This window comes from Marmota flaviventris, chromosome 12 (genome assembly GCF_047511675.1).
Source record: "Marmota flaviventris isolate mMarFla1 chromosome 12, mMarFla1.hap1, whole genome shotgun sequence".
In the NCBI taxonomy this organism is placed as follows: domain Eukaryota; kingdom Metazoa; phylum Chordata; class Mammalia; order Rodentia; family Sciuridae; genus Marmota; species Marmota flaviventris.
In genome coordinates, this window is record NC_092509.1 from 86,061,210 (window position 1) to 86,133,298 (window position 72,089).

Sequence of the window (72,089 nt, forward strand, 5' to 3'; positions counted from 1 at the left end):
TGCTCTGCCACTGACATATCTAGCCCTTTTCATTTTTATTTATTTTTTTAACATAGGGTCTCACTAAGTTGTACAGGCTGGCGTTGAACTTAAAATTCTCCTGCTTCAGCCTCCCAAGAACTGGGTCTACAAGCATATAGCACTGTACCTAGCAAGGTAAAATTAATTTTATTAACATTTTATTTAAAAGAATATATCTAAAATATTTTCATTTTGACATGTAATCAATATTAAACCATTAATTGTATCTTTTAGATACTTTTTTCATTCAAAGTTCCTAAAAGTTAATGTGTATTTTACACTTGTTAGGTAGGTTATCCAGCCATGAGAAGGTGGGTAGGGGAAGGACAGTGAAGGGTGATAACATGAGGAAATGAGATAAATGCATCAAAGAGAACCAATAGATTAGAGGACTGCAGATAACAGAAAACTCTATCAAAGCAGGTGAGCATCTGTAGAATGGGAATTGGAATGTCCAACCCTCCCAAGGTCCAGATAATTATAACACCTTAAGGTAACGTTTACTTGAAATCACTGGGAATGTTATCAAAGCAGACAGGATTCAAGAAAATGGAGCATGATAAGTCAGAACTGCCCCAGCCAGTTAATTATAATCTCTTAATGGAACTACTAGTTCCTGACTAAATCAACATTATCTCTTGGGACCAGATTGCCACAACCTTCCCTTGTCACCAAAACTTTGCCAACCACCCATCCAATCCATGTGACAAGGACATCATGACTTTCACAAAGAAAGTTTGAGGGGTATGAGAAATTGAGGCAAGAACAAAAGGACTCAAAACCTCAAAAACCCCCAACTCTGTCAGGGCCACATTGATCTCTCTAAGGTCAGTTTGTCCTGAACATTTGTATTCCTAGTCGTTCTAATAAAGATACCACTATGTGCCTGAAATTGTTCCTACAAGATTGCAGGTACTACTGGCTAAAAAGATTCCCATGATCACTCTGACTCCATGGGTCTTCTCTACATCACTTGGAGCATATCTCAATTTGTTCTAACCCCATATCAATAACCACATATGGCTAGTGGTCATCATATCGGACAGTACACATCTAGAGTATGAAAATGAAGCACTTTTAGTCAATTTTAAAGATGACCACTGTTCTAGAAATAATGACATGATGCTGAAATTCTTAAGCATTACCTGCATAAGGTAAATATATAGTAGACAGATGATCAGATTTTCATTATGAATAGATCACTGGCTATGCCAGGGATAGAAAGAACTAAACAGATTTCAGAGATATATAGGTGGTCAAATTGAGCTATGATGGATTAAATATGGGTGCTTAACACAAATGAACATCCCATAATTTTCTGAACTATTTAATAAGAACAATAGATTACAGTTATGATAAGAGGATGACTATAGGCTCAATTCAGACAATGAATATGGATTACATTTCAAATATTTAAAAGTAGGGATAAAATTAGTGACTAGCTCTACCAGTTCAAGTTTAAAGAACACTAGACTACAGATACAATTTCATGTCATTTCCCAGTGACTGAGGAAGACAGAGGCATTCATAAAATAGCCCATGGAAAAATGTGTAGAGTAAGAAATGAAGAAAGTTGGCTCTAAAAAGATTATAAGTGCCTTGTATTCTTTTCTTAGTCTTCAACTTTTTAATTGGAAGCATTCTCTAGAATTAGCATTCTCATTAAATCTTAGGATGGAAGCACGGAATGCCAATGTGGAGGAAGAAATGAAAGACTAGAAAGCCATTCTGTTTGCTTAAGGGGGAAATACTGAACACTTAGCATATGCCTGCATCCATCCTCCACTTCTTTTAACAGTAATTGCTTGCAACTAGTCTCAAAGTATTCTCAAACAAATACAGAATAAATCTCTTAGCTAAGTGCCTTCTGCATGCCAAGGTTAGGAAGAATACCAAACAGGATTAAAAATAATGGGATTAAGAAGAAAAACCATAGTTTTTCATGAGAAATAAACAATAAATTAAAATATTACTAGCACTAAAGTGTGAAAGAGGGTTTTTTAGATTTTTTTAAGCAAAGCAGGTGAGGAAAAATTCAGGCTGTTTAATTTCTATAATTTTCTCAATTGTGAATAATTTATTCTTTTAAAATTATACTAACTAAAATTATACTAATTATACATAACTTCATTATGTTCCATATACTTGCAGAAATAGAGAGAAAATAATAGGGACAGGACTTAATGTCCCGAATCCAATACTGCCTTTCCTATCCTGTAAGATTCCATCTTCCCATAGGATACTTTGAGGAAATATCAGCCATGAGGATATTTGTGCCAAACTCAATTTTGACATCTTATCCAAACACCACTGCAGACCCTTTTCTCTAGCCATGGTACTTATTTTCTATTATCAGTTACATATGCTTCAGATAAAAGATGCTCAACCCAAACCAGCTTATCAATAAGGAATATATATATATATTATTTCACATATTTGAAAGATCCAAGAGCAGGATTGATTTCACACAAAGACTCATCAGAGACCAAAAAATGTTATCAGAATATTTGAGTCTCATTATTATGGAAATCCTCTTTTCAGGTCTATTTTCTCTAATCAGGTAAGAGACTGTAGCCAAGAATTCCCAGTTCAGCCTTATTTACACAGGAAGGAACTAAGTCTTTTCTAAGACACTACCAAAGAAACTACTCCTCAGTATGAAGGACCACTGGCATTCTGAAATTTACATAGGAACTGTTAAGATCCTTTTAATATCATTCTCCAACTCATAAAATCTCTTTTCCACAAACTTATCAATGCTCTCAGTAGGATGCATAAGATGATATCACTTTGTAACCTGTTCTGTAGATATATTAGAGTACCTTCATAAATGTGGTATCCAGTAGAGAAATTAACATTCTGTTGCTATGTAATTCTAGCACCATTATATATATGTATGTATGTGTGTGACATATATACATATGTGTGTGTGTATGTGGTCAAAATTTAATCACACTATTGCTCAGATTAGCAAAGAAAATGCAGTATGTACATTTTCATATAACTGATATGATTGGTTGTGATCTGATCATCTTTTCCCCACAATTTTCTTTCCATCAAAGAAATTTAAACTTGTCAAAATCACCACAGGATGTTCACACTTAAATATTGTATGTTAGGGGTCAATATATTCAGATGTAATTATTTCTCAGTGCTATGTTAAGTAGTTTGATCTTTTTGAGTCTTCTTTTTGTAAATATCAAGTTTTCTGATGTGTTTCTCTTTCTCTATTGCCTTCTCAGACATGGTATATCTGAAAGTACGGGGGAAGAGCCACTCATATGACCTCCAGTGGTAGGAAAGAGTGAGTCTTGACTTAAGTTCTTGAGTGTCTTCTGAAATGTCCAGACTGCTGTTTAATTGGTTGTTTCTGTCCAGTCCCATAAATAGTGACAGTAAATGTATTGTGATCCTACTAGATATCCTTTAAGATGTGAGTTACCACCACTCCAATAGAATCCTTAATGTCTGGCATTTGTCTTTAGTCACAAGCAGGCAAGGCAGCCTCTTTGTCCCGACTCCAGCACCTCTGTAGCTGCTCAGTGGTACTTGGGGGAAATTCTGCACCTCCTATCTGACATATGCAGCTGATAAGGCAGCAAAATGATGGCAGCCTCATTTACCCAAATCCAATGCTTTATTACCAAACTCCAGTTGACAGGGTCACATGTGTATCTCCTTCCTAGTGTGTTATATGGAGAGAAATCATAGTCACAATTTTTTCCGTATTTATTCTCAAACTAATTAACATACCATCTCCCATGCCTCATCCAAAAAATTTTGACTTGAAGATGTGTTATGTACCTTTCTTTGTCTGCATCTGACTTCCTTTCACCATTGCCCTTTCACCCCTTGTCTGAATCCACCCGGTTGGAATGCAGTGAGCCATTCATATATTGCTTCTCTTGACCAAGGAATTCTGTCCAATAGCCTTGTCCTTTTTCCTAGGTCGTATTCAACCTTAAAGGTGTTAGGGCCAAATTTTTGATGCTGAAAAAAAAATTATGATCACCCTGTGGAACCATTTTCTTAATATAATCAAAAGAGGAGGAAATTTCTTCTTTCCTTCCTCAAGCATGGATTTTAAGATCATTTTCAAAAAAAATGACTATCAAAACCCCTTTGTCCTTCAGGTTAACAATAATTATTATGTGTATGTCACATGCATATGTTTTTTTTTAATTTGATACTATTTATCTCCTATAGAATTACTAGTTTAAGAAACTTGCCCAAATTCACCTCAGCTGACATAAAGTTGAAATTCTGAAATTCAATTCAAAACTGTTAATCTCGAAGCTGACCCTCTATGCCACTTGAAAATGCAATTTTGTCCAAAGAAAATGCACGATTTATCTACTGACTTTGCTTCCCAATACCTTTTGAAAGAATAATTTGAAGACATCCTAGCTAGCAATGATTTGGCTCGATGTACAGGAAAAAAAAAAATTGGTTTTGTTGCATCTTTTGCAGTCTTATGCCAACCCCAGTGTGTCTATGTCTCTGAAATGGTCCATATGATTTACAGAACCAAGTAAAATAATGACTGGACCCACATAACTAGATAAAGTGTTCCTCCAATTGTGTGTAGAATTCTTCTCAGGCTACCCCACATTTAGAGCTTTGTTCTCTGAAAGCCAGTGTTTTTCAAAGTACTGTAATTCTTGATCAACTTCCATGATTTTTGCCATAACCTGATTTACTTTTATTATTAGCATTTAATTAATATTTTATATTTGAAAAAACTTTGGGTTTTCAAATGCTTTCTTTCTTTACTTTTTCTTTTTGTGGTGCTAAGGATCAAACCCAGGACCTCACACATGCCAAGCATGCACTATACCACTGAGCTAGCTACATTGCCAATTCATTAAATTTATTTTTAAGACAAACTGAATATCATTACTATAAAAAATATAGAATTTATAATACATTGAAAATATACTAATATTATTATGTTTCAAAATTTAAAAAATAAAATTCAAGCAATAAACAATTTCTTAAAAATAATAAGTCTTTCAATAACAGGAATGGAACTAATTATAATCAGAAATGAATTAAAATTTGTTTGGATATTCTAGTTTTGTTAAAGATATGAAGATAGTTGCATATTACTGAGTTTTTAAATTTTTAAAATTTTTATACAAACCAGAAGTCAAACTTAGAAAAATTACTGGATTTCAGCTAAATCTAATCTTCTCACAGTCTTTATTTTTGTACTCCTATTGCCCCCACCAGCCAAAGTCTTTACAACCCTGCATCAGAGCCTGCTGGGTGTCTGTGTCCATGGCTGAAGTGGGGCTTTCTGCTTTCCTAATGAATATGTCTCTCACTGGCCAGGCCACACAAACACACCACAGGATGCCACCTGAGCAGGTGCTCTACATGGCTTCCTAACTGCACTCCATTACTAGATGTGTGGTATGGTGAAGTTCAGAGGAGAGATCAACAAGAAACACAGCCCAAGGTCTGGGCTGGCATATTGAAATTAAAGACTACCACTACTGTATGTGCTTAGGAGATGGGATTTGGAGATTAATGCAGTGTCTGGGTCTTGGGGTCATGTCTACCACTTGGCTGTCATCGGTGCAGGGCACTGAAAGGTGACTTGGAGTAACAATTGGGCATCTGATGCAGCCAAACATATTCATTTGGAAGAAAACCTACTTCCTTGTCTCTTTTTTCCAAGGTCCAGCCCTGTAATTCCTGTATTAGGACAAAATCATGAATCAGAAGTCCTTTGCCATACATAAAAGCTCTATGGAAGACAAAGCCCAGAAGCATTGGACTTCCTCAATCTTCTGCTCATTGTTTCCTGCCTTGACTTCATAGTAGAGATGAGAGTATGTGTTGGGGAAGAGAATTAACTGCAGTGTGCCTCTTCAACATCCCCTTTTCCACAGAATATAGTAGATGGGGTTTCAGAAATGATAGAAGGATGAAACTGACCTCAACTTTTGTGGCAAAGGGAGTAGTAAGCCAGTGCATTTCCTTCTGTTTAGCTCCTACACAAAGAGAAAACAAGTTGCCTAACATGTCTAAAACCTAGAGCCACAGTCTTTGATGATGGCTCTCTAATTCTAATGTCCATAAATACATCCTTTTCTCCACTAAATTAATGATATCCTCCTAATATAACATGGTAGCAACCACTACTCATTCTGAAAGGTGGTAACTCCCCATTCCAAATTATCCTGTACATACTATGATTTTTCTGTGAATTCTCAATCACTTATGAATGATTCTCCATTAATGATCCTTTTGTAGATTAATCTCAGAAACACTCTCATAATATCATTTTCAAAAGCACTAAGGCATGTAGCTTTTAAGATAAAATATTTGTCCTCCTACACAAAATTATTTTACCTACTAGTAGTGCTATGCATATACCAACTAAAGCTCACTGACAAAGGCTGTATACTTATGGACAATTAGTGTTTTGCTTTTGGAGATACGTATATTTGTACATATGTATGTATATGAGATAAAGACAGGTATGTTAGCATAGTTGTATGTTTGTATAACTTAATTGTTTCCACCTGAATCAGAAATAATATCTGAACTCTACCTCATAGTCATGGATCATAGGTGTTAAAGGCAACCAGGTCTAGCATATAAAGAACACTCTGAAATGTTCTTTAGATCAGAGTACTACAGCTTAATATAGATGGTCCAGTATTTCATATACAACTTCCTCTTCTCTTCTCTTCCCAATCATCCACTTCCCACCTGACTACAGAATAATATAAACAGCCATTCTGTCCTTGGAATACATAATGCCAGTTGCTCGAGAGGAGAAATAAAAAAAAAATAATATTAGCACAAGGCCAAATGCTGAGGCAGGATTTTGTTCCTGGATCAAGTAGAGTGAAAATCTGAAGAGTATTGAGCCTAATCCAGAACATGCCAGTCCTCTACTGATGTCTATGTCAATAAAGCCAGACCCAACAAGTGCATTATAGTGCAAGAGACCAACACAGATCAAGGTAAGAAAAGCTGAAATGGGTGAAGAATGGTACATGACAGGAAAGCATGACTACTCAAAGCCCAGGTGATGACCCATACTTTCCAACCATAAAGGGCAGAGGAGGTCTTAGAAGAGCAAAAAGATAAACAAGTTATTGAAAAGATATGAGGTTTTTCATACAAGATCTGATAAATTCATCTGTGAGGTTACAATTCTACATGGCTGCTTGACTATTATCTTTTTGTTTTCAAAGACAAGTTATGATCCGTGTTCTCTTCTAGGTCAAATGTGTCATGTTTAATTAAACTTTATTCCTTGTATTGAAGCTGATATATTCTATCTGGTCATTGCATCTTCGTAAGAAAAGGAACAAATCTCTGGGGACTGCAGTCAGTGCACTTGAGGTAAATTCTGGTATGAAGGTGATAATTTAGAAGAGAAATCCTCAGAAGCATTAGAAATTGCCAGAGATCTTAATGACTGAATTCTTAGAAGTCAGAGAAACTAAAGATTGTGCATCACAAAAAAAGAATAGCAAGTGAAGTGTTGATGAATTTTTAAATAAACTTGTGATTTACTATTTAGAATGCATTTATTTCTACTAGAATTCAGTGAGAAATTAACCTAATATATCATTTTAATGAATTTATGACTATAATTGTATATACATGTGCTGTTTACTAACTATAAATTTAATATATATGATGCAATATAAATGTAATATGGAAATTCAATTTCCACTGTAAGTTTATTTGGTTACTGCAATAACTACTAAATTCTTAGGATATCAATGGAACAGTTTTACCTTTTCGGTTTTAGAGTTTAAGTGAGTAATAAGTGAACTGTGAATACACTTTTTTATAAAATTTTGATTTAGCATTTAAAATGCTAAATTTAGGTAAAAGAACAGAGGTTCAGCTAATACAGGACTTGTTTTCTCTCGAGATTTGTCCATAACTATCTTTACCAGAAGATTTTCACAACAACATAATCTGCCCAGATAAGGGCTCTTCCACCATCAACAGGACTTTGTGCCATGAGGCCACAAAAAATGTCTAGTCCAAGAATGTAAGACCAAAGCAACTTGGCAAATGAATTTCAAAAGATGGCAGGAGAATCTTAAAGTGAGATAGGACACTAATCTGAGTAGAAGTAGAATATATGAAATGGTTCATCATTAGCATGCTCTGGGAAGAAGAACCCATTTCCATGAAATTAGATAAGAAAAAAGAAAACTTAAGTTTTAACAAATTTGGTAATGTCATGTGTAGATAGGCTGAGAATATAGAATTCTCAGAGCTCAGATGTCAAAAGTGCTGACACCATTCCCTAGCACTTTTCTATGGCTTCAGCTGAGGCTCTTGAGAAAGACAGAAAGCACCATAGAAGTCCTGAGTGCTTTTCTCCCTCTATGATGCACACATGTGCACGTTTCTCTCTCTCTCTCTCTCTCTCTCTCTCTCTCACACACACACACACACACACACACACACACACACACACACTCCAACATTTCATGTATACTTATTGCATCCAAAGCAAAAGCCACAAGCTGCTAAGGAGAGGGAGGAAAGTCAATGTACTAAAGTACCAAGAATAATCTGTTGCTCCTTGTGAAGGAATAGAACCCAAAGTCCTCTGGTGCTGGGGCAAGGAAGTGAAGTGAGGCAAAGACCACAGCTTCTGGGAAACAGTAAAAATAAAAGTCATCTACCTCACACAGAGAGAAAATAACTACAAAACAAAAAAAAAATCTAATCAGAAGGACCTTTCCAAGAACATAAGTAACATTTATAATCCATTTTCATAATAGAATACCATCAACCTGCTTCACAGGGTCAAAAATATATCAACAGATGTTTTTATCAAAAAAGATATGTGAATGGCATGAGCACATGAAAAGGTACTCATCATTATTTTTTTTACTGCAATGAGATCACTACACACCTACTAGAATGATTTTTTTAATTATCACAATAGAAGACACGTATATGAATAACTCAAAAGTTCATTCATTATTGGTAGGAGGTTAAAATGACCCAGACATTTTGAAACGTTTGGTAGTTTCTTACAAACACAAGCATATATACCCACACCACAGAATGTAAATTCCATCCCTACATATTTATCTAAGAAAAATAAAATCTTGTGTCTACTAAGAAAAACATACATGGCAATATTTACAGCAAATTTATTTATAATTTCCCCAAAGTGTAAATAGTCCTTGTCTCCATTAACTGATCAATGGATGACTGGATCGTGATGTGTATAAATGAAATTGAATGCTTATTCATCAATTAAAATGAAAAAAATTACTGCTGTATTCAAACATGGATAAATCTCACAGAGTAATATATTAAATGGGAAAAACTAGACACAAGTACAACTTTGTGTCTATAATTCTATTTATAAGATTATGAAAAAGGCCAAACTATGGAGACACAAACCAGATCAGTAGCAGCTGACAATAGGGAATAGTTTCACTGTTCAATGGCCCAAGGGAATTATGCTGACTGATCATGCTTCCTCCCACAAAATGGAACAAAACAAGGGGAAAACAGTAGTTATTTCACTGCAATCTTAGATGCAGTGTTCAAGTGTAGAAAAACTGCTGGAAAAACTTGCCTCCTATGCAGATTTTGAGCCCAGTTTAGGAAGCTACCAGGTTATTTCAATGTTCTATTGTCCCAGAGATAGAGCTCAGTGTATACTGTGCTCTCCCCACTAAGACTCTTGCTGCATGGAGCTATCTTGAGACTCCATCCAGGGTCCTATGATTAGCAAGGCAGCTGTCCTGAGCAACTCCACCAACCCAGCCCTGAGAATCAGCACTTAGGCAGCCCACCTGAGCAGCTTGACTTGCAAAGACCTCTAGAATATCGGTGGCCCTGTTCACCATCCCTAAGTCCTTGGTTACAGTAAAGATGCGCCACCAATGACCCCTCTTTGGCTCTAGAATGTAGCCAGGAAGCCATCACTGAGTGATTTTGTCCACAAAGACCAAGGGAAGCAGCTACTTGGGACTATACACCCACCCTCAGCCTTGGAAAGCAGCTGGGCAAATCTCCTTGAGCAGGGTGATAATAGAGACATTAAAAAGTCACCTGCGCAAGTCTTCAGACTCTGACAAGTGCCCTATCTGAAAAGTACCCTATCTCAGCCCAGTGATGTAGTTTGGCCCCTCTGAAGCTCTCAGCCATTAGCATGCACCTCAGCCTACTACCGGACACGCTGTACCATATCCTCCTGGGCCCACTAGGGTGACTCTGCCCACAAACATTCTGGGAATCTAATGGGTACTGCATATCCATATCCAGGAACACTGTACTCAGAGCTGCCAGCAAACCCATTCTGCCTAAAGGAGATGCAACCCATTGGCAGTGTATCCTCACAGCACCTGTAGTTTAGGACACTGAGACATCCGCAGAAACTGCTTACATTGATTACAAATGAAAAAACCTACACAGATACTACACCAAAGTACCCACCTGGAGTCAAAGCTAACCCAGCAAATGTAAGCACTGCCTGAGGACACATCACCAACACAAAGTCCTTTACAATGAAAAGAGCCCTATAAAACTGGCAGAGGCACCTGACCCAATGGGTACGCAAATACCAATGTAAGGGCACAAGAAGCATGAAAAGGCAAGGTATCATGAGGCCTCCGAAAGAATACAAAAACACTCTAGCAGCAGAACCCAAAGAAAATGAAAATGATGAGTTTCCTGACAAAGAATTCAAAAGAACGAGTTTAAAGAAATTTAATGAGATACCAGAGAATACAGACAGACAATTTGGAAGACAATTCGTGACATGAATGAGAAATTCAGCAAAGACAAAGATCATAAAAAGAACCAATTAGAAATCTTGGCACTGAGTAACTCAATAAATAAAATACAAAATATAGTTGAAAGACTGAACAGCAGCAATGATCAAGCAGAAAAAAAAATTCTGAGCTTAAGATAGGTTTTCTGAAATAAGCCAGTCATATTTTAAAAATAAATAAAAAAAAAACATAGAAAGCCTTCAAGACATCGTACTCTATTAACCGAGCATACATTCACATTATTGGTATATCAGAGGAGAAGTAAAAAAGGAAGAGAAAAATTCATTTAATGAAATAATTGTTAAAAGCCTTGCAAATCTTGAGACATATAACCAGGTCCAGGAAACTCAAAGGACCCCTAATACATTTGACCAAAGAAGATCCTCTATGAGGTATATCACAGTTATACTACAGAAAGTAAATGAGAAATCTAAAAATAAGAGAAAAGCATCAAGTCATTGATAAGGGACTTCCCATTAGAGCAGCATAAACAGAATTGTTAGAAGAAACTTTATGGACCAAAAGGGAAGGGTATAATACAAAGTCCTGAAAGAAAGAAAAAAAAAGTGCTGACCCAAGAATACTATACCTGGAAAAATTATTCTTCAAAAGCAAAGAAGAAAAAAGACTTTCCAAGACAAGCAAAAATTGAGGAAATTCATCACCATTGGACCAGCCTTACAAGAAATGCTAATGGGAGTCCTACACTAGAAACACCAGAATAATAACAGCCATTGTGAAAAACAAGTGATAGTACAAAACCCAACAGCAGAACAGAAATGCAAGAGATAAAGAGAAGAAAATTAAACTCTAAAATACCACCAAACCACAAATACAGGACAGAAAGAAAAAACTAAAAGACAAAACAGCCATAAAAATTATCAGAATGACAGGAGTATATCTTTGCTTATCAATAAAAACCTGGAATGTAAAAATATTAAATTCCCCAATTAAAAGATACAAATTGATTAAATGGATAAAAATCTAGACCCAATGATATAGTGCCTACAAGAAACTCACCTCCTGTTAAAGACACACACAGACTGAAGGTGAAGAAATGGAAAAAGATATGGCACATGAAAGAAAACCAGAAACATGCAGAGGAAGATAATATAAAAATAAAGTTAAAAACTGTAAAAAGAGAGAAAGAAGGTTGCTGTGTAATAATGAGGGAATGATTTCAACAACTGAAAAAATTATTATAGATACACACGCATCCAACACTGGAAGACCCTGTTATATGAAGCAAACATTATTAGATCTAAAAGCAGGAATAAACAATGGTACAACAGTTTTAACAGACATCCTTGTATCAATAATAGTTTATCAATGGACAGATCATCCAGACACAAATTGATAATGCAACATTGGTCTTTATATTATAAACCAAAATGGAAACTTTTAGAACTGATAAATTCAGGATACAAATCAGTAGATTTTTTTACACACCATTACAGATAATTAACACACAATTACAGAACATTTCATTCAACAGCTACAGAATACACATTTTTCTCATCAGCCCCTGGAGCTTTCTCCAGGATAGAGCCTATGTTAGGCCACAAAACAAATCTCAACAATTTTTAATTGAAATTTCAACATATATTTATCTGACTACTATAGAAAAAAACAGAGATCAATAGCAAGGTGAATTTTAGAAACTATCCATTTACATGGATGTCAAACTACAGTCTCATGAATCACCAATGGATCAACAGAAAAACCAAAAAGCACATAAAAATTAGCAATAAGTGTCTGAATTTAAAAAAATACACACAGATTTCAAGTGAAACTCCAATGATATAACTCAAGGAATTGAAAAATCAAAAACAAAGTAAACTCAGACTTGGTGGAAGGAAAGAGATAAAAATCAAAACAAAAATAAACCAAATAGAGACTAGAAAGTACTAAAGATCAATGAAATTAACACCTTATCCTTTAAGAAGATAAATAACTGAAAATCTTTAGACTCAGCAAAAAAACAAAAAGACCCCAAAAAATAAAATCATAGATGAAAAAGGTGATACTACAACTAGTGCCACAAAAATAAAATGATCTTTAGGGCCAATTATAAAAATCTATACTTTTTTTCTAGGAAAACATAGAAGAAAGGACACATAAAATCTACCAAACTTTAACCATGAGGACACAGAAAACCTGACAAGACCAACACTAAGTGAAGATATTGAATCAATAATAAAACGTCTCTCAAAGAAAAGCCCAGGTCTGGGTTACTTTACAGCTGAATTTTAAACTTTTAAAAAAGAACTAATGTCAAGTCTAAAGTACTTAAAGGGAGAGAATGCTTTCAGACTCATTTTACTAGCCAGTATTATTCTGAAACCAAAACCAGACAGACAAGAACATAATAAAAAAAGAAAACAACACACTAATATCCCTGATGAATATAGAAGGAAAATTTCTCAATAAACATAACAGCAAATTGAATCCAAAACTACATAAAGAGATTATATAAAGTGAACACGTGGGGTTTATGCCAGGGATGCATAATGATTTATTTCAAATTGGTAAGTGTAATATATCACATCAACAGAATAAAGAATAAAATCCATATGATCATCTCAAAAGACAGGAGAAAAAGCTTTTAAACCTTCAAACATCCTTTCATATCAAACCTCAAAAGCTTAGATACTGAAGGAATGTTCCTCAACACAGTTAGAACTATATGAGATAAACCCACAGCATCTATACTGTATGGGGGGAAGCTGAAATCATTTCCTTTAAGATCAGGAACAAAACATGAACATTCACTTGTGCCATTCTATTCAGTGTTATTAGAAAGCTTAGTTAGAGAAATAAGACAAGAGAAAGATATGAAGGACATTAAAAAGGAAAGCAGAAAGTCACATTATCCATGTCTGCAGATGATACGATTTTATATAAAGAAAAACCTCAAGAATCCACACTCTAAAAGGAAACTTTTAGAACTGATAAATTCAGGATACAAATCAGTAGATTTTTTACACTGCAACAAAATTGCTGAGAAGCAAGACAAGAAAACAATTCCATCCACAATAAAAACATGTAATAGTTAAGCAAAACAATAAAAACATAGTTGAAATAAAAATAATTTAAGGAAGTAAATGATCTCTATGTTGAAAATTACACAACACTAAAGAAAGAAACTGAAGGACACACACACACACACACACACACACACACACACACAAATGGAAAGACATACCACATCCATAGAATGGAGAATTATATTGTTAAACTGTTCCTATAACTCAAAGTGATTTCCAGATTCAATGCAATACCTATTAAAGTATAAATGGGCATTCTTTTTAAAAGTAGAAAAAAAAGAGAACTCCTAAAATTTAGGAGAACTCCTTAAATTTACCCTGAATATCCAAAGCAATCCTGACAAAAAGTGAAGTTGGAGGCACTGTAATACCCAACTAGAAAATATATTACAAGGGATATGTTCTTTTGTTATTCGGTTGAGTTTCTTATTTATTTGGGGTATTAATCCTTTTTAGATGAATAGTTTGCACATAGTCTCTTCCATTCTTTACTCTGTTGATTGTTTCTTTGTTGAACAGAGCTTTGTATTTTGATATAATGTCATTTGTCATTTTTTTCTTTTGTTGCCTGTACTTCTGAGGTCATATCCAAAAACTCTTTGCCCAGACTAATCTCCTGAACCATTTCCCCCATGTTTTCCCCCTAGTAGTTTCATAGTTTCAGGTCTTAAATTTCTGTCTTTAATCCATTTTGAGTTGATTTTTGTACATGATGAGAGGTAAGGGTATAGTTTTTCTTTTCTTCTGCGCATGGATATCCAATTTTCCCGCATCAAAGAAGAGACTTTGCTTTCTCCAATATGTTCTTTCTACCCTTGTAGAAAATCGATTAGATTGATGGACAAATGGATAAAGAAAATAAATATGTGGTTTTATTTCTGAGTTTTCTGTTCTGTTTCATTGGTCCATGGGTCTGTTGTTACGCCAGTAAAATGTGTGTGTGTGTGTTTGTTTGATCCCTTTGTAGTATAAGTGAATGACCTGAACAGACGTTTCTCAAAAACAGATAGCTGGCAGGGTAGTACACATCTCTAATCCCAGCTACTTTGGAGGTTGAGAAGAGGGATTGTGATTTTGAGGCCAGCCTGTGTAAAAGGTGATTTACAGAGACTCTGCTTCAAAATAAAATACAGAAGGACTGGGTAGCTTGTTAGTAGAGCACTTACCTACCATAAGGGGGACCTGGTTTCAATCCCTTGTACTAGGGGGTGAGGGGATACAAATGGCCATCAAATTTATGAAAATTTGTTCAACATCAATAATCACCAGGGACATGTAAGTCAAAACCACAGTGAGATATCATCTCACCCCAGTTAAAAAGACTATTATCAAAAAGATAAAAACAAATGCTGGCAAGGATGTAGTGAAAACCTTTCATACAGTGAGAATGTAAATCAGTATAGTCATTACAGAAAACAGTATGTAATTTCCTTAGATAAATAAAATACCACAACTGGGTATATAACCAAAAGAATTTTAAAAAGAATTCAGAGACACCTGCATTCCCATGTTTATTGTAGTACTAGTCACAATAGCTAAGATACAGAATCAAGTTAAATGTTCATTAATGGATAAATGTGTAAAGAAAATATGGTATGTCAACATAGTGAAATATCATTCAGCTATAAAAAAAATGAAATTCTATCATTTACAACAACATGGATGAAACTTAAGGACATTATGTTAAGTGAAATAAGTCATGTGCAGAAACACAAACATCCTGTATTCTCTCTTATATATGAAAGCTAAAAGGTTGATATTAGAATGAAAAAATTAAGGAAGGGTGTGAGGAACAGATGGATAGAGAAAAGATGGACAATGGGCACAGGAGTGTAATTGAACGGGAGGAATAACTTCTAATGTTCTATAGCACAGTATCATAACCAAGGCTGACAACAACTAATGGAGTATTTCAAAATAACAGGCAGAAAAGATTATAAAAGTTCCCAACACAGAGAAATTATGTATATCTCAAGGGGCAGATATACCAATTAGCCATATTGATGTCACACTGAATCTGAATCCCATCAATATGTAAAATTGCTATAAGTCAATTAAAAATATATTTGAAGATATAATAGACCTATATACCTCAAATGGATGAGTGCTGTTGTACAAAAATTTTATCTCAAAAATTATTACATCAAAGAAGATCATTCATGATTTAATAATTGCCAAGTTTCATGGCAATTGGTCAGATGTGATTAAGTAGTTAATGTTTTATTAAAAACAAATTATATGCCAATATCACCTTTACTATATATAGTATACCCTGTAACTACTCTCCCAGCAACATGTACTTTCTTAATAAGTAGATACTTATGTATATATTGTTTAAAATATACAAAGGAACTTTTCGGAGTGTGTGAGACATTTTAGAATTTGACTTTGGTAGTTAAAATTCTACACACATTTGCCAGAACTCAATGAACTATACAGTTTAAAAGGATTAAAATCATATGTAAATTATGCATCAACAAAACTGAAATTTACAATACAATGAATTATATAAGACTATAGAAGAAAAAAGTCTTTCAGACATCAGGAATAGGACAGACATCCAACAGTTTGAGAATATGGCATATTATGATTCACTTAATACAATGAGGCTGGAAAATGGAGTATAAAGTTAGCAATGGTGAGAGAAAACTTCACAATGAGAACAGAAGATGAAAAATGAAAGGCTTCATACATAACACTAAAGAAGTTGGACTTTTATTTATGGCAATGGAATTATAAGCAAAGAAGAAATATGAACTCATCTAAAATGTAGATCAGTTATTCAGACTGAAGCCTGGAGAATAGATTTGGAAAATCAGTACTGGAGTCAGGAGGATTAGTGTCAAAGTGTTTGACTCCATTTTTAAAGTCTGACTGCTGACAACATTCAAGTTCCTCCTGTAATCTTCCAAGTGCCCTCACAACAAGACAAGCTAATATGAAAGCACAAGAAGTTCAGACCACATAAGCAAGCCAAGACTCCTTTTGTTTTTTTGTACCAGGAATTGAACTCCAGGGCATTTAACCACTGAGCAACATCCCCAGCCCTAGTTTGTATTTTATTTAGAGACAGGGTCTCACTGAGTTGCCTAGCACCTAGCTTTTGCTGAGGCTGGCTTTTGAACTTGTGATTCTCCTGCCTCTGCCTCCTGAGCCGCTGAGATTACAGGCCTGTGCCACCGTGCCTGGCTCCCAAAGCTTTCCTCTCACACTTTACATGTCAACTTTACCACCTTCCAAACAATCCCCTCACATCTTCTATTTCTTCTTTATCTTTAGCTTCCATTGTTTCCTCTGTGCTGCTTATCATAATTTTTAATTGCTTTATTTAAGCATCTTACATTCAAAAACTGTCTAGATTTGTTAGTGTTATAGTCCCAGTGTGGACACAATGTCTACCCTAACTTGTAGGATTTTTGTAAATATTTTGATTAGATTAATATTAAGATTTGATATGGTTCCTAGCTTAATATGACCAATTAAGTCAGCAGTTCTTAAATCTGATTTTTACAAACATAAAAATGATATTAATTTCTTTTAGTGTAAGGTCCTTTTGATGCTCAAAAGGGTTTATGAGTCATAGTTATATAGAGAAAAACCATCAATATAATTATCTTTTCATAATGATTCGTGGTGTTACTGTATTCATATGAGTCTCTTAAATGAATCAATGTCAAAACTCTTTAAATTTCAAGTCCAAATCCTTGGGCTGTAACTCTCAGTCAAGGGCTATATATAAACTTCTTTAAATCATCCACTTGCAACATTCTGAGACAAAACTGACATGGAAAGAATAATTCACACTTCTAACCTAGCAACATGATGAATCTGCTTTACTAAAAGCAATCAGTTTTGCCATAAAAGGGTCATTTTTTGGGTACCTTTACTTCTTCATGTCAATAGATCATCGTCTAATATTTCAAAAATGTTACTTTTCAAATAACAAAAGTGCACTAATTATTTTCCAATGCCTTCTAACATTTTCTGCTCATTTTTCTCCAGACACAAATCAAATTAGTACATATTCCTGAGAGGTCTAAAGTAAGAAACTTTATTAAATATTTTCAAACCTCTTTCTGAGTTAGAAGAATAGTAAGCCAAGTAAATTTCAAGAGACATTAAAAATAGTCCTAGCAAAAGTTTTGAAAAAAGGAGATGACATAGTCATCTTTAAATATATATGTTTTTACTACATGCTAATAATACTTGCAAAATTTGTAAAATAAGGATATTTGGTATCATTACTTATGTGAACTACTCACTATATTCTTGAGTGTACTTAGTTCTTAGTAATTGTACCTTAAACATATTATTCTATTTTAAGAAAAACTGGTGGAATATAACTTTATAATTATATGTAATCACACTTATATATTTACAATATATATATAATTATTTCAAAGAAATAGAAATGTAGCATTATTACTGTATTCCAAATAAGTTTGTATTTTCATTTGTCACCTAACAGGAAAGAACATGTTAAAAAAGTGACTAAAAAATAAGTTATATATTTTAGTGGCTAATGAGAGGTAAAAGTTCTAGATAACACCAGGTCTTTATTGTATTTAAGGATATTTGGCCTCTCTGAAGGCTCACAGTATCTGTCTGTTCACCAAACCATGAGTTTAATTGGGTTGTTTAAGTTTCTATGAATCAGTGTGTATGCTCAAGAGATACAGGATACCTGTCTATTCAACTACTCATGCTTTTCTCCACATTCTATCTTTATTTGTCTTAACTGAGAATTCATCTTACATGATAAACTGAAAGGTTTTAATGAACACTAATCTTTGAACATATGTTCCCTACACTCAAAAATATCTTAGAGAAATGACTTTAGATCCCCCTAAAATGATAGGAAAGTTAGAAGTTAAGGAAGCCAAAAGTAATATAGTTAAAGGTTAGAAAGGATTTAGGAGTTTTTGAAAGAAAAATATAGGCAGATAGTGATGTATTATTTATTTAACTAGCATTTGTCTTCAACAAATATAATTGGGTCTAGGCATCCTTGTGGATTTACACTGAATTCATTAAAAGTTAGCATAAACTCAGAAGCCAAGGCTGTAACTCACATTCTTTTAGAATGTATCAATGAGTCAGAAGTTTTAAAACAAAAAAATTCCTCAAGGAATCAAAAGTTCTTAGCTATATTGATTATTATTTCCCTTTTCACTGTCCTTTTAAAATTTAAAAGGATATACAAGTATTATAGAGACACAGGGATTAAATAAAACACTGACTGCTTATTCAGAAAGTGTTCTTTCTATTGCTGCATTTTATTTTCATCTTAATTCTATTATTGTATGCTTTTGCAACCCCCATAATAGTTAATAAAATTTTAATATATAATTTATGTAAAGTGTTCATTTATTTACACACTTCTTTTTTCTTTCCTTTTTGTTTTGCAGTTATCATGATTTCATTAACTTATTTAGCCCTAAATATTGCTTGAAATAGATGTGTCTTGGGGATGTCCTCATTTTTCCATAGGGAACACACAGGCAATTTCCACCTTCTGCACAGCCCTAGACAGACTTGTGAATTCTTTGTCCCTTACAATGTTTCTTTTTCATTGTTCTCTTCCTCAGCCTCAAAGTGCTTCCCACTGATCCAGCTACTAACATCCACTTTCATCTCCACATCAGTGGCTGTCTCTATCACATGATTTTCTCCAAAGTATCCAATACATTTATTCAATACAGAGTAGCCAATACATTAATAAAAGCATAGCTTAAAATGCCTAATAGAGAAAATGTTACTTTTTACCAATGATACATACATAGTAAGAAGGAATGTGGGTTTTAGCCAAGGAAACTAAATGTACATTTAAATATTATTTTTTAAAAAATCAGTCAGGCAAGAAACAATGGATGTGATTTAGGTATGTAATGTGATGAGAGGGAAATAGGTGACCATGGAAGTTCAGCATTTATGATGATCTTGAAAACATTATCAGCCTTCTGCCTGCAGTTCATCTTCCTAGGAGATAAACACCCCTTTCCATTTCAATTTTTTTTCCTGCATAACCAATAGTGTAAACAATGACTCACATTACCATCTCTGTACCCATATACTAGTCATGTGTTGAGCCAGTTAACATTGTTGGGTTTCTTTTTTTGTTGTTTGTTGCTGAAGAAGTAATACATTCAAGGACATTATATTTCAGTAATACAGAGTGATAAATATTTTTCTCCAATAAAATGGACAATACAATTGCAGCAACATCTTTGAAATGCCTCTCACATTAATTATGCAGCTTTAATATCTGTACTATAGCCCTTACATTCTTTAACAGTGAGACAAAATAACAGTTCAAAAAGATATTGCAATATAACACCAAAGTTCTGAGATATCGAACTGATAGCTCAATCTAATATGAATTCATATACATACACCATGCCTCCTGTATCACCTACGTAATATATTACCAGGTGCAAACATAATTTGGTGATCCATTAAATTTCAATATGTCATGGATTAATCTCACACATAACAACAAAGTTAATGTGTGTAGATTCTTTTCAAAAATTTTTAATATGATGCCACTTCAGAGTGACTGAATTAAGGTACTTTTTAAATAAATGGTATATTTTTCCATATTGTTTCCCAGAAGTAGTTTATTTCAAAATACTTTATAGCCAAGTGAAATATTATGCATTCTCTTGGATGTAATTAATTACTTTCTGGGTGGTATTAGCTCTTTGAAAACTATGTGTTATCATTTGTGAAATTACCATCTCAATGCATCATTCACATCTTAGTGACAAGAGAATATTAATGTAGTCCTGAATGTCCCTTACAGAGCTGGGAAACCAATTATTCAGAAACATGAGCTAGAAATTTAAACAGGACTTCAGCATCACTAAATGTACTTTTTATGGGTGTGGGGAACATTCATTTAATAACATTCAGATTAAAAATACAAGTTTCAATATAAACTCCTGAGAAATAAATAGTATGGTATGGTTTTCAAGTATTACCTCAACTTGTGATGTATGAATACATATAAATAAGACCACTAAGTATTATAGAATCTGCCATCTACCTATATATTCAGTTTTCTATATTTTAATTCGTAAAAAATATTCATAAGTTACAGAAATATTTTACAAACTTATAAAACTTACAATTTAGGAAAAACTGTTGCCAAATTACCATGGTATACCAAAATGCAAAGGTAAGCACAGAATTCTATTAGCACACTCATATTATCATGATTTAGTAGCAACAATGAATGCAAATCTTTTTAATGGAGGTTTTCTGTCACATTCTCTCTCTTAAAGACACTATTAGTGAGAAGTGAATTCAGTTCTTTTTTGAGACTATCTGAACAAACAAAATTTAAAAACCACTTTTATGCTATAAAATAAGACTGTCTAAATGAAAATAATTAGATAATATATTTTTTAATTTTTAGGGAATATAATCTTAAGAAGTGAGCATTTTATGAGCATTTTACTAGATGTTTCTAAACTGAAAACTAAATAGGTTTTGTAATGTCAAGTTTTAACAAAGCCTACTCATATTAGAGATAATGATTTGACATATATCTAGTTAATAATTTAATCAATTTATAGAAGCTACCTGTAATCAAGCTTAAAACACCCAGACATTATTTTGGACCCTGAAGTAAAAGTAGGAACAAAAGTAGATTCCAATGTCACATGACTTTCCACAGACTTAAGGCCAACAGTAGCCAGAGTAAACATGCAGAGAATAATCTTTATATAGAACATGAATTAAGAATCAGACACCCATATCTTGTCCTGATTTCCTCTTATGAGCATGGTACTCAGAGACAATAACTACTATAATTACCAAATGAAATAACATGAAGTCATTTAAGAAATGTTAGAAATGTTGCAGAATATTAGGCATTACTAGTTATCTTCTGTCAAAAAATGTTGAATGAACACTAAAATAACTGCATTTATGCACTGTAGAAATAAAACCTGTTTGACATAGAATTTATGCAAAAATATATCATACTCATTCAGATGCATATCTATCAACTTCCACAACTTCCAACTCAGAGTAAAGTAATTCATAGTTTAGGATGACCTAGAAATTTGCTGTAATCACATTATTGCATTCTCTCAGATTGATTAGTCTTCGTATTTGCAAACAACAGAACCAATCTAGCTAATTGAGCAGATAAGAGTCTATGAAAATGTATCAAATAGCTTACAGAATCTCTATGAGGGCCAGAGACTTGTAAACTTACAGCCAGAAAGGCCAGATTCATGTCTAACCACAATGAAGGCCTGCTCTATAAAACACTACTGCCAGTCCAGGACCAGTAGCATTTTCTTTTTTGTACTGGAAATTGAATCAAGGGCACTTAACCACTGAACCACATCTGCAGCCCTTTTGTATGTTTTTTTTTTTTTTTATTTAGAGACAGGGTCTTGCTAAATAGCTTAGGGCCTTGTTAAGTTTCTGAGGCTGGCTTTGAACTTGAGATCCTCCTGCCTCAGGCTTCCAAGCCACTAGGATTACAGGCATGCATCACTGCATCCCACCAGGACCAACAGGCTTAAGGAATCAGTAACATAAATTCTTTGAGCCTGTCTCAAGAAAATGTGATGCTATGTACATCATGTTCCCAGAAGATTTCCCCTTGTATGTCTCAATTACATTTGCTTATTACCCCCTCATTGTGTAATAAGACAATTTACAATGTGTTGTATGTTCAGTCTACATTGAAGTACAGACTCATTCTTTTGGCATTCATTTACGTCCTACTATATGCCACATATACTGCTAGGCACTAATGAAAACGCTTGAAAGGCATAAAATGTTTGCACTTAATTACCTTGTAGCATAATGAGAGGATTTACATGACATCTAAAGATTGAAGGAAAATTTCATATATGGGGAAAGCATAACAGAAAATATTGGCATAACATATTATATACATATGTATACATACATATGTGCATGTATGTACATATGTCCACGACACTTCTTAGTATCTTATTTACAATTATTGAATATATTTTTAAAACACAGGCAGGCATACTTTAAATATTAATTGTAATCTATTTTAATCACAGACATCTTATATTTATGTGCCATATGGTAGACAGTAAATATATTTTAAGAGATTGAATTGGAAATTCCATTATCAAGGTATTTAACATTTCATGCTGTATTATGGAGCTTTTTAAAAACACAATTTTTTAAATGTACAGATCACCAGCATTTTTCCAACATGCTTATTTTTTAAGATTGAAAGTTATGATACGGAGTGGGAGATAGTTAAAGCCAATCCCCAATGAGCAAATGGAGTAACAAGAGAATAGCCTACCAACTATTCTACAAATTAGAGCACAACACATAATATCTTTCTATGTGGAGAGAATTTGCTGACATAAAGAAACTCCAGTTTTGCAAAGATACTAAAGGGTTCCCATATAAGGTTGTCAATATAATATCAGCAAGCTATCAAATATAGGGCATTTGTAATTAATGGAATGTCCTGATTAAAAGCTGAAGTAATTGAAGGAAGATGGTGAAGAGAAGGAACAGAAACAGCTTTCTCAATTCCAAAGTCGTGAGAAATGGATTTTTAGTTACCTCTATTCCTTCTGCTCTCCATCCAGGTATATTTTAATGGATTCTCCTTTAAACAGAAAAGTCTCCCAAGATATCAACATGTAGCAAGTTGAATAAAACTATCCCTTCCAGTTTATTCTTTGCTCCAATACCTAGTACACTTATATAAAATAATTTTGCTTCTCCCAGAAAAATCTGATATTCAATGATTTATAAAGTAAAATTTCAGATTTTTTAAGTAAACCGTTTTCTCATGTATTTTCCCTGACATCTAAGTCTGGAGTTTCAGCTTTTCCTGATAAATACAGAATTACAGATTTATTTAAAATTTTCTTTAACATTAATTATTCTCCATATTAGCAAAACTATCCCTGTTCTTTATAGAATTGAGTACATATGTAGCTCTTTACATGCCAGTTAATCACAGTGTATTTTCAGAAACCATGAGTGATCTTCATTGCTCAAATGATCCTCAATGACTCAAAAAGCACAATGAAAATATATTTCTCCATTTGTTAGAATAATTCCAGAGCCAGGTGTTGTGGAACACACCTTAATGTCAGTCACTTGGGAGGCTGACACAGGACTTACAAGTTCAAGTCTAGCCTTAGCAGCTTAGCGAGGCCTTCAGCAGTTTAGTAAGACTCTGTCTCAAAAATTTAAAAAAAAAATTAAAAATCCTAGGGATGTTGTTCAGTGGTTAATCCCCCCTGGGTTTAATCTCTAGTACCAAAAACAAAAGAAAAAAAATCAGAAACTGAAGATCAAAGATGACCCATCAATTAGGAAGATGCATTCCTACACAAATACATTAAGTACAAATTTAGTATCTATTCACACAAATACAGTAAGTATAAATGTAGTAACTATTTAGATCTATTCATTTATGGTTCTTATACAAATAGCACAATTCCTACATGGCTCTTGCATAAATAACACAAAACTGCTATTTAAATTTAAAACTGTAATATAAATGTCTTATTGCATGTCAGAAAATATTCAATCACATATTCAAGTTATAATCTTTGTGTGAAATTACTAAAGTTCAGATATGTAGGATTAATAAATCCAATTTTATAAAATTAAAACAGAAATCCAAGTTTTATTAAGAAATTTGAGAAGACTGATTTTTACTTGTTTTCCACATCATTCAATTTCTTGAATATTCAAAATTGCCTTGATCATTACTTTTTTGACTTATTTTCTCCACATTGCCTATCACTCATGACAATTTTTCCTTTACAAAGATAAAGAGGTAGAATGGTGGCCAAATAACATAGTGTGACATTAGAAACACTGACACCCAGAATTTAAAAGATGGGCCTGAGCTTACCTTCTCCAAAAATAAATTCTGTTTTTGTGCAATATTTTGAAATTGCATAAGAAGTGTGTGTGTGTGTGTGTGTGTGTGTGTGTGTGTGTCTGTCTGTCTGTCTGTCTGTCTCTAAATTCTCTTTTTTGGGTGCAACGCTTTGAAATTGCATAAGAAATGTGTGTGTGTGTGTGGGGGGGTGCTGGGGAATGAACCCAGAGCCTTGTGCATTCGAAGCAAACACTCTACCAACTGAGCTATAACCCCAACCCCAGAAATACATTTTTAATTCAAGGAAGCCAATATTAACTTGACATCATCTAAAAGGCCTCACCATTCTACATTCACTTAATTTACAATACAGGTACTATTTTATTGATATAAATAAAAAATATATAATTTGTTCTAACTGCAAATTAAAAAAGAATTAACCAAATTGCTATTTTTAAAATATGAGTGACTTGGTTTTAAATGAATCAAGTTAAGGTTCTAGAGAGCAACTGTCATTAAGAAAGAGAACAAAAGTAGGAAGACAGAGACACTGTGGCAGATTCTTATTTTACTCTTACATTTACTCTTGAATCCAATTCCAGCACAACATAATGAGTTCACCTGTTTCCAACTCCACACTCTACTTTAGCAAAGAGTTATTTAACACATGGTATTATTTGACCATAAGGTTATTGAAAGAACTGGAAAACCAATCTCTAGCCAAATCCCTTTGGCTGGTTTCAACTTAGTTCAAAATGTGAATGAAGTTCTCTTTTGTCCCCATATCTTCTCACCCTAAATACAAACATGACTGATGGCATATAAAAATAGGCATTTGAGACTTATTGATATAAAGCCATTTTTCAAGTAGAAGATAAAGGAATGGCCCACAAGGTAGAGAATACAAGAAATTTACCAGCAAACTTAAAAGAAAAATTTCTTTATAACCATTGATTATGCATGTATTTAATGGCAATAGTATGTGCTAAGCAATAGGAAAACAAAAACCAAAAGCACAGCCCATGATCTCAAGACAGTCAGATAATTCAGTAATTACATTCAAGTGTAACTGATGCCATAAAAGGTTGCAAAAGCAGTCTACCAAATGCCAGAAAAAGACTTCCTTACTGCTATGAATGCCCTTGCTTGCATATTCCTTGCCTGTTTCGGAGTTGAATTACCAGAACAGGCTATCACTCATAAAGGTAAACTTGTCATTTCCATGGTAATTATTTCCTACTAGTCACAGTGTCTCACCTAGCCTTCTCTCCTGCTTTGATCCATATGGATCTAATTATATAATTCCATGTCAAGATCTGTCTGCTCAACAAGTCTGTTTTCAGCACCTTGGAAAATAGTAGCAACCAGACCATGAACTTAAGAAGGCAGCTAAGAGAAAAAGGTCTATGTGGGGCAGGTTCAGAACAGTTGGGTGTTCCCAGAAACCAATATCAATTGTGTAGACAGCAGAAAAGGATCCAATATCCTAAAAAGTGTACTGTCAGGAGCAAATACCTAAAAGAAGGGGAAAAATTGTCAAGATATAACTTATGTTTACTTAGCCATTTTTCCCAATGCATTCTATTAGTTTTCTCAATAATATGTTAATGTTTATAAAATGCAAGACTACCTATACTAAACATTCAATTATCTGCAGTGTGTTTGAGAGGCAAGGAACTTTGTAATGATCACTTGATACTAGAATATCATACTAAAAATTATAATAAATTTGAACTATATAATCTGAGATGATAGTATATTGTCACATAATTGTCTTTATGGAACCAGTCAGTAGTTCATCATCTCCAAAGATCACAAGGAGTGGAGGAAAGAGCAAATGTGTGGATACAGCCCTTAAAAGGGACTGGAAATTGGACCCAAACAATCTGGGAGGGCTGGAGCGCAAAGCCTTTCAAGTCTAAGAGTTCTGGAGGTATGCAAAATCAAGGAGGGTATTTTATTTTTGCTCCAAAATAATCTGAGATTTGATTTCTACGTACACATTACATACCACCTCACAAAGAGGGTTGGGATAAGAGCAAGATCATGAAGCACTTAACAAAGTGATTTGAATAAAGATGTGAGCACTTTTTTAAAAGTTGCACTCATTAATTAACATATAATTTTATTTTCTTCACTGTACCCTTTTTCCTTTGCCCCATCTTCTAGTGAAAAGAAATTCAAAGGAAATAGCCCTCCGGAAATGAGTAACAGCCCAGAATTTTAATTTTTATTAAAAGTGATTTTCTGGCCTTAATTAGAAATACTTACTTTTCTCTCATTATTCTTTCTGTTAAGACACAACTAAAATTTTGAGTTTAGGATACTTGTAAGATAATATATGGAAAATACTTGTAAGGATATGTTTACTACTTCAAATTTAATTTTAGCTTCTATGGTAATGTCAGTGATTAGCTAGGTGAAGTGCTATTAAGTGTAGCAAGCTTGTTACAAATACTTCCCAAAGGATAGAAGCAGAAATACTAAAATGAATTATTCAAGCTGAGAATTACAAAGGAGAGGCTGAGAGTCTCTCCTCACTAAGCATTAGCAGGTAAAGTCATATTCACCTCAGTTCGTCCAATAAATAAATAAATAAATAAATGGACCTTGGTACTGGTTTCAGACTTATTCTGAATGTTAAACTAATAATTTTTTCAAGAACTAATTTGACATAAAAGCACCTTCAACTTCTTTGTAGGAAGTGAACTCAAAGTTCAAGAAATAAAATCATTTAGAGAATATTTTGGACCAGGATAAACGATGAAGACCAGAATCCTCTGACAGAAAGAAGTACCAATTTCAATTTGCAGAAAAGCTGCTCAGCTGTGAAATGTGTCTTTCCCCCAGAAGCCTCTGTTTCCCTGGCACAGAGCTCACTCAGTATCATATACCCTGGCTTACCTCAAGTAAAACAATAAAATGTGTGCATGTTCCCTACTTGAAAATTATCCAGCCATGACTACATTAATTGCAAAGCCTCAGTGACTTTATTTTCACTTTGAATATTTTCTTAAATTATCAGCTCAGGTATTTTCATTTGGCAGTTTTTTATTCGTCATATACTTAGCCATAAATCTCTGAAATGCTACTTTCAGAGAGAAAATGGCATGAATATTTCACATATTTACTCAGCAGTCAGTTGACAGGCCTGGTAATTTCATCAGTATTTACAGTATATTCTTCTGCAAGAGACAAAATAAATTTGTTTTCCCCATTCAGTATAATTTAGTTTTATAAGAATGCAGTCTTATGAAATATCACAGAACAGTTTATGGCAGAAAGTACAAAGGAAAGTAAACCATTCCTCACTCGAGTGTATTAACTCTCAGGTAACAAAGCAAAGCACACATCAGAGCTTATAATAAAGGAGAGGGTGAATAAGGAAAATAGTCAAAACATTGTCCCAAACTGTTGGTGAATATGAGAATAACAATCAACCTATTATAATTTTCTATTATATGATAAAAATATGATGTAGGAAAATGAAAATAGTCCTACAAATCAGAAAGCCTAGGTTCAGATAATAGGTCCAGCATTTGCTACAGGGCCTTGGGGAAAAGTTACATGCCTTCAGTGGGATTCAGTTCCACTGTTTGTAAAATATTAAAGTATCAATGTTTTAAAAATATGTTTGATGCTTTAAATATACTATAAACTTATGGAGCACCACAGTTCAACACACAGTAGGCTCTCAAAAAAATGTATACATATAAAAATTTACTTCTATTCTGACTGTAGTACCCTTTTTCCCTTCCATTAAAGTGAACCATTTCTATTCCAGGGCCTAGAAGGAAACAACTATGAAAGAGACCCTACCTACCTTATGTGTCATCTCTAACAATCTTTTTCCTAAGATTTCTTTAGGGAAAAATAGTCACTCATGTCTGTCAAATAGACTAGATCTTAAAAGTATATCATTAGTGATTTACATATACACTTTTATAAACCTTGACAGTTGTTCAGATTTACAGGATGTCATTTAGGAGTAGAAGTATAAATCATCATCTTACAAAAATAATAGTTAAATATTTTTAAGGTTGCCTCCTTTCAATGGATAATAAATAGTCAAGTTATTGAACCACATTAAATATTATATCTGAGGAAGAAGATGAGGAGATGGGGAAATGATTAATACAAATCAAGAATCACTGACATAATTATCTGAGGAAATCATATGCAGGATGAGAACAATTAATAAAAAGCACATGATTAATAGTTATTTCTAATTATTGCAAGTATCCTGATATCATAGGAAAGGCACTGGATTAGAGCTAGATTCATTTGAATTCAATATCTTCTATCTGCACATAACTTGTTCAATTCTATCAATATTTTTCAACTTAAATTTTGTTATATAAAAAATATAAATAATCATCCAGTCTGCATATTTCAGTTATATAATTTGAAATAAGTGTAAATATAAAGTATATGAAAATGATTTATAAATAGTAAGTAGTATGTAATTGTAAGCAATTATATTATTAGTGCTAGTGATGTTAAACATCTCACCCAAGGAAAGATAGAAAAGGATTCCTGTCATTTATATGAGTGTACTACTACCACAAATGGATATGCCATTATCAGGGAAGAAAAATGGACACATTCTGAAAGATCTTTCCTCCAACACTACTATGTACAAATCTCTTAATTCCATTTTCTCATTTGTAATTTAGGGGTCATAGTCATTATTTAATAAGGTTGTAGACTGTAATTGAAATAGCACACTTTAATAGCAGATTTCAAAGCACGTAAAGCATTCTTTCAAAGCTCCCATTTTATGTTCACTTCTAAAGCCAGTTCCAACATCAAGCAAAGTGATGAAGGACTTGCCTTCAGTGACCCAAATCTCTCTCCACTCCAGGTGAACAACCTATTGTGTCCCTCCTAGATCTTGACCCTTTGATAATCACTCTGCCTCCCTGCATTCAAGAGTCTCTTTAGTTATCACTCAACATTTATGGAACACTATTATGAGCCAAGCACAAAATGACTAAAATAGCTCCTGCCCTTGACACTCTCCCAATAAAAGCAGAGAGGTACCTAAGTGCTATAAGCAGAGGAGAGTCCGGGCAAAACTAGCAGATGTCAAGGGAATGACACTAGTGTGTGACACCACTTATACACACGGAGCCTTTACTTATCAATTTCTCCGGTGTCCCTTCTTAACAACCAAGTAACTCTCATGGCTATTTCTTTATACTTTTGATGAGTTTTAGGTATTTGGTCATATCTAATCACAGGAATTTATATTCCTAGTATTGGAAAAATTAGGTCAGACCCCACTAAGAATAGCATGCCTAAATTTAAAATCACATTTAAATGTTGGATAGTGAAGTTCAATGTAGTTCCTCTACTTGGACATCAGAAATAGGATGAACAGAAAAAGAAAAGGAGCATTAACCTTGATGATATGCTTTAGGGACATATTTTGGTCATTTAAATTTTCTAATAGTGCCATTAACTTGTGGAAATTAGCTCATTTCATTAATTTTATGTTGATGAGACACAAGTAAGAAAAATCTGGGTGCAGAATATCCTTTTTTTTTTTTGAAAAGTCATTGTCAATACTTCAATAGCTGAATCCTTCATTGAACTTTGTGTTTAACTACCAAATTTTAGAAAATTTTAAGAAAAGTGAGAGAAACATGGAAGACATTTGAGTGTGAATTTACCAAGGACTTCCTACACTGGAAATGCTGCACATTAATGGACAAAATGTGAGGAATTAGGGGTAGATCTCAAGTGACAGAATGATTTAAGAGAATACTAAGCTGCTCTAAAGCTTCATAAACTGAATAATGGCACAACATAGGAGCTGCAAATTTCAAGGGAGCTAATCTAGGGTCATGTAAAGAAAAATCTAGCATAAAAGACACCAAGAACAATTTCTCGTCTTTGATTAAAAAAAAGATTACCATAGAATTCTAATTCTGGTAGAGATATATTACAGGAGCATTAAGATGATTTCTTTGTATCAGTACATATTAGATTTTGATTTAGTTGATATGAAAAAAATAAGTCCCTCCCAAATACTGGTAAATATGGAAGGAAGCCTATTAAAGCCTATTAAGTGCAATGTATAATAATGCAGACTTTAAAAAAATAAATATACATATATAGTTCATATATTTACATATGTATACTGACAGCAAGAGCCACATATATAAACCTGTGTAGCTTGGCATATGTACAAATGCAAAAACTTAAAACAGGACTCATTATCATATACTATTGGTTTCAGAATATCTTAAATCCAATGGAATTTAAAGAATGTATTTCTCAGATTCTTTCACTTCATTTGTTAATTTCCTTCTCAATTTCATTAATGTATTTTTGTCTGATATAAATACATATTCTCTTATTTCACATTCTTTCTATTCTTACTATTTTTCCAAGAAAAATCATAATTATTTAAATTATTGTTCGGCGATCATTAAGCATTTCTAAGCAAATACAGACCTCAGACAACTACTGCTTAAGCTCTATTCCCTAAATGTTTATAACTTTGGAGCTGAATATTAACTATCAGTATTGAAGAAGGCCGATAAATAAATGGATAGATAACAGACAACTCAGAAACTTTAGATGTTTGGTGAGCTTTTTAAAAATAATAATGGTGGTGATGATGATAGAACTACCATTTATTAAATGCTTACAGTGTTCCAAGGATTTTGCATTTGTCTCATTGCCCTTCAACCACAACATCATGAATTAATTACATTTAATGTGTCTTGTAAAGAATAGAATTAAGGCTCATAGAGCTCATGTTTTGCTTGCTTTGTGTGTGGATGACCCAAAATTTAACCTCAGTTCTACCCTAGTCCTGATATTCAGAATTTTGTTATTGGTCATGCTGTATATTCCTTCAGACTCCTCATTATCTACTTTGTTGGCATTTACAAGGGAAGAAAAAATATCAAAATTCATGAGCATATTGTTAATCTTCTAACTCAGAAACACAAAGAACTCCCCAAATTCATGGTTTTTTCTTGTGAGAATATTTTTGGAGGTAACAAAATTTAAGGGTTATCCTCTTCAATTTCCAGGGTTTACTTCAATGATATACATTGCATTTTTCCCCTGCAATGCAAACCATCTCATATATCCAACTTCCATGTAATTGGAACCCTGGAGGACATGCCTCTCAGCAGCGCACGCTTCACATTTGGAGCACACAGGGCACCAGGTCTCATTGACAGCATAACCTTTTTCTCCTGTGAGCAGTGACATAAATGATACAGGAAATACTACTGGGAACAGTCAATGAGAGACAGTTGGCACATTTTATTCTTTGGAATTGAAGGTCTGTAACCTAAGGGATTATATAATTGTGAAGGGAACCATAAAATTCCTGGCTCTCTTTAGTAGTGAGAATTTTGTTTTTCTGTTAAAGCTTATAATGAAAACTTTCATACTACAAGCATTTCTATTTTCTTTCCTCAGACAAGAAACATTAGTGCCTCCAAATGTATACATGACAAATTAACTTTTCTTCTATGCATTTAATTCTACTAAGATCAAACACAGGAAAACCCTTCTAACAGAGTATGTTAGTCAACTTTCTCTTACGAGAATAAAAACCTGAGGTAATCAATGCATGAAGATGAAAGTTTTACTTTGGCTCAATGTCTTAAAGATTCCATTTCACAATTGGTTGGCCCCATTACTTCTGAGCTTGTAGCGAGGCAGCATACCATGGCAGAGGAAGCCCCTCACTTCACTGCCAGGACACAAAAGAGATTAAGGAGGGGACTGGGATCTGAAAATGTCCCCAGTGACCAAAAGACCTGCCACGAGCCCCCACCTCACCTTAAATACTCTACCATGACCCAATAGCACCACTTTGTATACCAATCCTTTTATACAAGGGCCTTTGTGGGACATTCCAGATCCAAATTAAGGAACAGAAACTTTGCAAAATAGGTAACTGGTTATCATAAGCTTGGCTTCTCTCATGAAATAGCAATAAAAGAGGAAATCTCTGCTCCTTCAGAATTTGTGGGAGCAAAATATGCATGTTTTTCAGATGCATTTTCAGATATTAGAAAAAGGGAAAGAAAATAAGCGAGGCCAACATTATCTTGCATCATATTCAGGGGGCTGATATGGGGATAAACAGAAGAAGGAAGCTGGAGAAGTCCTACTAGATTTATAGGGGACAAGGGACACATCCCAATTGACCAGAGACAGGAAATTGTCCAGAGCACATATCCAAAACAAACTGGACATATAAGATCTCCAGAAATGTTTATTAGGTTGTTTTATTTGTTTATTTGGTCTTTTGAGGCAATCAGAGAGAGAACAAAAGAATCAAGATCTACCATAGCCTGAGAAAACTGATCAGACACTGGTTCAAGTTAACGGAGATCACTGCTTCCCTCTTGTATTCCCTCCCTTTCCTTATTCAAAATTCTGGAGGATGTTCCTGTAGCCTAACACAGAGAGGAAAAAGCAGTAGAAGTACTTCACAGGATCAAAGATAGGAAGTCTACTTTCTTGCCTTTTCTGAAACAAACTTCAACAGGTATGATTACGTAGGGCTAAGTTGCTTTAACTTTAAATGAAGGTGTGAAAGTAAAAGCAAATGTGACTCCATTTTGTTTTGTGACTCCATTTTGTAGAACAACCATGCCAAAGTAGAAGGGTCATGACTGGGGCAAGATGTTCTTTTCCTTTTTGCTATAGAAACCTTTAAGAACATGGAACTAACTAATGGGGGCATTGTTTCTGCAACTAGGATAACCAGGCACTGTTTCTGTAACTGGGGTGACTGGGCTAATTGTGATTGGCTAAGTGTTCCTCCACCTGACTGCACTCTCCTGCTTCTGTAACCTGGCTTGCTTGCATTAGCTGGACCCCCAAACATCCCTTTTGTGGTTTTCAGGCTTATAAGGAGAGTCCTTGCAATCGTTCGGGGCTGATCAGGAGAACAGCTTTACATTCTGGTCAGCCTCCACGGGTGTGCTTCAATAAAGGCTTGATTCGATTATACATGAGTGATCTGGAAGCCAATTTATGAAACCCTGGGATGAAGCTTTAACTATAACAAAGGAAGGAGGGTTTTATTCTTATAGTAGACTATCTATGAAAATAAATATATGTGGATTTTTAAAGAGCCACAAGTCATCATAATATTTCATTATCTATGGGTGATCTCCTTGCACTTTCCCCAACCCCATAGCTGTCAAAAGCACTGGGTTTTCCTGAGGGCAGAAAAGAATTTGAGCGCCAAATGGGTTAGAATAATACAAAAGAAAATGAGTATAAGTAGTTTCTGTCTATACACTAAATATTCTGCAACGCCTTTATGACACCTTCTAAAAGCACTTTGTCTACTTTGCCATGAATCCCCTGTGATGGTGCATTTGGGGAAATTTCTGCCTCAAGCCAGATACCTTTTTTTAATTAAAACTATGTACCCTATTTTACCTGCATCTCTTCACTTCCTATTTTGTATACCTCAGGTTCTATGCCTGCTACTTAGAAGAATAACTAGCAAAACAGGTAATGCAAATTAACTGTTACTCATCCTGTTCCTCTAATTAGTGATCTGCAGAGTTTCTATGTTTCACTGAAGAAAGTGTCAGAGGAGAGCTTTTGCCCTGCCATCAAAAAAAAAAAAAGAGATTAAAAGAATTTTATATTTGATTTGTTGTTTTATGTGACATTAGTACCAAGTCCATGCTTTCCCACTATAAAGATGTATGCTACTTAAGAACATAGGAATGATGCTAAGATGTGATTTCTCATTGTATATTACTGTTCATGTTGGAAAGAATTAATTGAGTTCCTTTAAGTCTATTGATTAAAATTTTTGAGGGAGAAAATAGTATAGGTAAGTTGGAATATTACCTTGACAAGTACACAGCCAATAAAGAAACTTTTATATATTTTCTCTTTGATTAAAAGACAATTGTTGGTGTTTAATGAAGAAGATTTGGTTCCAAAATATTTTTCAAGTGCTCACTGGGATTTAAAAAAAAAAAAAAAAAAAAGAAAGAAAGAAAGAAAAATTAGAATTTTTTGCCAAGAACTTTCAGTCAAAATGCATTTACAGATATACAAATTTTCTCATGGCTTTAGGATAAAGCACAATTACATTCTTTGAAAATCAGCCACCTGGAAAAGATAGTACTAGTGTAAAAAGTTAGACTGGAACTCTTCACACCTGAAGACTTGCCCTAGTTTTGCCACTAATTCTGCAACTTTGAAAATCAGGTTATGTTGCTATGGCTCTTTTTATACTTGTTATATTAAATCTATTTTTATAAGTTTGTTCAGATCCTTCAGAAATAAAGAAATTATACAGTTCTTTCATTCTCAAGTTAATATACATGTATTCAATCTTGTCTACTTCATAAGTTCTTAAGACGATCAAACAAGAAAATATATATGAACAAATTTATAAAAGTAAAAAGCATAATAAAAATGCTAGTAAAGGCTAAATTTGAGAAAAACTCAATATATTTTCCAAATGTATTTTACATGAATTGTTTTACTAATTCTCACAACAGTCCAAATCAAGTTTACTTTCATAATTCTATGTCCACACAGATATACCAAGGACATGTAAGTAATAAATAGTTGCCTTGCAATTCATAGCAAAAAGTCCCTTATCTAGTCCCAGAAACATAGTGACAAAAAAAAAAGTTGACATAGAATTTGAGATTAGAACAAAAATTGTGAATTTAAAAATGCATTATTCTTAAGTTTAAATCTGGGTTCTTTATATAGTCAGCTACACTGCCTTGGAAATGCTACTTGTTGGGGGAAAACAATACCCCCCATGGTTAGAAATTAAAACATATGCTTGTTACAAAAGGCAGATGAACAGGAGAAAAATAAACTCATCAACATGTATATTATATATATATATATATATTATATATACACCGTACATGGGAGACACCCACGGAATGAGTGGTTCACAAAGAAGCAGCTATGAATTTCAACTTACAGAGCATGTTCAACAAAAAACGCTAAAACTTTAGGAAAATGACAAGATGTTTAAAAGCAACTTTGAATTCCTACAAGCAATACCCTATGGAAAAGGAAAACAAATCTCAGGTAAAATTAAATGAATAAGAACTTCTTAATATGAATTCCTGTGGGTTATCTCAAGACTGAAGAGGGTTCTAGAGCTTTCTTCAGTCATTAACCTTCATTCTTTCTAATAGGGATAGAGGGTTGGCATGCTATCACTAGTCTTTGTAAATCTGTGTGCTGTTTTTAGGCACATAGAAGAAGGATAGAGAGCTCCTCTGAATCTGCTGCTTCTTAAATGTCTTCAGCTCAATTCTTCATATTTTTATGAGGTATATTTTGGTTCCCCATAACCTCAAATAATGCAAGTGAAAATAACTGATTCATTAGGTGAATAAATCAATAAATTTACTATTTTTAAATATATAAAAGATAAAAATTTTGCATATCTGCAGAAAAAGTACAACTGATTCATAGATGACAGATGTGATGTCAATTATAAAATGTTGTTTGGATTTAGTGTAAGGATAGTTTGTGACTTAAAGGCTGCCAAAACAAACCACATGAAATTAGGATGTGAAAACAAATTGAGGAAGACACATTTTACTATTTATTTTGGTTCATGGTTTTAGTCCATGGTTGCTTAGCCCAGTGGTTCCTGGTCTGTAGGAGCAAAGTACATTATGGCAGGAGAATGTGGCAGAGGAGCTATGTACCTCATTACAACTGGGAAGCAAAGAAAATGGAGTCCCAATATCCCCGTCCAGGGGATTCATCAGTGATCTAAGTCTCTCTTACCAGGCTATATGTCTTCTACCTCCCAAAAGCACCACAGGCTGGTGACCAAGCCTTTAACCATGGACCTCTGGCAGATACCTATTCACACCATCGCAGTGTTGGACACTCTAATTACATACAAGTTCTTGTTTACAATTATGTGATTTACTTAATGAATTGTTACTCTACTTCCACAAACTTATTTAAGTAAATTTTACAAACTATTCTCCTAGAGTCCCTCAAGCTAGTAAATCAATCCCCCAAATAATTCTTTATATAATATTTCGCTAATTGCTTGGCTGAATTCCTTCATTCCTCTTCCTTACCATTTGCACCAACTAAAAGCAAACTCAGCTTCAAAGATTTTCACATTTTCAGAAAGAGCAAAAAGATTGTATTTCCCATCTTGATGAAGAGTTCACAAGCCTGTGAGAACTGAAGAGCTGAGAACAAAGCCCTGCTGTTTTGAAAATTGTGTATGAACCCCAAACAAGGTATGCCATCTGATCTTGTCTGCTATAGTGTTTGGTGCAGCTTGGTATAATCCTTGAGTTCCTTTTGTAACCCTTTCTTTCACATTGCTGCACAACACTGATGTTATTATCATGCATTCTTACACAATACATATAGCAGGGGTAAAGAAATGAGTAAACACTGAGTTGAGCACCAAATATCATATCCTTTCATTAGAAATCCCAAGGAGGCCTGTGGCACCCACAGAAAAATGAAGATAATAAAGGCATCTATTTGCAGATCAATATCCCATATTTGAATTAGATGTATATGATGTTCCTAATGATCCTGATTCAGATGACAAATTCAGTGAGGAGGAAGCACAGAAATTGGATTGACTTTTCGTAAGCCAATGTAGCATTTCCTCACTAAAATGTCAAACATACTATACCCAGCTTCCAAAGAATGCTGTTATTTGTTTGTGGATTTCACTTCAACAGTGTTACTAGTTTTAGGCTTATAATAAAACTGCAACAGTGGGAGATGGAACATTATCACCCAATATAGATTTCAAAAAGCCTCTACAAATATCATTAGTTGCTAGAGGCACATTACCCAGGTCTTACTGGGTTTTATATCACTCTGAAGGGGAAAGGAATATGTTTTATATGTCTATTAAAATCTCATTTCCAAAAGAAAGTTTTCAGAATAAACATACCTAAATTAACAGATCTCTTTGAATTACCATATGTATGTTTCTGTTCTACTGACATTGAAAACATACACGTGGAAAGTGGTAAGGATCTAGAATGATACAAAAGCCCCAAATCTACCTATGCTAATAATTCAAAACACTGAGCTACAGCATCACTGCCAGTGTTACGAGGACTCATAGGAGGCTATTTGGGATGTGTAAGTTTGTGTAGCTTATGCACACGCACAGGCATAAACTATATTCAGAGAATGTGAGCTTCTCCTTTAGCTCTGAGGGCAGAGGGGGAACTGTGTATCCGTTAGCTGTATGAGTGGTTTAACAGGGCAGGTATTTGCTCAGCTGCTTGAGTATAGCAATTCAGATTCCAGATCATTATCCTGATTCCCAGTCTTTGCACTTCAATCTGTTGATTAGAATAAAACCAATATGAAAATGGGGAAACCACGAGAAATCACAGCGGGAAGATTCTTATTCTCTCTCCTATTATAATAAACCTAGATTCAATAGCACTTCCTTAAGAGAAATAAGACAAGCAGTGACAAGTCTCCTGGGAGAAATAAAAGACATCCAGTTGGAACAATCACGAATGACTTTCACAGTCTTACTAATGATCAGGGGTGCTACATTAAGCCACTATGGGGTGGGGGTGATTTCTTAGGCAGAAAAGAATGTAAGATGGGAGGGAAGCAAAAAAGGACCCGGAAACAAAGAAGTAAGGGTGACTCCTGGGTTTGGGTGAGCTACATAGGCCTAACTGATATGGAGATTATCCAGGTCTTTTCATAATAATGGAGGAATAACATCAGTTTCAGTCTCTCAATCTTTCTTCCCTCCTTTGTTACCTCTGTTATTTACTTCATTTTTTTAACCTTTATTTTGTTTATTTTTATGTGGTACTGAATATCAAACCCAGGGTCTCGCACGTGCAAGGCGAGCACTCTGCCGCTGAGCCACAACTCCAGCCACCTCATCCGTTTTTGCTATGAGAAATCTACGTTCATTCTCCCTTTTGGAAACTGTGCAACATCACTGGTCACCTGAGGAGAATTAGAGGCCCTCTGTGGTCTAGGTAAATGCTTTTGACATGTGACACCCAGCTCCAGCAGGACCCTCTATGGGCTCTTGTCAGGCTGCCACCTCAGGGGCATGCTGCCTATCTGAAAATATTGAGAAATGTTTTTTTCTAAGGCCTGGAGACAATAATACTTTATATATGCACTTTCATGTATCACATGATACAGTATCTTTCTTACTCTTCACAATGACTTTGTAAAAATAGTTATTATTTGGAGTTTTTATTAGTGATCAAATTGAAATTAAGTCCCAGGAGAACATTACAAAAATAAGCTGCAAGCATGGGTTTTTGTATTCATTCCATAAAAACAGTTGACAGTTTGCTCAAGCAAAATTTTCTTTCAGTTCCATAAAAGAATCCTATTTTTAAGTAAATAGTCACAGATACATTCCTTTTCTTTCTCCTATGCCAATTGTTATTCAATTCCTTTCATCTTTGATGCCTCTTTCCTTGCACAGATGCTGTTTCATTTTCACTAATGAAGAATAAGTTCCTTTTTGCAGTTTTCAGAACTTTCACATTTCTTAATACAGTGTATATCCAGTTATGTATGCTGTCATTTGGTCATTTTTATTATTGTTGTTTTGTTTACAGAGGAATTTTGACACTTTGCATAAAAATAATCTCAGTGTGCATACAAAAACAATGCAAAGTCATTACAAGGAATGGCTCGGTGTGCCTGTGTGTGTATGACAACAAAGATTTAAATGTGTTCCAATTTTTGCAGACTAGCAGAGTGAATATTCATCTGCAAGAATCCCTTTTATAACTGCTTCCCATTAACCACATCAAACATCCTATATAGCACCTTTTTGTTATAGTAGTATTATTTCACACATAAAAAGCAACAGTTGTATTAAAATTCATGCCCCCTATGTTAAAGATGATCCCACATCTATAATTTTATTATCAAAAGGCATTGGTGTTTAATGGCTTTTAGATAATTACATTTCCAACACAATTACACTTATCAGCATAACAACCTATTCTGAAAAATAGTAAAGAGGCAATATTTACATCAATGGTGCTTTGAAACTAACATTTTCCTTCAGGGATACACAGCCACAGTTTCTAGTCTTTTCTCTTGACAGGTTATAAATATTCTCAGAAGTAACAGTTTTGATGTTTCCTTAAAAACTGGGGGTAGAAAAAAAAAGGGAAAGAATACTGGGGCTACATGTATTTTCGCATAAATTCTGCTATCACATTTGACAGTTTAATTATATTGTTGTTATTTGCATTTCTCGTGTTACTTCTTACTTTAGAGTCCTAGCTAATGGCTTTCCATAAAGTGATACTTCATAGTGGCTTTTGCTGAATGAAATCTTATCTTAGTTTCTTGTTATGCTAGATAAATTCAATCAACAACAACCATATGTTAAGAACTTTGAAGTTTGTTTGTTAGAATCAACAATTTCTGAAAGCCTCTATTCTTGGTTATACATAATACATGTCTGCAAATCAAAGAGCATTCCATAACAGAAAGGGAATTTAGAGAAATGACTATGAAAATGTACTAGGGAAAAAGAATAAATTGTGTTCATATGTCAATACAATTTGGAAAATGTTCATACACAATTCTCCCTCCAGCATCAATTATCTAAGAATTAGAAACATTTCTACCATGCCTCATCTCCTCCAACTTTTCCACACTAGAATCCAAAGGTAATTTGATAAAAGCATAAATTATTTGAATATTGTTTTGTGCTGTTTCATAAATGTTGATTGCTGTCAGGCTCTAATTAATATGAAACATATTATTTTAGACCTATTAAGGGATGAGTAGAATAAACCTAAGTATCAGGAGGAACAAAGAAAAATCTGATGTGCACTAGCAATATTGCATTTTCTAATTTCCCACTACCATCAGCTCTGCTAATTGCATTCTCTCTGTGCCTTGCTACATTTTTGTGATGCTGAGAAAAACAGAACAGCTTAATAGGAGGCCTTCTGGGTCCTTTCTGAGTTCTAGAACTTAAGCATGCATTTAGTACCACTTGGAGGACTTGTGAAAACACATATTCCTGGTTCTATCCCCAGAATTTCTGAATCAGGGGTGGGGCTCAAGTATCTGTATTTCTATCAAATTTCCAGAAGATAAGGTTGCTGCTGGGTGGAGACTGCTGCCTGAGAGAAATCTCATGAAGAAATTAGACTCTTCCTAAGAGCAGCTTGGCCAATTTCCTGTTTCTAGCATACTAACTAGATAATTTTCAACAATTTTGTATTCTCCCTTCCCTTAAAATGACTCCAAGGAAAACGAAGAAATTACAAATTGGTCCTACTTATTTAAGAGCTGAGAATAAGTAAAAAGGCAATTCCCTTCTTCTGGGCAGGAAGGGAAAAGAGAGAAAGAGAAAATGAAATAAAGAAATATGTTTTAAGAATTTTAGACAGAAAGATGTCTCAGATACTAATGACAGCAAAATAAATGCACTTTTCTTTTTTCTTCTGAAAAGAGGACTTAAGGAGAGGACATCAGAATCTGTCAATTCTAATGATTTTACAAATCAGATCTATTGTCCTCACATAATTTTTCTTTTAAGTCTCAGCTGCCACACATAAGTATTCAATTAGGATAATTTGTTGATAGGCTCATTAGTAATTTCATTTGGGGACCTCTGATTGAGTTCCTTACTCTAATTAAAAGAAAAATTCCTACAAATCTTATTTTATATGAATGCTCCCATCAATGAATAATTATAATGCTAATCAATTTTAAATAGAACATTTTTAGTTGAAAACACTTCACAGAACCCTTTCTGACTGAATCAGACAAAATTTTTCTATGTTCATCTATGAATACACCACCAGAGAAACTCCACATGTTGTACAACCTTAAGAGTGGGATCCTAATAAGTTCTACTCAATGTATGCATAATATGTCAAAATACACTCCACTGTCATATATATCTAAAAAGAACAAGTAAAAACCAAAACCAAACCTTGTTTACTTTTGGTGGAATAATTCAAACAAAGGCATTCTAACTACAGCAAATATGTACTGCCTGTTATAAATATTCTGCAATCTCACCTTAAAATTTTATTTCAGATTTTTTTTATAGTGAAAGCAAACTGGATATTTAGAGTTAGCCAGCTGGACTCCAGATGATACCAATTTTGTTGGCAACATCCAAAGCATCATAATCAGGAGCCAGTTGAACATATGCCTTCTCTCATCAGGTCTTATCTGGGTATTGGCCTTAACCACATCAATGTCAGAAAGCCTCTTCACAGACTGTTGCATCCGGTGTTTGCTGGCTTTGACATCCACAGTGAACACAAGGGTGTTGTCTTCTCTCTTTTTCAGGCTGATCCAGTGCTCAAGCAGAACTTGATGATGGCATAGTGGTCTGCCTTGTTTCTCCTGGAGTTGCTCTTTTGGGGGTATTTGGGCACCTCCAGAACCACAGTGCCCCCTGGGCCACCAGAAGATGGGTGACATGCAGATTTTCTTTTTGTGGCTATGGATGCACTCCAACACTGCCTTCTTAGCCTTCAAAGCCTTAGCTTTGATATCAGGAGGAGCTTCCTTCTTTGCTTTTAGCGTCATGTTGGTAAAACGGGTCTCCATTTTTCAGAGAGTATTAAAAATATTTAAAACATGTAGACTTGTAGTAGGTTCTCACAAAACCCAGAGCTTTCTACTGTGAGCTGACTCTTTTTCTAAGCCACAGTAATTTCTCAGACCACAGCAATAAAATGGAAGATTGCTCTATCCACCTGTTGGCTGTTTATTTGCTTAGAATCACCCATATTTGGCACAGTGCAAAGAATGAAAGATGCAATCTTGCACTTAAAAGCTGACAGTCCAGATGGGAAAATGACTAGATAGCTACATCAAGTCAGAAGGGATAAATGAGCCTCTACTGCATAGAAATTAGAGTAGGAAACACTGATGTGAGTAGCAAGCGAACTTGAGTCTTAATGTGGATAAATTAATAGTGTAAGCTGCAAGGACTTCACTGGCAAAGTGTGTCTGAGGTGGGACAATATCCTGTGAGTTCAAAAGCTCAGCATTTTAAGAGGGCTAGACTAGGGATCCAGTGTTGGTTTCCATCCTTTTACCTCATTGGAGATATGGAATAGAATGTGACTTCTAAATTTGTTATTTTTCAAGTTACAAGGTATTAGTAGTTAAAAAGAATTAAGTGGCAGATAGAATTGCCCATGTATGTGAGGCAAATTGAGGTCTTAACAAATTCAGCTATTTCTTTGTGGCTTAAAACAATAACAATAAATATTAGATATTTTAAAATGGTCTCTCTCTGGTTGAAATTAAGTAAGTTTGTGTTTCTCTCTTGTTAATTACCTAGCTATATTCTTCTGCAAACCCTGTGCTTACAGACTTTACAGGGCTTTTGTTGGTGTGTTTCTGTCCTTTTGGAGTGTTTTTATGTCTTAATTATTCTTGTTTTGGGCAAGGTAATACCTATTTATGTTGCAAAGATTAAAACAGATTTGTATATAAAATGTATGTTGCTAGCTAAAACTTTATATCCAGATATATCACTGTGTATTATCAAAATGCAAACACTTTTCTGGGCCCATAAGTGTGGTTATATGTGTGTGAAGATAATATTGCAACTCTCACATTTGATGATATTAAAGCAGCAGCTGCTAGTCTGTGTTTCTGAGTTTCTGGCAGTTTCCATAAAGATGAAGAAGTCCAAATAAACCATTGGATATTTTTCACAGAAGTGTTTTGCAGATGTTGGCAAAGAGATTGAGTCCCTTGAAAGGGACAAATGTGCATTTTAAAGTGTATATAGAAAGATGAGGCCTCAGGCAGGCACAGCAATGGGACAGTTTTCAAAGGAATAACATTTCTATTTGTTCTGCCAAATCCAAAGAGAAAAAAAAAAGAGTAAAATAGACCCAGTAAATAAATTTTGCTCAACTGATGGTCTTCAAACAACTCTTCTATATGATACGCATACTTTGTCTAGAAGAAAATACACAATAGCATAGAGAGAAACAATATGTACCTACACACTGGAATTTCAAAAACAGAATCTGCTTAAAATAGATGAGGCAATGCTCATAACTCTAAGGAACTCATAACAAGGCATATTTTATAAGTTATAAATCTTCAAATAAGTGTATTTACAGAATATGGAAAGATTGTGCATAGTTTCATTTGTATAAAAATACAGAATCTGAAGTTAGGACAAAAATATTTATTATTAAATGTTGCTGCAAACTTTGGTCATGTAAATAGTTCTAATATAGCACCACATTGAATATGAATTTAGTTAACCTAAAATGGTATATTAAAAAAAATAAATAAAATGCGTGATAAATAAAATGTGAGAGTATTTCATTTTGGCTGATTAGAACAATTTGTAGTATAGGAAAACATGGCTGTTGAAGATAGGTGTTTGGTTTGGCTGTTAGGGCTCACACAAAGGTTCCTGTTAATGAAAGATTATTCAAAGGTGAAATTATTGAATTATAAGGATTGTAACCTAATCAGTCCATGCTAGCTTTGAAAGAACTGACTGGTTGGTACATATAAGCAGGTGGGGCATTGCTGGAAGAGGTGGATCAATGGGGGTATGCCCTGGAAAGGTGCATTTGCCCTGCAGCCTCTACCCTTGTCTCAGTCTCTCTGCTTCCTAACCCCACCATGAGCTGAGCAGTTTCCTTCTGCTCAGCCCTTCCCCATGATGTGCTGCCTCACCTTGGGCCCAGAGCAATGGAGTCAGCTACTTATGGACTGAGATCTCTGTGAGCCCCATACAAATTCCTCCTAAGTTTTTCTTGTCAGTGATTTTTGGTCATAGTGATGTACAATCTAATACAATAGGTATCTTAATTCATTTCTATTATCTTTCAATACTTGCTATAAGACCACATGGAAGTCACTCCTATTATTTAAGCTTAAATTTCTTTGATTACATAATAGTAATCTTCATTTATTTTGTTCTTTCAAGCATCATTTGATATAAGGCATACAAAATTAATTTTTAAAATGTAACACTAGGGACTGGAGTCGTGGCTTAGTGGTAGAACACTTTCCTGGGTTCAATCCTCAGCACCACATATAAATAAAATAAAAGATCCATTGACAACTAAAAATATTTTTAAAAAATGTAACACTAGTAAAATAAAATCGATCCACATAAAATTAGAACATCAGCTTCAAACCCCCCAGTTTAGCTGTGTGTACTCAGAAAAGTCATTACATCCATAACTTCAAGTCTATAAACACTTTTCATCCACCTATGTATGTACTGTTGTCAATGTGACTACCCCAACCTAAAACATCAGCATCACCTGAGAAGTTGTTAAAAATATTTGTGTAAAGATATGTAACAATTAATTCCATAATTACATATAATTATAATGTAGCAATAATTTTTTTTTGAAAAAATGAAAATTCTTAAGTCCTACCCTGCCAAATCATTTATTTTAGGGATGGACCCATAAATCGGTGTTTTAAGAAACCTCCCAAAGGTTTTAATGTATCCTAAAGTTTAAGAACAGCTGAACAAAGCAAACAGTAACAACCTCAAAAGCTGCTGTGAGAATCATTAGAGTCACCTGGGATACATATGCACAGATAAACATATAGGGGAGAGAGTGTGTGTGTGTGTGTGTGTGTGTGTGTGTGTACACACCTGACATCGCAGTCTTATTAAATCATAATCTTTGAATACAAGGGAGAATTCAAGTACCCAGATGTTTTTAAGTCTGTAGTAATGTTTGTGTGCAGTTTGGTAAGGCTAAATATTTCCACAGATGTTATAGGTGGAAAAAACACCTATGTTTCCCTCCAGTTATTTTAAACTGGTTATTGCAATTAATGTCCATCGCCTATGATCATGCTTTCCTGGAATTTCTTCACTTCCAGTCTCTCTCTGTCAAACTGGCCAGAGAAATGTGTATGAAGTCAGAGGATCCTGGAACCAAGACTAGAATATCCTTAGGTGCATTGTACAGGACTTCCCTCCCCAACATATGAAATTCAGCCATTAATCTGGAACAACAGAAAGAAATATTTCCCTTCTCTACTTCTGATCCTTTTTACAAAAATTCAGGACTTAGAAATTGCTCCAGGTTGAAATATTGAATATCCTTCAAAGTTTCATGGGCCAATGGAAGATGCTATGAACCTTTAGGAGGTGGGGGCTTTTAGGAAGTTTCTAGAAAGGTATTTAGGGAACCCAACCCCACCTCTTCCTTTTTCTCTCATCACTTCCTGTCCACAAGGTAAATGGTTTGCTCTGCCACTTGCTTCTTCCATGATGTGCCTCCTTCACAGGGAAACTGAGAAATGGGCCAACCAGGTACAGACCAGAATTTCCAAGACCAATTATTTTATTAGTTAATTATTTCATGCTTACTGTTATAGTGAATGAAAGCTAACTATTACAGGAACTAAAAAGCAGACAAGCAGTTATTGTCTTTGACGAATGTTTACTTTCTATTGTCAAAGAAAACCAGAGTCAGACAGAAGTGGTGAAGATAAATTATATTCAGGGCTATTGCAATAAGGGAAAGAGAGACCCCCTTATAGAAATGATTGCCATTCTGAATACACCAGGGATAGGAGAGAATTTATAACCAAGGATCAAAGGGTCAATGGATAGAAAAGTGGTACATGGAAACATCAAGTATGGTGGGGTAGGTGAGGGTTCTGGCTGCCTTAACCTAATAGGATTCCTGCTGAAGGCAGGCCTTGGTGATCAGATTCCAAGGGTAGGGAATAAGGCATTTTGATCAGCTCTGGAGACTGATTGAGTATGAGGGTGGAGGCTTCATACTAAACTACATTGTCACCATAATTTGCTGAAATTATTTTTAGAGTAACTGCACACATGGGTCTAGGATAAGGTTCATAAGCCTAAGGGTAGTAACCTTAGACAAAGAACAAAAACGGGTAATAGCAAACATCACAAGAAATGGTCTTGAAATACTACCACAGCATACTAGCTTGGGCCAATATTCAGAAGAATTACATACAGAAATATCTAGAGAAATCGGTTTTGTTTGGTTCATCTTTTAAATGTGCAAAATATGACACAAAGCATACCCAAATGCTATATTGGAACTAATATATTTTTTAAATTAAATAAATTAATTATTTAGAAAAATATGATAGATGTACACTAGAGAGATGCTTTAAGTAATTCAGTTCAATTGTCCAACAAATGGACCATGTAACTCACTGAACATTATCTAGCCATTTTCAAGCTACATTCAGAGCTTATATGTGGCAAGGCCATGAGAACTCACTTAAAAAAAACTAGCATATAATACTGCAGCATCAATTTTATGCAATGATGTGGGTGGAAACACATTTAAAACAAGGAGATAATGTGAAATACATTGTAAGATATTTAAAAACCAGAGAAAATTCATGCCTGTGTAGGCTGCTGTAAACTTTCACACCAATTCTTTCTGCACATCTGGCCCCCACCTCTGTATGCTTATATTAAGGTCTCTTTTTCAAAATAGGTACGCAAAGAAAAACTTGAGGTCTCTGCTTCATATAAAAGGGGTAACTAAGAAAAGGAGTGATTCAATTATGGACTGTGTCCAGGCTATAAAGAACGCTGTATTTGAACTATGAGGATAATTGAGGTCAAAGAATTATAGTAATAATTGCTTAAAGCCTTCATCTTGCATACATGCAGAATAAACACCAATTTCATGAATGTCAATCTAATCGGTTAGCAAAATAGTCAATGTCAAATTAAAATACTGTCCTGCAAAATCATCGGTGACAATGGTGAATATGCTTTCTATTATGTCAATTAGGGAGCCATAAATGTAACAGTACAAACAGTACACACACATGCGCAAACACAATGTGTTTATGACCCAAATAACTTGCTTTTGAACAAATAGACAAATACAGATAAACATGTAAGCTGTAAGAACTGAACTTTCATTTCTTAAAATCTACCCCCAAAATTCAAAACTTTGCATATAATACCTCAAATACTATTAATATATTTCATGCTAGTGATTAGCCTTCTCTAAATGAAATTCAGAACATTTTAATAGCTGAGAGATGTTTCAACAGTCTGATGTTATGTAAATAACACTCAAGACTTTAGAAAGGGACTATATCATTTAAAAATTAATGTTTTATGATGCATTTTGAGAATTATACTTACCTATATATTATAAACTAACATTGCTAAAAATTCATGGGATAATATTGGCTGGGAATTATACTTAAGGCTGAAGGATTACCCAGAAAATATTAGTATCAATGAGATTATCCTTTTTGTTGTTGTTTATCTATGCACATCAAGATTTTAAGTTTTATTCTTCACAATTATAAGACTGGCAAAAGGCAATGAAGTCTGATAATACAGGTTAACCATACCTAACTGCCAAATCCAAAATGTTCCAAAATCCAAAACATGTTGAGCATTGATAAGAAGCCTAAGTAGAAAATTCCACTTCTGAACTCAGCAAACAGATCACAATCAAAATGTAGGCACACTAAAAGTAGTGCATAAAATTTCCTTCAGGTTATGTGGATAAAGTGTATACGAAACATAATTGTACATTTAAACTTGGTTTCTATCCCTGAGCTATCTCATTTGTATATTTGAAATCTAAAATTAAATTCTGAAATATTTCACAAGCATTGTGAACAAAGGGCTCTCAACAGCACATAGTATTGGCATGAGTAAAGGAAAACTACTGGGAACTGAAATATGTGACAATTTCTGTATAATACAATTTAGTAAGATCAAAATTAAATATTTGACTTGGACAGTACAATCTTGCTACAGTTGTTTATCCTGTACACACAAACACACACACACACACACTTGCATATGTGCAACATGAATGTGTAGAAAGATATTCATGCCAAACTAGTCATGTTAGCAAAGAACTGGAATAAATTTGACTGCCCTTTAATATGGAATTTGTTAATGAACTGTTCATGAAAAAGAAATAATGTGGTCATTTAAAATAACTACAAACATACAAACATGAAATGATTTCTAAGATGTAATATTAAGAATAAAGCCTAATTATTCTATCAATGTACTATGGTTTAAGTATGGTTAGTGTCACTCAGTGGTCCAATGTGATTGAAGCTTTAGCCACATGGCTGCAATATTTGGAGGTAATAAGAACTTTTGGGAGATGGGTCCTAATGGCAGGTTCATAGGTCATTGGGGGTATACTCTTCAGGGTAGTTCTCACAGGAGGGTAGTTATTAAAGGAGAAAATATGGCCCATCCATCTCTTTCCCTTGCTCCTGGCTGGAGATGTGACTGCTTGTCCAACATGTCCTCATGACATTGCTATCTGCCATCTGCCCTCTTCAGAAATCAAGCAACCAAGCTAGAAGTTATGCCCTTGAACCACCAAAACTAAATAAACTTTTTCTTTTTATAAAGTTAGCTGCCTCAGGTAGTAATGCAAAACACTTTATGTATTGGCTATGAAAATTTTTATCATATGAACAAATATGTAAATAGAATATCTATAAATATATAGCTAACTTTAGAAATGTACATTTGGGAAGAAATTTCAAGTTTCTCTTGAAGAATATCTAGGTATCTGAGGGAGACATAGCTATAAGAGAGGAAGATTTTATTTTCAAATTCATGCTTTATAAATTTTAAATTTTATACCATTTGCATGGATTACATATTTATATTTAAAAAAAGTTAAATTTGGAGAAGTAAAAAATTCCAGTTAACTTTTCCAGACTTGCCCCTTAAGAGGAATGGAATACTTTTGTGATAAGAACCTGGCATGAGTCTTCATACACTATTAGGTATCATATAGTAAGTATATTTATGTGTGTATTAACTGACCCAGATTCTACCTCCATTGTAAGATGAGAAAGATGAAACTTGGATAGATTATGTACTTTTCTTAAAATCTCACAGAAATTAAGTATAAAATCCTAAATTTGTATTCTACTCGATTGAACTCCAAAGCCTATGGGCTAAACACTGCACCAAACTTTCTCTGTAGAGGTTAGTTCAACTAGATATCTGAAAATGTTAGTTTTCAATTTTAGATTGTTGTTCGATACCAAATTGCCAAATTTAACCTTTCCCTTTCCCAACAATGTCCTGTTTCCAAATTGTTGGTGTTCTTTACAATAAAGGCTCCCATTTTTGTAGTTCAACTATTTTTGCATCAGGTAGAAACTTGAAGCTATTATTAGGCCTCTTTAGAAAGCCTTTGTGAAGCACTGGCCTATTTACTTTCTGAATTGTGCTACTTTTGCTTTTAAACAGCCAAAACAACATGCCAATTATTTTCATTGTTGATACACAGAAACAAGCAATGAGTCCTGGTTCATAGTGCTAGAAATTGATAGTTTCAAATTTAAAACTCAGTTCATAGTTTCACAAATGCTTTTGAAGTGTGACTTTTATCAAGCCTCTTAACCTCTGGAAATTTCGTCTGTAAAAAGGGTAGCTATAAAATGTACCATCATCCATAGGATATGATGAGCTGTCATTAATTAATGTTTTGTAGAGCACTTTGAGATTTGGTTTGAATGGTGCTACATCAATGCAAAGTATCAGAGAGGCCCTTACAAATAAATTGTCACCTGCTTCAGGGAGTCAGGCAAAGCCTGTACTTCACTGATAATGAAGTTGGCTTTTGTCGGGTTTTTGTTTGTTTGTTTGGTTGGTTGGTTGGTTGGGTTTGTTTTGTTGTTGTTGTTGTTTTTAAGTTAGTGAGGACGGAGTTTATTAGACCAACATTTTAATAAGTCTGTTTGGGAGTTTAACAATAACAGAGGCACATAAATACTGTCAGTTTTCAATTGCTTGAGCAGATTAATTGATTTATGAATTAACTGTAGTGAAAATGGAAAGGGGTCTTTTTACCTTCTCAGCTTTGCTCTGTGGCCATATATGGTAAGTGATCCTTGAAGTGCCAGGCCAGGAAACAGGATGAATGAGACAGAGCCACCTAAGGACACTCTCTGGCTGATGATGAGAGGTCTGGGTTGCCTGGCTTTACTGTGCACATACATCCTCTCTCCTTGAAAGGTCAAGTCCAGAGGTCACACTTCAACATCTCCCTAAGTGTCCAGGAAGAATGGAAGAGAACAAGTGTCTTCATTTAACTTTGGTCAGCCACTGCCTTCTTCTGAGCTCCTCCAAAAACAAAAAGTTAAATTAACAGACTCTGGTGCACCAGCCAAAGTAAATCCACGAATTTTCAAAGCTGTCCAACAATATCTGTAGAAAATAACCATTTTTCCATGACATGAGTTTTCTCATTCTGTCCACTCATTAAATAAGACTTAATAGTTACAGTTTCACTGATATTAAACAAAAGTATATATTTAAGTGTACTTTGAGAAAAAGAAATGGAGACAGTTTATTTCAATATTGTCTAAGAGAAGATACTGAATTACAACCACCAGTTTATTGCCCTTGCCCTGGTGTTTTGTTAGTATACATATTACACATGTTATATAGTTAATATCCCTGATAAATAAAATAATTTTTGGAGAAGATATTTGCAAATTAATCAGGTAAACAGACATTAATATGCAGAATAAATAAGGAACTCAAACAACAGCCAAAACCTAAATACTCCAATTTAAATGGACAAAAGACCTAAATAAACACTTCACAAAAGAACACATACAAATGGATAGAAGAAAGTTTTGAATATTTTTATATATTTTATAAGATATTGGGCAAATGTTATTTTTAAGAACATAACTATTTTTTAATGATTTGTGTTTTAGGTTTTTTTTTAAAGTAAACCCATCTCTCTTAATTTATAAGCAATGAGTACACTAAAGTAAAAAATGGTAGTACTCAAGTAGAATCTGTAGTGAACTATGACAAAATATTTTGCTTAGAATTCCTGGCAAAATTTAAAATGTAGCAGGAAGCAAAGGGAGAAATATGTTCAACCTCAAAAGTAAGACCTTATTTTAAATTATTTATTTAAGAAGTAATTCTGGAAAAATTAAAGAATCCAAAGAGAAATTTTGTTTCAAATATATTTTATGTTATTCAAAACTTTCTTTTGAAATGAGAAAATATCATATTTGCTAATAAAATACAACAAAATTAAAGTCCAGAAATTTCTATGGGGGATAATATTAAGTTTCCACTGAGCATAGTATTAGTTTAGAAATAAAAAAATAACTGCCAGTCAACACAGAGAAATTTTTGGTTTTACTTTTTTTCAATTGAGAAATTCCCTAACATTGCCTAAGAAATATACTTATCTACATTTTTTTTGAAGTTTCTACTAGAAAGGATATCAGTTGAATTCCAGAACAAAATTGACACTTATCCTATAACTCTGCCCAAGCCAATCACAGATTAGAATTACCAGTGAATCTGAACAACAGAGATAGCATACTCCAAAGAATGAAAGCAACCATGAGGATAACTACATGAAGAAGAATGAGACTGGACCTCTATCTTTTATCATAAAAAAAAAATCAACTCAGAATGGATCAGACTTAAATATAAATCCTCAAAATGAAACTACTAGAAGTGAGGAAATGCTTAATGGCATGAGACAGAGCAAGGATTTTTTTGGATAAGACCTTAAACACAAAAAAAATATTAAAAAAAAAAATAAACAGATGAGGTTCTATTGAACTAAAAAGCTTCTGGATATTAAAAATATCAACATAGTGAAGATACAAAATACAATATAGGAGAAAATATTTGCAATTATTCATTTGACAAGAGAGTAAACCAGAATACATAAGAAACTTAACAATCAAAAAACAAAAGCAGAACAATCCAATTTAAAAGGGGGCAAAGACATGAAAAGACAATTCCTTCTTTTTTTATGTTCCTAATTTTCTATTGTTACATTTATATATAATAGTGGAATTTGTTGTTACATATTCACATATGCACACGATGTAACAAATGTAATTTGGTCAGTTTTGTTCTTCAATTACTTCCCTTTCCCTCCCTCTGCTCCCATGGACCCCCTTCCTTTGTTTGACTGGTCTCCCTTCTACTGAACATGCATTTTGCAAACCATGACATACAAATGGCTGAAGGTATATAGAAAAAAAATCAACATCAATAATCATCAGGAAAATACAAATCAAAACCACAATAAGATTATCTCATTCCAATTCGAATAGTTATTATAAAAAAAATTGCTAACAAGCATGTGGAGAAAAGAGGACCCATATACTCTGTTGGTAGAAATATCAATTAGCAAAGCTAATCTGGATAATATGAAAAGTTGGAAAACATTATGGAAAGTGAAATAAGCCAGACACAGAAAGATCTCACATATGATCTCATTCAGACATGAAATATAAATCCATGTATGTTAGTTAGAAGGAGTAAGATCTGGTGTTCTATTATCCAGAGAAGTGACCATAGTTAACGTGGCAAGAAGTGAGAATTTGGACTATTCTCTCCACAAAGAAATAAGCATTTGAAAATGCCAATCACTCTGATTTGATTATTACACAGGTATATATCTTTCAAACATCACATCCCACCCAATATATGTACAAGTACATAACAATTTTAAAAATAAAAATTAGTGTTCCTGCATCCATACTAATTCATAGGGACAAAAGGGACAAGAAAGAGTGATCAAAAACTTAGTAAAATGTTTTAAATTATAAATAAGAAGAATAAAACACAGATATATTTTGGATAAATAAACCATATTTAAAAAACAAAAATTAAAATTTTAATGACCAAAATTATACCAACAAATACTAATCAAAAATAAATAAATAAATGAAGGCTAATATACTTGGATAACATCAGACAAAGTAGATTTTAAAACAAAAAGACAAGCTACAGTGGATTTATAGTATCTGTATAATATTTTGAAATTCTTCACATCAATAAAACTATACTCCCTTGTGCTTTGAAAATGATTTGACTTGCACTATTCTTTGTCAGATAGGTTGCTCAGAAGTGATGCTGAATGTATCACACAATCGGATAGAGGATTCTGCCATCACTTTTTTGGAAGTCAATATAATAGCCAGCCCCAACTGATGGGCAAAATATGAGGCTCCTGAAGATCATTCAGAACTACTCAAAGCATCAGATAACAGCAGACCCACAGTGGTCGGAGGCTAGAAAAGCAGACAATTTGCATAGGTTGCCACTTCTAAAAGTCATTTTAAAAAAAAGAATGTCGTTGTTTAAGACTGGGAAAGTTCATTATGTAGGAATAGATTATAAACAATTATCTTGACTAAAGAGTAGACAGTGCTAGACTGAAAATATGGTAGTGAGAGGTGGAGTCTACAACCCAGTTCTTGAATCCAGAGGGGGCTTTGCCTCGATTTTGAACAAGAGAATAATGTGAGAATTCCAGAGACTATGCTTGAAAGGAACTTACACCTTTTGTTCTCACCCTCTTGGAATTATGGACTACCATGTTGTGAAAAACGCTAGTCTAGATTGCTGAAGAAGAAAACTCATACAGAGGAAAATTGATTTTCCTTAGCCAACAGCCAGTATCAACTGCCAAACAGATTAAATAAGGTCATCTTGGACCCATCAGACCTAGTTGAGCCATCAAATGACACACCATAAGAGTGGTTCCAAGCAATGCCAGTAAAATCATCCACTAAAGGAAATTCTGTCTAGAAGACAGGTGCTATAATTTGGATTACGAATGCCTCTAAAAGGCTCATGTGTTAAAGGCTTAGTCCCCAGCTTGGTGCTATTTGGAGGTGGTGAAAACTTCATGTGGTAGAGCCTAGCAGAAGCTCCTACAGTAAATGGAGGCATGTCCTCAAAGGCAATAGTGGGTCCCCAGCCCATTCCTCTTAGTGTTTTTTGTGTGCCAACCATGAGCCAAACAATCATGGATTGGAAACTTCAAAACTCTAAACTAAAGTAAACCTTTTCTCTTTATAATTTGAATATCCCCAGCATGTTACAGTAACAGAAAACTGACTAACACAACAGGAAGAGACAAATCTACAAGAATGAATGATATTTGGATTGATGTTTATAAATGATGGAACTTGAATAGGAAATGGGTCAGGAGAAGAATAAAATATTTAGTCAAACAAATCACTTTATTGAACAATCAATTAATATACTGACCTATTAAATTTTTTATTTAAATTTTTCTGAAGTCTCTTATTGGTCTGTAAAAGTTTATTTCATATTCTAAATATGAGCCTTTGCCAGTTATCTTTTTATATACTTCATAATTAATTTAATGCAGTCAAATGTAATATTCTTGTTTAGACTTTTATATTCTAAAAATATATTTATATATCTAAAAATATATATTTATGTAATTTAGAAAAAATCACACGTACACATAACACAATGTTTAAGTTAAGCCTTGTAATTTAAACATTGTGTTAATGTGTACGTGTGACTTTTTCTAAATAACCTATTCTATCAGTTGTATGAAGTGAGTTTTTCTGAAGTCATTATGATATTTTTCACTATCTAATTTTATTCACATTTTAGTTTTGCCTTTTAGATTTCATTTTTAATTTCACTTGGGCAAAGCCAGGCATGGTGGTATACACCTGTAATCCCAATGACTCAAGAAACTGAGACAGGAAAATAGTAGGTTCAAGGAAGGCCAGTCTCATGAACTTAGCAAGACCGTGTCTCAAAATAAAAAATAAAAAGTTCGAGGAGGTAGCTGGTAAAATACCCTTAGGTACAATTCCTGAAACAAATTAAAAATTTCACTTGGGCATACTTATTTCTAAATGTGATAGTACTGAGGTGATGTCACTTTGTGCCCTTCATAGAGATACTCAACTATGGCAAGCACCATTTATTTATATGTCCACCCTTACCCCAATGTCCTATGATTTTTCCTTATTACATGTGAATACATCCTTATATTTATGAATCTGATTTTGAGCTGACTTTTCAGTTTTTGCATTATGTGCCAATGTTTTATTATCTTCACTGTAATAAATTCATAGTAAGTCTTGTTACCTGCTCAACTCCTTCTATTTTGTTTTTTATCAGATTCTCTTGACTACTGTTAACTTTTTCCTGCTTCACTCTAGAAGTTATATAATACCTGCTGGGATTTTGATAGGAATTGCATTAACTCTAAGAATCAATTAAATGAGAATTCATGTATTTTTAAAATCGGCCTTCAATCTATAAGCAAGGAGTACCTCTCCGTGTGTGTTTTCCCTACTGTCTCTTTTTTAAAAATTTGTTCTAATTAGTTACACATGATAGTAGAATGCACTTTGATACATCATACATAAATGGAATATAACTTCTCATTCTTCTAGTTGTACATGATGTAGAATCGCACCAGTCATGTAGCCATATATGCACATGAGGTAATAATGTTTGATTCGCTCTACTACCCTTCATACTCCCCTCCCCCCTCCCCTCCCTTCACTCCCTTCTGCCTCTCCCCCTCTCCCACCTCACTTTACTGTGAATTAGCATCAGTTACTGTCTCTTAATATAACTTTCTACTCTGCTCAAGAAAGACAAGGTACAGCGCTGGGGTTGCTGCTCAGGGGCAGAGGACTTGCCTAGCATGTGTGGGTTTACATACAAGTAAGTAAATAAATTAAATAGAAGTATTGTGTCCATCTACAACTAAAATATTTTTTTTAAAAGAAAGACCTGGTACATGTTCAACTAGATTTACTTTAAGGGTTAGGGTTATTTTTTGTGTGTCATTTTAAATTATATTGATTTTTAAAATTTGTTTTCTAAAAAGACAGGTGGCTGGTTTACTATTTTTTTTTTTCAATCCAGCCTTGTAACTTAAACATTGTGTTAATGTGCATGTGTGATTTTTTTCTAAATAACCTATTCTATCAGTTGTACGAAGTGAGTTTTTCTCCAGCCTTAATGCTATTTATTTACCTATTTTTTCTTTACTGAATTGATTAGAATTTGTATGCATTCATTCAACATGCATTTATTGAATGCCTAGTATATGCCAGACATTGTTCTGGACACGTTAAATATATCAGAGAAAAATAAATGGCAAAGTATTACTTTTCTCATGGATTTTAAAATCTAGATAGCTATAAGCACAAAATATATCATATATTTTGTAGTACATTAGAAGATAAAAATGAAATAGAAAAAAAAGGTAGCACAGCAAGAAGGATCTGGAGGGCCTGGATTTGGAATACAGGAGAGAAGAGAGGCCAGTTTGCATCTTTTAAAATGGTGGGGGCAGGTCTCATGAGAAAGTGGGAATAATCCAATGCTTAAAATTGAAGAGGCATGAGTCATGACTCGAGCAGGAAGAGTACTGCAAGCAGAGAAAACAAAGGGAACATGCCAAGGCAAAGACACAGTTGGAGCAGAGTAAGCATACAAGCACAGCTCAGCAAGCATGTGAAGCTGTATAGGCCATTTTAAGGACAGAAATTCAAGAAAATGGGGTGCAACTAGGGGACCTACGCAGTGAGGTAGACTAACATTTATTAGAAGGACTACTCTAGATCTTGTGTCAGGACAAGTTCAACAGGAACAAATGTAGCAACAAGGAGAGGAGTCAGAATATGTTTCAGTAGTTCAAGGAGGAGATGTGAGTGGCCTGGGCCAAGGTCTAGCAGTGGAGGTTAACAAGAAGTGGGTAGAATTTGCACTAAACGAAGTCAGAGCCAAAGGAACTCATTCAAGATTAGATTTGGTATGCAAAAGAAAGTTTAAAAAAATAACTCCACATGGCACCTAGAATAAGCTGAAGAACAGAATTGCCAATAAAGGGAAAATCTGATACAAAGTACTAAGAAAGGAATAAACAAGGTTAAAAATGTTTTAAATGTTCTCTAGTATAATTTGCCTTCAAACTTCTTTCAAATAACTATATATTCAAAAAATAAGTATTTATAATAGAAAAAGAAAGGAATCATGAAGAATATCTATTATCTACTGGGTTACAATTCATCAATGAAAGAGTGAATAAAAGAAATATATATATATGTGTGTTCTTTTAAATTTCAGATGTTAGACTTTTAAAAAATTCTCGTATTTTCTTGCACTGACATCTAAACTCCCTTTCCCACTTCAGTTTTCGCAGTTAACACGGCAGGGATTACAGTTTGTGCCAACATGGATAGCACAGGTATTGACAGGGGAGCATTTTCAATGGTACCAGTTCCTGGTGGAAAGGAGATGGCCCCCTAGCACTTCTACATTTCCTAATTACTAGCCAATATTCCATGTGAACTATTAGGTTGTGATGAAAATGAATAGCAGGACAAAAATAAAAATTTGTGAACAAAACTGTATTTTAGTTCATACGTTGTAAGAATGCCAATTTTTTTAACTTCATAAAGTGAAAATTTGCCAGATGCTCAGTAAGTTTGGGATGTGTGAACAATAGTATCAAGCGCTTATGGTTAAGTGAAAAAATATATATATGTGTATGAATATATATATATATATATATATATATATATATATATATATATATTCATATTCACTGGGTCTTTTCCTTGCAAGAAGCTTAAACTTTCTAGCTATATATCTCAGACATGGCTCTGTGAGTTCCACAGTTAATGAGAAGAGTGTAAAAATGACTATATGTCACTTCCTGTCAGACATTTATATGGCCAGGCCACATTGAGAGTTTCTTTACTTCATCAGCTGTGGTAACCACCATGTTCTGTAGTAGCTGATGCATCATTCTGGATCCCAGAGTAAGGACTAAATTCAAGTTGAGCAGAACCCCAGTCAGCTCATAAATGCATGTGGCATAGAAAGAAAGAAATTTTTGTTGTTTTATTTTGTCAAAACAGTGTAGTTTTAATTTTGAATTATAAACTAAATTTAGAAAATCGGCCCCCAGTTCAGATTAATACTACAATTGACCCTCTCAGGCAGTCCAAATTATTCAGAGTAACCTGATAAAAGTAAAAAGGCACTTCCACTTGCAGGCAGTTTTAATTGACGTGGCATAGCTTATGTGGTTTTGACCTTTCAAAGAGCTCTAGAAAGTGTTTGTGAGACATTAAGGGAAATACACATATTTCACTTAGGCTTAATTTAGTCTGTGGTTTAAAAAATTAGAATTTTCTGTGTCCATAATGTGATTTACTTTAAATTGACAACATTTTCCTATTGAGCTTTCTTTAGATTTTTATGTTTAAAGAGAACATTTGTTTTTTTTTTTTTTTAATCACTTCTATCCTTAATTACTTATTTTACCTGACACAATGAAAATTGAATATAATCTGAAAGGACAATGGTCTCTTCTTTTTCTTTACACTTATTTTAGCTGTTAAGAATCATCTAGCCTGGGAGTAGTCCAAAAAGAAAAATATTTTTTTTTTCATTAAAATTGTTCAGTATCTGAATTGTAAAACAATTAGGTGCCCATATCTTACAGGATCCAAATAAGGTGACTACTATAACTACATCACGTACTAACTAGATAGATATCTTTGATTTCTTATGTGTCTCCATTTTTCTTTATATCTCTCTACAACATATTTACTTACATTTAATTATTAAAACAATATTCTGAAATAGTTAGCATGCATATTTTTATTACATTTTTCCACTTAAGTTCAATTTGACACAGAAAGGATAAAATTTTTTGGCCATGAACACAAAGGCATAAAATTTAACATTGGGACATAAAAACTCAACACTATAACCACTTGTTTTCTAGTTTAGTTCTTATATCTTATGTTACTCATCTTTTAAATCCTTTATTTGATTACCTAATTTGTGTTTTGGAAATTTTCAGACTCACTGGGTAATAGTTAAGCTTGCATTTCATTTTCTTATACACGCTAACCAAATATCCAAGATCAGCTTTCCTGAATAATAAAATATAATGTTTTTAAAAATGTGTGGGGCAAGAGGCACTTAAAGTATGAGTCACAGATTCATGGTTCGTTTTGGAAGTACAATCCTTCCAGAAATTAAACAATCTTCACATCTACCTGATTCAAATCTATTTCATATGCTCAGAACTATACTTATGCTCAATTGCATTTTGTTTGGTTTTTTACATAACACAAAGACAGCTATGTTTCTTTGCTTTCTTGACTTTATGGCTATTTCTCAAATAAATGGTCAGATACTTTGAACTTTTAGAACAACTACCTTGAACTTTTTCACATAAATCATTTTATTTAGTTAAGAACTTTTATTTGGCCCCAATCTCTCAACTTGAACTTTGTCTGGAAGCATAATTCACCAAGGGTAATTAACAATAGGTGTGGGAACCATAATTTGATCTTGGATGTAAGGCTGAGCATTAATAAGCCAAGGTCATTCAAAGTCTTCTTAAAATGTCTTTCACATTCTCTTACTCTATACTTAAGTGCTTGAGACTTAAGAACCATTTGCATTTTTCAAGTCTCATAACACCTTAGATTTCTAAATATTTTATCTTTTTCATCATTGCATACAAATTGAGCCATTTTGTGAATTCTATTTCATTTTTTATGATACTTTGTTGAACACAGCCAACAGCAATCAGATAAACTAATAGAATTCTGTTTTAACTTTCCCCCAAAAGTATAAAATTCATTACATACATAATTGCCTCCCATTTTGTTAGAGGTAACTATTTTACCAGAGTATGTGCCACTCAATAACATGGTTAACATCTGTCAAGATACACTGATATAGTGTCCAGTTGACAAGCTAAATGAATACACCTTCCTTTTCTTCTGTGGTAACACCACCCCAATTCTGGAATCAAATTTTTTGTCAGTATAAGGGAATATCTTTTTCTTAATAAATTATTACAATAGTTAATAGTTTTGAATATTGTTCTATTAGATGGCTTTCCCTTTTTACTTTTTGATGATGTCTTTTGATGAAGAGTATCAGGGTAGACTAACTAACCCTTTTTTTCCTTGGTGATTATTGCCACTGTCATCCTGTTTCAGAAACATTTGTCTCATCAAGTCACAAAAATATTCTTTCTGGAAGATATATGTACTTGCTCTTTAATTTGAGAAAACAATGTGTGTGTGCGCGTGCTTTCTATGAATTCAGATATGGTATGAGGTAAAGTAAACACTCATTTTTTCCCACGTGGATGTCTAATTGACCACCTAGTAAAAGAGGGCCTTTCCATATTCTGTACTACCACCTTAGTCATCTATTAAGCTTTCATATATGCATGGGTCTACTTCTAGATGTCCATTCTCGTGTCCATTCATATGACCTATGAAAAGCCACACTTTCTTAATTATTATATCTTTACATTAATTTGTGATATATCCCATATTTTAATTCTTCTTTGTTCATAGTATTCAACATTGTTAGCTATTCAACCTTTCAAATTATAAATTGTAGAATCCACTTGTTTATTATAAAAAATAAAATAATTTGCTTTAAAGTATAAGAATTGAAATGAAAGTACAGGATAATTTGTAGACAAATAGGATTTTTACATTATATTATGTTCCAAGACATTAACATGATATATTCCTCCATTTACTTAGGCTTTCTTTCATTTTTCTCAATAATGACTTGCTTTCTCAGAATACAGGTCTTCACAGATTTTTGTTATGAAAAACTTAACAAGTACTAGCCTTATGGAAACATAAGCTTCAAGTCCCTTCCCTGTATTTTGTCTATCCCCCTATACAGCTTTAAATATTTATAACTATACTGAATTCAGCAAAAACTCATTGTATAACCATGCATTCAATATCAACTTTACCTTTTGCTTCATTTGTTTTCTCCAGAGAATTATTCCTAATGTCCTACGTGCTTGGACATGTCACCATAAGCATATGTGGTTTCCACCTCAATTTCCTAGCTTTTAATAAAAAATAAAAAATCAGAAGTCTTTTTCAGCTATCCAATCTACACATAACTCCAAGAGTAAAATCCCTCAGAAATACTTTTGCCTCTTTCATCATGTATCTCTTGCCTTGATTTTTGTTTTTATTATATTTTATTTACTCTTAAAAATTCAATAAAGTTCATGATCTTCTAAATAACAACTTATAGATAAAAAACTGAGATTTCTATATATAGCTTAGAATGTCAGTGCTCCAATATAGAATCTATTTACTGTGCTATTCAAAACCTACATTGTATAGCAGTATTTAATGTACTTTTAATTTATTTGAGCCAATGAAGTATTATAAATTCCATGATTCTTGAAAGTTAAATGTTATTAACTTAATGTTTGCCTCTTCAAACTTCAGAAGCAGAAACCCCAGTCCATAATGTGATATTTGAAGGTGGGGACTTGGGATGATAATTAGTTCATTAGAGTGGAGCCCTCGTGGGATTATGTGGGATTAATGCCCTTATAAGGGACACAAGAAAGAGTCTCTTCTACTGCAAAGGGAGGATACCATGAGAAGACAGCTGTAATATTTTTTATTATTGCAACCTAAGCTGACTAAAACACTGAAAGTAGAACTAGTATTGTTTAGGGCTGGGATATAGCTCAGTTGGTAAAGTGCTTGTCTCGCATGCAGGAGGACCTGGATTCAATCCCCAGCACCACAAAAAAAAAAAAAAAAAATGTTTTTTTTTCCACTTCTAATTTTTTTTTATTAGTTGTTCACAACATTGCAAAGCTCTTGACATATCATATTTCATACATTTGATTCAAGTGGGTTATGGACTCCCATTTTTACCCCATATACAGATTGCAGAATCACATCGGTTACACATCCACGTTTCTACCTACTGCCATACTCGTGTCTGTTGTATTCTGCTGCCTTTCCTACCCTCCACTATCCCCCCTCAGAACAAGTATTGTTTATCAGAAATTGGTAAATTACTGTATCCAGACCTCAAGACAGCAATACTTAAAAAACATTCTGTTGTGACTCAGTGGTTAAAGCACTTGCCTTCCATGGCTGAGGCCCTGGGTTCCATCCTCAGCACCACATAAAAATAAATTAATTAGTAAACAAACAAATAAATAAAGGTTAAATTCATTAAAAAGTAAAAAACACAAAACATTCTCTATTGACTGAACACTGAGTCTTGAAAATAAATCTCATTATAATAAGTATAGAATGTTCATAATATGGTTATAATGCCAATTGCTTAACAAGTTAACACCATCAATAATAGGACTACAGTGCATTTAATTTTTAGTACCACACATAAATATGCTGAATTATATTTAAAAAGGTAAATGTACTGTCTTCATCTGCCGGTTTCTTACTCCTGATTTCTTTAAACTGAATTAAATAGAAGTACTTCAAAAGCTGTGACAGACACCACACTCAATATTTAGACATTATCCAGTTCCTATCATCACTGTTGTCGCATTAACAGGCAACTTCATTAGTGGCTTTGAAAATAAAATATCTGGGTTCAAACTTGCAAAGGAACCTGCTCAAAGACTCAGCAATAATAATTGGAAGGAAGTTATCATATAAATTTGTGGTCATTGAATAATAAAAGACTAATGGTGATTATCTATGTAAAATTTGACATTAGCTTGAAGAAGAGGGCAAAATTAAGTAACTGAGTTTATAATAAAAAGTTAAAATGCACATAATTTTTAAAAAGTAGCATCTTACTTTCCATACCATATTCTTCACTACTTTTAACCTTGCAATTTCTTTTTAAATCTCCCCATTTAATCTCCACTGAGTACTTGAGACAGTCTTTGAACCTCTATTGATTTAATTCTAACAGAAGTGACTCTAACATTTCTCTTTAACTCTTTCCTAGAAAAACCTTCTATCCAACAAGTGTGCAAATACCTGAGGGAACTCTGCATAATACAGACATGTAATTTTTTTCAAATACAGGTCTTGATAGTCTTCAAAATATTTTTTAAAAATCACTAATACATTTAAATTTTTGAACTTGAAAGAATCACCAAAAAGAAGGTATATGACACTAAAATAAGCATTTATTAGTAAAATGAGCTAGAAAATATGACTCATATATTCTAATTCCATTTTAAGTTGTTCTAAGTCATTTAACTAAAGTAATAGAAAAATACTTGCTTTATTAAAAAAGCATTTTATTCTTGTTTCCATGTTTTCAAATGGTTTGGAGGAGGATATCCTTTCCATTCTGTTTTAGTTATAGATGGACACATCCTATTTTAAACAGACTATTTTTTTATTAGTTGCTCATGACAATACAATGATCTTGACATATCATACATTTGATTCAAATGGGGTATGAATTCTCATTTTTCCACATGTACAGATTGCAGGATCACATTGGTTATACAGCCACGTATATACATACAGCAATACTAGTGTCTATTGCATTCTGCTGCCCTTCCTATCCCCCCTCCCCTCCCTTCCCGTCACCTCTCTCTACCCAATCTACTGTGACACATTTTTTATTTTAAACTGTTTAGGTTACCAAATACTTGAGGGGTGGGATATATAGCTCAGTTGGTAGAGTGCTTGCCTCCCATGCACAAGACCCTTGGTTCAATCCCCAGCACCATAAATAAATAAATAAATAAAGGTTTCCCAAAATACTTGAAATGGTCAAATTCAAATTCCTATCCCTAATGATAAATGCTTGAAATATTTTTTAGTATCAGATTTGACAGATAAAATCAAAGCAATATAAATTAATTTATAATTAATTATAAAATTAGGATAGGGAAGAGTGATCAGGAGGAGAGAAGAACAAGAGAATAGCAGAAAAGATAGGAAGGATTCAAGAAAGGAAGGAAGGAAGAGCACAAAAGAAGAAAAGGAGAAGAGCTAGAAGCTAGAAGATCTAGAAGCTGAAAGTTCACTGGGAACCTGAGTGTCGTCTACTGAAGAGAAAATTCTGCTTTTAAATGTCATTGACCCTGGTGCACAAATAAAACATTGATCTTGGCATAAAATGTAAAGCCCTATATTCCCTGACTGAAGCTCACCTACTAACCTCACTCTCCAATATAAACCATCAATTCAAACCTTACAAAATTTCTTACAATTGGTGACTATACCTGCCTTTCTTGACTGCTGGCACATGCTATGTGTTCTTCCCATGTGGCCTTTCTCTTTTTCTTTCTCTTTCTCCCTCTCCCTCTCCCTCTTCCTCTCTCCTGCTTCGTTTCCCATACATCCTACTCTAATCTTCTAGTCCTTTAATTATTGTTCAGTATCAGCCTTAGTCTTGACTTCCCTGTAAGGTGTTCCCTGATCCATACATCACTGTAGAAATGGGTTCACCTAGCAACTTGTGCAAACCTTTGTTCCTGCACCTAACCCTTGTACTGTACACAAATGTGAGCTTCATGAGAACTGGGACTGAATCAGCTGGGGTGAGAACACTTCCAGAGTCTTAGGAATTAATAGATGTTTGTCATTACAAGAATTAGTAATTGTTAACTTTTTTGTAAGATTGAGTGAATAACCCAACATAATTATGAATTCAATTTCTTTTTAAAAAGTCATGTATAATTAAGTAATTCATTTATATTAGTCAAATTTGTTTGATAATTTCCAACATTTTCTTACATTTTGTTGATTGTAGAATGAGACTAACATTTAATGACAGCAAAAGGAGCTTTTCAAAAAGCAGCAAGATTGCTGTGAGTAAGAAGTCTACAGAGAGTTCACAAAGTTCAAAACCTGCCAGTTCTGTACAAAATAAGGTCTGTGGAGCTCAGGGTTCTATTGCTGCTGAGCTTGCAGGAGCATTTCGTAATTAATCTGAGCTTTGGGGAATTTCAAATGTTGGCAAACAGGTTTTAAAATTTAAATCTGTTGTTTGATGGGGCATCCCCAAGTACAGGTCATTCAATGGGAAAAAAAAATAACTCGAGTTTAACTTCCACTTTTTATTTGGTCAAATGAACACAACAAATATTTATGGAAATATAACTTGATGTCAAATAAAGCTTAAGAGCTCCAGTAAATAGAATATGAAATCTTTCTGCATAATGATTTGATTATGCATGAGTTAGCTACTGGCTATAATTTAGTTTTTGAATTTCTTATATGGGATTATATTTGACTTTGTAATATTAACCTAGGATTCAATGTTAAGCAAAAGGTTTGTTTGTCACCTTCTGTCTTGAGAAATGCAAGCTATTTTCAGATATTGACTGGGCAGCTACATAACTTTTCCTGATTAGCACCAAATAAAATCATAATAAATAGCTATAGGCAGAAGCAATATGCAGAGTACACACCATATATAAATGGAATTAACACATTCAGCTGAGCACTTCAAAACCAGAAATTCAGAGAAAACCTGAAGGAATTTCAGAAAGACATAACAAAATGACTTTGGAAAAAATGACTGATTTATGAATCAGATTATATTCTTAAATATGTATCTTTTGAAAGAAGCATATATAAAGTTATAATAGTCCATCACAAATATTTGGGAAGCACTGACATAAAAATGAAAGAGAAAAGTTACCATTGTCATAAAATAGAAACCAACTAAATATAGAACAAACTTTAGCAAACTAGGAAAAGTTGGACCAAATAATAATTTTTTGGTATAACTTTATCCCTAGATGGTATAATAATATCAACCATATATTCAAAAGATCCATATAAAATTCTAAGTTTGTATAAAATAGGACAATTACATCTGCTTGTATCTGCAAGGGACTTCAAAGGTTACCTATCTGACATCATGCTTCAAGGCTGACATGTTTGTACACAGCTTGAAAAACTCCAATAATGAAAAGATACAAACCACACTCAAATTGGGGAGGGGGAAGTCTCTACTATTACCTTTAAGATACTGCTAGCAACAGTATTTTTAAGAACGTATAGATAAATGGTTACAATACAACTGAAAACTCCTCCTACCTGCCTTTATAATACAGGATTCCTTCCCTGCCACCACTGCTTCGGATCACTCCATATCTGCCCAAAACAGAAAATCATTGAGTGTGCTTTGCCTCTTCATTAGGAGCTCTGTGATTAATCCCAACACAGCAATTGCTGTATCGTTTGGTCATTTTCTCATTTATGTGCCCCTCTGAATTTAAGTTCTTCCCAGATTGTGTTTTCATCTTTTATCCATAGTAGCTGACAGAAAGCCTGGTAAGCCAGAAGGTACTAAATAAATTTTCTTTAGACTATAAATACAGTGAAAGTTTAGAGAAGTTTATTTAGAGAATAAATAGATATTTATTTATTTAGACTATAAATACAGTGAAAGTTTGGGTTCATTGAAAATTACAACATTCAGGAAAAATACCTGTATAGATTCATAGACAATAATTACACTTTGAGTTTTCAGAAGTGAATAAGGAGAGCATTTCACATGAAGAAATCCTAATTAAAAAAAAAATCAGGTATCTATTTTTTGAGGCATTCTCAAACTTTAGATACCATTAACATGGATAACTGGATAAACTTGAGACTCCCTTAATATTTAAGTAATTACATAAGCATAAAGAATTTTCTAAGAATTTAGAAGAATTCACTTTTTGTAACTATCTATCTGCAAGACAATGAATGCAAATTTTAAGTGTAGGACTGACAGCACATTTTCCATACCTAGCCCTAGCTACATTAAAGATAAGAAAGATTAAGGTAGATAGCTAACAGAAAAGAAAGTCCACCTGAATAAAAAGGTTTCAGGGATTCCTAGTATCAGAATTCCTGGATTGTGATCTTCCAAGGACACAATCCACTGGGATGGCTTTCACGGAGGCCTCTCAGGTGCATTTGCCGAATTCAATGCATTCTCTGCAATATCCCACTGAGAATAGAGAAATAAATGTTGCCATAGTAGAATGCACATTGAGGAATATAGATATATTAAGAGAAAGTAACATAAATCAGGTCAAGTGGAGAAGTGATGAAAGTAACGAGAGGAATAATTTTGTCAATGATTGGAAATCACCATGATGCATGTTTGGGATTGGTATATGAAAGAAATATCTAAATCAGGAGAGTAGTTCATGATGAAACAGTTTCAAAAAGTAATGAACTCCAGTGACTGGAAGTGCTCAAGCAGAAGCTAAATGACCATCTGTCAGGGATGTCATAGAAAGGAGCCTTTCACTGAGTAGGAGGTTATGCTAAATTATCTCCAAGGCTATTTCTAACTCCTGAAATTCTATAATTCAATGAAGTAGAGCTTGAGGAAAACCCCAAAGAACTATTAAATAACTCTGTATACCCAATATATATATCAGCAGTTAATTTCAAACCACCATTAACTTCGCCTCAGCATTTAATTTGTCTCCAAAATTTGAAGAAAATGGTAATAAAAAAGGAAACAGAAAAATTCCTTGCCTGCATGAATGATCTACTTAAATGGTTTTCAAATTGTGCTCTTTAGATCTCTAGAGAGCAGAGAGAATTCTTGGAGCCTCTTCAGACAGGCTCTTCATTCTTTAGGCAACAGGAACTGGAGGGCAGAAAAGGGAAGCTAATCAGGAAAGGCTTCTGAAAATCCAGATCCATGATAACAGGACACCTCAAGCTCTCTTTTCTTTATACCAAACTTAATAATATATATCATTTGAAAGAAATAATTCATGGCTTAGGAATATTTTTCATTATTGAAAAAAATGTTCACTTATGAATAATATAATTTTTGGCTAAATCAGCATTTTTAAAATAACAAAAGATTACAAATTCATTGTGAAAGCTTTACCTTAAGATCACATAATTTCAATATAGTATTTGGGCAGATCTTTGAAAAACTAACACTTTTTTTCACCAGGGCACATGAATCGTAATTATTTGAGTTTATCAACAATCGTGAATCTGCTCATTGCTATATTTCCTGAACCTAGAATAATTATAAGTACAAAGTTAGAGATCATTTAAAGCTTAGTAAACTAATTAATTGAAATGTCAGAGTTTTCCTAATTTAGGTAATTTCTAATATTACATTGAAAGTTCTTTTGTTAGAATATAGAAGTCACAAAAACTCATCACTTCTGCCTTAATTTTGAGAAAACACAAGATTAAAGAAAAAAAAATAAGTTGCTGTGAGGCCATTGAAGAACTACAAAAATTTATAGAGAGAAAAGGTATTCTAGAGCAACAGTAGCCAGTTTTAATCTGGGAGTATTAGCCAATTCTGAAGGTGCATCCAGGAATTATCACCTTTAAGAAGAAAAGGATGGCTGATAAAAGGAGGAACTAGAAAATTCTAACTGCCATCCATTTCTGCCATAAGGATAGGAATCTTCAGGGATATCAAACACAGAGCTTGTTCTCCTCATCTACCAATTTCATCCCACATGACATCTGTAGAATAAGTAATGTCATGGGATATGAAGGGAAGAGGGGTCAGAGGTAATCTTAGAATTGTATGGTGCAAGTTGAAGCTTCCTTATTCCACCTCCTAGACATGTGAAACCAGAGGCGAAAATCACTAACTTAACCCAGAGTTAGATCAGCTCTCACTAGAGCAAAAAGATTAATGCCTAAAACACAACAGAACAGAAATTTTTTTAAAAAAATCAAGTCTTCACTCTAGTTATCTGACAAAGGAAAGTACCAGAAGTTTTTGAAAGAACATATGACCAACTTCCATCTGTACTGTTCTTTCATACATAATCAATAGCATACAATAAAATTTATGAGAAACATTAAAGCAGAGGAAAATGTGACTCAAAGTGACTACTAGCAGAAGTAGATCCAATGATGACCCAGAAGCAGATATTGGGATTAATATATATATATAAATGCCTGTATAAAACATACATGTAATTCTTCTCTATAGAAATGATTAAAAGATAAGAAATCCAGAAAATCTAAAAATAGAAAATCAAAAATCACATAACCAAAAGAACTTTAGAACTAATAAAAGAAAGAAAGAAAAACAATAGTATATTTGAAGGTAGAAAATTATTTTAGGGGCTTATAGCAGATTAGATACAACAGAAGAAAGAATAGCAAAGCCAAAGAGAGGTTAATAAAAATTATTCAAATGGAAGCACAAGATAAAAACCAGAACAGAGCCCAGTGTGAGTGTTTATATGTGTCTTCTTCATGTGTTTACAGAGGGGCCCCAGATTGAGAGGAGAGACATCATGGAGGAAAAAGGTTTTTTTAAATAACATTATGACTATGATTTTTTCCAATTTTAAAAAAAACCACCTCCTCACACCCCATTGGAAATATCACAATCTGAAAAACAAAAAAATTAAACTTAAAGAGTAGTAGGGAGAGAAGCACAGCACATTATGTTCAAGATGACAAGAATAACAGCTAAAAAAACAGGAGAATTACAACTTTAAAATGCTGGGGGGAAAATGTCCATCATGAATTCTATACTTAATGAAAATATCCTTCAAATATCAGAGCAATTAGGGCTGGGAACATGGCTCAGTGGTAAAGCACTTGTCTAGCATGTGCCAGGCCTGCCTTTGATCTTAACACAACAATAAAGAAGTGAGATGTATAAGAGCAATTAAAGAAACGTTCAGACGTTTCTTTAATGAAATAATCTACTTCCAGATAGCTACATTCTAAGAAATTCCACATAATGGCCTTCTCAAAGGATGCAAGACAAGAGCCCAGGTAGAAGAAAGCAATAGAAAGAACCAGAAAGGAATATATATGAACCTGTATATGTCAAATAATATTTGAAATTTTTATTCAGAAAAATAATGGCTAAATAAAGTAGATAATAGTATGTGATATGTACAATATATGTAGGAGAAAATTATGTGCCAACAATGTCACAAAGAACAGGAATGGTAGTATGGCACAGTTTTTATGTGGACTGCAAAGTACAATAATATTAGTTAAATAGTAACCACTGAGGCATAAATAAAGAAGATAAATAAAGAAGAACCAATGGAGGAATAAAGTAGAATACAAACACACCCACTCGAAAGAAAGGAAGAGAAGGAGGTGCAAAGAGACTGATAAGGACAGTGACTAACCACAAAAAGGGTGGCCTTCACAGCTAAATATATGAACAGTCATACTAAGTGTAAATAGACTGAAAACTCCAATGAAAATATGGAAGTTTATTAAGTCGCCTTTTATACATTATTTATAAGAGCCATACTTAAATGAAAGGATGTGGATAAAAAAGATTAACTGAGCAAACTTTCATCTTAAGAGATAAATTATGAATACATTAAAAACAAAGTTGACTTTAACAGAAGAAGTATTGCCATAGATTAAAAAAAAAGGGATATTTCATAATAAACAACAGCCAAGTAATCAGAAGCAACTGTAGTTTTTGTTTTGTTTTGTTTTTTTCCCCTCTGCAATGTCCTGAATTTTCTCTGGTGGTTCTTCTTCCCCCAAACAGTAGTGTTATGAACCAGACTCTTTCAACCTTCAGAGAAATCTGCTATTAAGCATCCAAGATCACAGCAAGAAATTTGAGATTTGTTTACCTCTCTTCCAAAGTAACTCTGAGTCACCTTTATGGCTCAGAAGCTTTACTGAAGTCCAGTCTCAGGATAGCAGTTTATAAATAAAGCGGATATAAATATTAGAAAATAAGTCATTCGATCTACTAGTGAACTGAGCTCTGGGGAGTTCAAAGATAATACTCCTGCCATTAAGCTGCCCACAGATTAGTTGCAGAGATGAGTCAGTGAGTAATTGCAAGGCTTTACGAAAGATATACAAGGGGAGCTCAAATGAAGCCATGGGAGCATAGGCAACCTCCTAATTTGTTTTAGATTCTGAAAAGAAGGGTGGTCAGGGAATGCTCCATGGGGTGGAAGAGGGCAGTGTGTAAAAGAGTATAAATTGGAAGTGCATCAAGCACAACTAATCTTCTGTATTATCCTTCAAATACCTTGGGATTATTTGTCATTAAGTAAAAAATAAGATTAAATATCAGATTGGAACTCAATATGCAACAATAACACAATCACACGAAGAGATTTTGAAATAATATGAAACAACTATCCACTAAAATTATACTTTACCTGCTGAACATACACTCTGAATGCGTATTTTATTATCCTCTCAGTCACAACTCTATTCTCATTCTTTCAAATAATCAGGAAAATCATATTGCATATATCATATTAATCTCAAAGTAGTAAAATATTCTATACTTACTCAGGATATTGCAGAGGAATAAGTAATTAAGGAAACTACTTATTTTCCTTAACTATATTAAAAGCCCTAAGAATATAACAAAAAAGTGATAAGTAAAAAAAAAGCTAATAGGGTTCATTCTTTTTATAAACAATAGGAAAAAAAAAAGAAAATAACAGATACTACAGATATATGTGTATAATTAAAAATAATTCTGTTAATCACTAATGAATCTCTAATTATAATTAGCTGTGTAAGTTATACCTCAGTCCTTTTTCCTTGATCATGTTTTTGAAGACAGAAATAATAGCAAAATGGTAAAAAAATTTAAAAAAGAATAGATAAGGAAATTACTTGGAATATATACAAATTATATATTGGTAAATGATGACTTAAACTCAATATAAACTTATCCCTTCTATGAAAGTGGTTTAACCATTCCTACCTCAATTCCAAGTCTATTTAAAAGTAATGGTGTTCTCAAATGTTACATCAATTTATACTGAAATTCTAGTGTAACTTTTGTGAAATCTGGGATCAAATCTTGTACATATCACA

General features: G+C 33.8%; 1 pseudogene; it reads right to left on the bottom strand.

Annotated features, from left to right (window-relative positions):
- Positions 1 to 41,811: 41,811 nt before the first annotated feature.
- On the bottom strand, positions 41,812 to 42,275 carry LOC114103215 (large ribosomal subunit protein uL23-like; annotated as a pseudogene).
- Positions 42,276 to 72,089: the final 29,814 nt, after the last annotated feature.